We start from the raw sequence: 72,089 nt of genomic DNA, 5'->3' as shown, positions 1-72,089 counted from the left end.
AAATGTGAGGCTGGATGAACACGGCAGGCCAAGCAGCATCTCAGGAGCACAAAAGCTGACGTTTCGGGCCTAGACCCTTCATCAGAGAGGGGGATGGGGAGAGGGAACTGGAATAAATAGGGAGAGAGGGGGAGGCGGACCGAAGATGGAGAGTAAAGAAGATAGGTGGAGAGAGTGTAGGTGGGGAGGTAGGGAGGGGATAGGTCAGTCCAGGGAAGACGGACAGGTCAAGGAGGTGGGATGAGGTTAGTAGGTAGCTGGGGGTGCGGCTTGGGGTGGGAGGAAGGGATGGGTGAGAGGAAGAACCGGTTAGGGAGGCAGAGGCAGGTTGGACTGGTTTTGGGATGCAGTGGGTGGGGGGGAAGAGCTGGGCTGGTTGTGTGGTGCAGTGGGGGGAGGAGACGAACTGGGCTGGTTTAGGGATGCAGTAGGGGAAGGGGAGATTTTGAAACTGGTGAAGTCCACATTGATACCATATGGCTGCAGGGTTCCCAGGCGGAATATGAGTTGCTGTTCCTGCAACCTTCGGGTGGCATCATTGTGGCAGTGCAGGAGGCCCATGATGGACATGTCATCAAGAGAATGGGAGGGGGAGTGGAAATGGTTTGCGACTGGGAGGTGCAGTTGTTTGTTGCGAACTGAGCGGAGGTGTTCTGCAAAGCGGTCCCCAAGCCTCCGCTTGGTTTCCCCAATGTAGAGGAAGCCGCACCGGGTACAGTGGATGCAGTATACCATATTGGCAGATGTGCAGGTGAACCTCTGCTTAATGTGGAATGTCATCTTGGGGCCTGGGATGGGGGTGAGGGAGGAGGTGTGGGGACAAGTGTAGCATTTCCTGCGGTTGCAGGGGAAGGTGCCGGGTGTGGTGGGGTTGGAGGGCAGTGTGGAGCGAACAAGGGAGTCACGGAGAGAGTGGTCTCTCCGGAAAGCAGACAGGGGAGGGGATGGAAAAATGTCTTGGGTGGTGGGGTCGGATTGTAAATGGCGGAAGTGTCGGAGGATAATGCGTTGTATCCGGAGGTTGGTAGGGTGGTGTGTGAGAACGAGGGGGATCCTCTTTGGGCGGTTGTGGCGGGGGCGGGGTGTGAGGGATGTGTTGCAGGAAATACGGGAGACGCGGTCAAGGGCGTTCTCGATCACTGTGGGGGGAAAGTTGCGGTCCTTAAAGAACTTGGACATCTGGGATGTGCGGGAGTGGAATGTCTTATCGTGGGAGCAGATGCGGCGGAGGCGGAGGAATTGGGAATAGGGGATGGAATTTTTGCAGGAGGGTGGGTGGGAGGAGGTGTATTCTAGGTAGCTGTGGGAGTCGGTGGGCTTGAAATGGACATCAGTTACAAGCTGGTTGCCTGAGATGGAGACTGAGAGGTCCAGGAAGGAAATTAATGTCCCTTTACACAATATCATGACTATGAATGCATTTGCACAACATGAATAGGACAAATAGGTGACTGTGTAGCTGCAATCATACCTGAGAATATTTACCATATGCATGGTGAATACTTGTTTATCAACATCAATGCCTTGGCCATGTACTCAGTCAACATTGCTGACTGGAATAATTGTAACAATGTCAGCCAGGTGGACCTCGTAGAATGTGTGCTCCTGATTGGGGCTGTTAATCTGGTCCAATCAGGGAGCCCTGGCTGCCAGATATAAACAGATATCCTGCTCACTCTGAGAGATGGCTCTGAGGGAGCTGGATCAGTGTCAAGGAATCACCATGGTTATGTATGGTGTACCTTGGTGACAGGATGCCAGCCACTGTACAATTATTTCAGTGACCATTTCATGAATATGTCATTCAAAGACGCCACAGGCATTGGCACCATTAGCAACAAAGCAGATGCACCACAATTCTCTGAATATATCTTGATCAACAAGATGCAGCATGCTTTTCTGAATTTAAACAAAAGCTCAGAGGATAACCATTCCTTGGTGCATTCTCCACAGTAATGCCTCAACCAATCAGAATCTACCTGTCAACCAATCAGCAGCCTTTTTCTCATGCAGTAAAAATTGTTGTTCTCTTGAAATTTGGTGTTCTTGCAAGTATCCTGATCAGTGTAATGCAAAAACAATTCAAGGCATAATGCTTTTTAAGCAATATTTAGGAAGATTCATTTAACAATTTCAAGATTATTACAATATGAATTTCTTAATTTTTTTATATCTTCCCCCATTTACCCTTCCAGGTATTTTCATAGGAATTGTTCTATTTCTCCACTCCATTACCCACAACAATGATTTCTCTGTTGAGTATTTTCTTCTTACCTTGTAGAAAGAAGGGAAGAAGGGCCAAAGAGGGATGCCAGTTGGCACTGTGGGAGCACAGATGTTCTAGGTCCATTTACTGGCACTTACACACCCACCGCTGCTGACATAATTAATGCAAGCAAAGACCAAAGGGAATTTGGAGGGTGCTTTTGATGTCAGAACAAACCTGACACAGAAACACGATAGCACACTAAATGAAGGAAAAAAAGACCCAACAGGTCTTTGGCCTTTTTTTACTGATTGGTTGTGTCTACTAAAGACCAAGTGGTTGAGTGTAACCAGTTAGAAAATCTATCCTTAATTGTTGCCTTAGTTATCAAACAATCCCCTCAAAGGTTGCAAGAATCATTGAAATTGTGCCAAGAGTGAAGGAATTCTTAAGAATGAGTCTAGCAGAGCAAAAAACAGTCTGGTCAGAGTTCTTAAACTGCCTCTGTTTGCATGTCCTTGCTTTTGTCCTGTTCATAAAGTAATTACGAACATCTCAGCATGTTTTACGCTGAAATTAGGGAGAAAAGAGCCAATTAAAGCATGAGTCACAGCGGAGTGCTTTAAACGCTTGCTGCCTCCCTATTGCCGCATAGAATATGGTTGAATGTTCATTATAACCATATGAAGTTAGACCAGACAATTTAAAAGAGGAAAATTCACAAATATCTAGACTGTGTTACAATGTACCTCTTACCAAACCATTATTTTGATCAGAGTAAGACTTCATTTCAATGCATTTAGTTCAATTTGTAATTGGTGACAACACAAGGACATCTAAAAGTCAACCTTTGATCTAAGAGCTTAAAAAGTACCATTCTTCCTGGAAAAGTGTTGTTTAGCAATGCTTTGATGGGGTTAGTAATTGTGTTTGGTTTTCTGAACACAAATGTGTACACATTTTTGAACAGACACAGGGTGGCTGGAAACTACAGTGGAAAGAAATGTGTAGTCGTGAAGATTAGGGGCAGATGACTTTAATAACATCAACAGTAAAATATAAACCAAGTTAGGAATCAAATTCATAAATTAATATCTGAAGCTTAGGTAATGTTCATTCACACTTATTGTCATTAAATTGTTTACATGGGATTTCCTTAACCAGATTAAAGTTTGTTATTAAAATATGATGATTTAACATGCAGTGTTGCTGATATCTATTGTTCACTTGTTTTAGCATGGTTAAAAATACATGGTTTAAAGAATTGATTCCAGTATTCTGTCACTCTGATAAGGAAAATGACTGTCTTGAACAAAATTCCATCACGCAGGTAACTAATTAGTTTTTGTGAACTGCTTGTGTTTGAAAATACAAACTTATTTTGTCAACAAATGTTAATGATTAATTTACTCATTTAAAAGCTTTGTTAAGTGTGGGAAAATGTTTTGTTCTTAGCATATAAGTAGGCCGAATATTGACCTTTAGTAAGCTAATACAGCAAGATAGGATACGAAACTACTGTTGTTCATCTGTCGATTGAGTTATTGATGTCACACAGAGCAGAAGCAATATATCACAGAACTAGAAAGACACATCAGAAAAAATGTTATCACTTGGCTGACTCAAAGGTAGCTTGGAAGTGATCATTTCAAAAGCACTGAGATCCACTATTGATACCAACACAGGGTCCTCTGCCGATAGGAGGCTGACAAGATCTTACAAAGAGACATTGAGGAGATGCAATTGGAATACAGAGTGTAAAATGAAGTTCTATGTAAACAAATGTAAGCTAAAATACATTGGAAACAAGGCCCGGAAGAAATTTAATTGATGGGAAAATGGAGCCCTTGCTAAGAATTAGTTGATGCTTTGTAACTGTGCTCAAACATTGAAAGGTATGAAGGGAATCAGCAAACAAGCTGTTGGGGAGCACTGCAAAAACACTGAGTTCAAAAGTCATTCTGAAGCTGCATAGTTCTCCAATCAGGTAATCCTTGAAATATTGCACACTGTTCAGGTAGCCAGAACACAGGGTTAATACTTGTTTATCAACATCAATGCCTTGGCCATGTACTCAGTCAACATTGATGACTGGAATAATTGTAACAATGTCAGCCAGGTGGACCTCGTGAACATTGTTCAGGTAGCCAGAACATAGCGTTAATATTTGTTTATCCTTGAGGTTGTAAGGAGAAAAATAAAAATGTAGATCATGAATGTTCTACAAAAGATTACAATACACTGATTCAATAAATTAGCCCTCCTCATCCTAAGGGAGAGATGAGTCATGAAAATATTACAGAAATAGAGAAAATAAATGCCAAGGGAACAAAAATCAAAAGATAACTTTTGGTTTGCCAAAGCTTGCAGGATAAAAACCCATTGGATCAAAGTTTGTGAAGGACCACCACTCCATAATTGGCCCAGCTATAGAGGGGATTTATGTTTTAATTTGAAAATTTAAAAAGCTAGATGCTAGAAATGTCAAAGAACAATGGGACTGGGCACATTAGGGAGAGGTGAATGGCCTAGAGATATCATCAGTAGATTGTTAATCTAGAGACTCAGGTAATGATCTGAGAATTCAGGATTAAATCCCACCATAGAAGATGGTAGGACTGGAAATCAATTAAAATCTAGAATTAAGAGTTTGCTGATAACCATTAAATCAATGTTGATCATTTGGAAAAACCCATCTAGGTCACTAATATCCGTTAGGGAAAGAAATCTGTTGTCCTTACCTGGTCTGGCTTACTTGTGACTCCAGGCCCATAGCAATGTGGTTGACTCTTAACTGCCCCCTGGGATGGGCAATAAAATGCCTAGCCAGTGACACCTTCATCTCTTGAATTATTTAAGAAAAGGAATGGTCTTTGAAAATCATGACTGCAGAGTCCCTCTCAATGTCTATGAGATATCTTCACATTTTCCAATCTTTCACTGGGAAATTGTGGAGACAGAGCAAGGGCAAGACATTAGCCATCAATTGAAAGGAGATTTTTAAGGTGTTCATCAAAATGGAATGATGAAACCTTTTCCTTTGACGCCAAACAATTTTGAAGAGATCAGTGCGCACCAGCTAATAGTTTCATTGCATGGCGCGGATAACTGGCTTAACACAACTTTATAAATCTAATTGGTAGGTCCAACAGGTGCTAGCTGTCATATTGTTCTTACATCTCCTGTCTGTAACCACTTACCACCACATTCTGGGGCTTGCTCTAATCAGCAAAGAGAGCAGGCCCCAATATGGCTGCCACATGCCAATGCAGCTAATCCCAGGAAGCCAGCTTTTGCCTTCTGGAGATGCTTATTGCCTCAGATTGTAAGCCTAGTTTGTCAATTCAGCAACTTAGAGTCATAGAGTTTTACAATATGGAAACTGACCCTTAGTTCCATTTCATCCATGCTGACCAAATATTCTAAATAAATCTAGCCCCATTCGCCAGCATTTGGCCCATAACCCTCTAAACCCCTCCTATTTATATACCCATCCCGATAACTTTTAAATATTGTAATTTTACCAGCCTCTGCCACTTTTTCTGGCAGCTTGTTTCATACACACACCACCTTCTATGTGAAAAATTTGTCCCTTAGGTCCCATTGGGCAGCACGGTGGCTCAGTGGTTAGCACTGCAGCCTCACAGTGCCAGGGACCTGGGTTCGATTCCAGCCTCAGCCATCTGTCTGTGTGGAGTTTGCACATTCTCCCCGTGTCTGCGTGGGTTTCCTCTGGGTGCTCTGGTTTCCTCTTACAGTCCAAAGATGTGCAGGTTAGGTGGATTGGCCATGCTAAATGGCCCGTAGTGTTCAGGGGTGTGTCAGTTATCGGGGGATGGGTCTGGGTGGGATGCTTCAAGGGGCAGTGTGGACTTGTTGGGCTGAAGGGCCTGTTTCCACACTGTAGGGAATCTAATCTAATCTAATCTAATTTAAATCTTTCCCCTCTTACCTTAAACCTATACACTCTAATCTTGGACTCCCCACTCCAGGGAAAAGACCATGGCTATTCACCCTGTCCATGCCCGTCATGATTTTATAAACCTCTATAAGGACACGCCTCAACTCCCAACAGTCTGGAGAAAATAACCCCAGTCTTTAAGCTTCTCCACACAGCTCAAACCCTCCAACTCTGGCAACATCCTTGTAAATCTTTTCTTAACCCTTTCAAATTTCACAACGTCCTTCTAACAGCAAAGAGACCAGAATTGAATACAGCATTCCAAAAGCAGCAGAAAATACCGTACAGTACTGTACAATCCTATACAGCTGCAACATGACCTCCCAACTTCTATGCTCAATACACTGAACAATAAAGGCAAGCATGCCAAACACCTTCTTCACTACCTTATCTACCGGCAACTTCACTTTCAAGGAACTATGACCTTGCACCCCAAGGTCTTTCTGCTCAGCAACACCTCCCAGGACCTTACCATTAAGTGTACATACCCTGATTTGAAAGATACTGTCATAAATGCAACACAGCTTGGAAGTGAGGCCATGATCCAGAATTCAATTGAATGTTGAATTCCTGGCCTCACGCTTAAAATTCACCCTCAAGATAATGTGTTTCCGCCTTCCCTTTTCTCTCTTACCTAGAAAGAATATCTTCTGCTTCTTCGTGATGATATAGTTTCAAAAGCCTGTCTCTCATCCTTAATTGGATAGCAAGTTAATACTCTCATCATTGCTGGGTGACTGTTTCTCAAATTGTGCAAGTTGGTGACCCCAAAGCCTACAGGCACAGTCCTGCTCATGATCTCTAAATGCAATTTCATAATGAGTTTTCTAAATCCATTCACAACAAAAACAAAGTTGCTGGAAAACCTCAGCACGTCTGCCAACATCCGCAAAGGGAAAAGCAGAGTTAACTTTTCGGGTCCAGTGACCCTTCCTCAGAACAGAAGGGTCACCGGACCCGAAACATTAACTCTGATTTTCCCTTCAAAGACACTGCCAGACCTGCTGAGCTTTTCCAGCAACTTGTTTTTGTTCCTGATTTACAGCATCTGCTGTTCTATTGATGTTTTTTTCAAAATCCATTGTTGAGATGCTTTGTTATAGCCGCATCAAGTACAATGTGTGATATATAAATTACAATTTTTCCACCCAACTACAGTTTCAGCAGACAGGCAAGAAAATTAGATTTGTCCTGGTTCACTGAATACAGAATTTGTGCCAATACAGATAAATTTCTGTTCCCAGATCTCTGACATTTTATTTGATCTGACTGTTCAATAATGGAGACTTTCGACCAGTACAAAGCTAAACCTTAAGCTCAGCATCCAGTGAAATTGAACTCAGGTGTCTGTTTCATAGAGTCTGGTTAATGCTTACCCAATCTAAAATGAAAACAACTTGCAGAAGACATGAGTATGGAAAATCCTTAGTGTACAATGTTGTTACAATTGTATTTCTTCAAATGTCCCATTTTCATAAAGTGAGACAAAAAAATTCCACACACTATCATTCTCAGTTATAAGTTACCGAATATACCTGAACAATAAAGAAAATTATCATTCGTGAGCAAATGCATTTCTTCATTCCCATCAGACCCATTCTAGTCTGTGCTACTCATGCATTTTATCCATAATCTCTTAAGTGTTCAGGTTGTTTAATGGCATGTAAGTGAGTTGTTGTCACCAGTTGCTTGTTGCAAGTGAAAGCAACTTCTTGTTCTGGGTCCCAATACCACTGTCTATCACTAGCAGTAAGCTTGCATTGAAGTTCACACACTGATGACAAATTAGGCAACAATTGTGTTTAGTAGCTCAAGAATCCTATAAATCATCACATCACTTTTGCATGTATAGCCTTTACATCTCTGCTACAGTTCTCACATTGTCAGGATCCAGGTGAAGTTCTTTTGTTGTCAGTGCGTGACCTGAATTCAGGCATCTCAATTGCACAATTTTCTCATTTCAGGTTCCTCTGCTGAGCTCTCTCCAGCAGTCTCCCTAGATTCTGATTGTTGTCTGTCGTAGCTTCTTCAATTAACACTCTACATATGTAGTCTAACCAATCACCCACAACAGCTTCCAATCCGGAAAGATCATGGCTATCCTGTGCTGTTTGCAAACATTCCCAGAGCAGTGAAAATGCTGAACTACATATGTTTAGAAGGACAAGGGGACAGATACAAGACAACACCACCCTCCACATGATCCCCTCCAAGTTGCTCACCATCCTGACTTGGAAATATATCACCATTCCTTCATTGTTGCTCGGTTGAAATCCTGGAAAACATTGCGCTTTCAACTTTCTGTCTCCTCTCAGAATCTGTGTAATTCTATCATTGTCGACTCGACTTTGTCTTTGACGTCTCCTTGGGCTATTATCTTGGGCTTCTTTCCTTAATTATGTAAATCTATGCTGCTATGGTATCTATTTGATGTTTCACATTTACTTATGCTGTACTTTGACAGTCATCATTCTAACTGTTGCAAACCATTTATCACCTTTAAACTTACAATGTCAAAACTATTTTGTAATGTAAAATGATTGCCATACATTGCCCGATATTTCTCCAGGAGCCATCTTTACAGTTTGGCCTTGATTCACTTTAACTACACTCTTCAATGCAAAATGATTCAGTTTCTTGTACTTAGGGCAGTTTTCCTCATGTTGGACACGTGTTTTTGTTTTTCATATTTTTTGTGATGTCTTCCACAGCAATTGTATGCTGTTCTCTGACCTTGTCTTTCTGCTGGTCCTGCAAGTATTTCTTCCTTTTTTCAGAAAAAAAAGTTCTTTTATAAAATTCTGCACATATTGATAGCTTTCTTGAGAATAAGTTTCTTCTCTCTCAGCAGATTTACTCCTGTACCTAAGCCTATCCTATCTCTAACAACATCTAATTGTCTAAACTCTCAGGATTCTGCTAGGTGTATCAGTGCCATCACATACTGACTACTGACCAATATTGTCCCTCTCCCTCTGAGCTCTGAAGTTGAACATATACTACTCATAATTAACACTTGTAGACAGTTCAAAATATGCCTTCAAGGGTGTGGGTGTCAGAATGTTTCCAGCTTAGCTATACTGCTCCTCGGCGATGGATCATGGCCTTCTTCCCTCAGAAATGTTCTACTTTATTTGTTCAGGTTTCCAGTTTAATTCTGTCAGAGCTTTATCATTCTGCCACTATGACTGGAGGAGATTTCAAATCTGAATCATACTGTCTTTCATAATTGTAAAAACAGCAAAACTGGAAAATTCATAGTCATTCCGACCCACTAAGTAATTCTAAGTTGCAGATTGCAGTTTCAGTTCTTCATTGCTTTTTCTTATAGCTGGCTCTCTTACAGCTCTGAAAATCCACAGAGTATTGAATGCACATTCCTATCCCTTTTATTTCATGTTAACATAGAAACATAGAAGATAGGAGCAGGATGAGGGCATTCGGCTCTTCAAGACTGCTCTACCATTCATCACGGTCATGGCTGATTGTCCAAATCAATTGCCTAATCCTGCTTTCTCCCCAAATCTTTTGATCCCATTCACCCCAAGTGCTATATCTAGTCGCCTCTTGAATACATTCATTGCTTTGGCATCAACTACTTCCTATGGTAATGAATTCCCCAGGCTCACCACTCTTTGGGTGAAAAAATATCTCCTCATCTCAGTTCTAAATGGTCTACCCCAAATCCTCATCTTGTGACCCCTGGTTCCGGACACACTCAACATTGGGAACATCCTTTCTGCAAATACCCTGTCTAGTCCTGTTAGAATTTTATAAGTTTCTATAAGATACTACCCCCTCATTCGTCAGAACGCCAGTGAAAACAATCCCAACCTAGTCAATCTCTCTTCATACATCATACCCACCACCCCCGGAATTAACCTGGTAAACCTTCACTGCACCCCCTCGAGAGAAAGAACATCCTTCCTCAGAAAAGGAGAGCAAAACTGTGCACAGAATTCTAGGTGTAGCCTCAACAAGGCTCTGTAATTACAACAACACAACCATGCTCCTGTTCTCGAAACCACTTGCAATGAAGGCCAACATACCATTTGCCTTCTTTACCACCTGCTGCACCTGAATGCTTATCTTCAGCAATTGGTGCACAAGGACACCCAGGTCCCACTGCACACTTCCCTCTCCCAATTTACAGCCATTGAGGTAATAATCTGCTTTCTTGCATTTGTTTCCAATTCAAATAACCTCATGCTGTAGAATCTCTGCATCCTCATCACAGTTCACCCTCTCACCCAACTTGGTATCATCTGCAAACTTTGAGATGTTACATTTGTTCCCTCATCCAAATCATTATTATATGTCATGAATAGCTGGAGTTCTAGCTCTGAATCTTGTGGCACCATACTAGTTTCTGCCTGTCAAATTGTAAAGGAACCATTAATTCCTGCCCTCTGTTTCCCCTATGCCAATCAGTTTTCTATCCATCTCAATACACTTCCTCCAATCCCACGCGCTTTAATCTCTTATGCAGGACTTTGTTAAATGCATTCTGAAAATCCAAATATACCACATCAACTGTCTCTTCCTTGTCAATTCTACTAGTTACATCTTCATAGAATTCCAACAGATTTGTCAAGCATGATTTCCCCTTCATAAATCCATGTTGACTCTGTCTGATCCTGCCACGGCTTTCTAAATGTTCCGCTATAAAGTCCTTGATTAAGGATTCAAGCACTTTCCCCACTATCAATGTTAGGCTTACTAGTCTATAATTCCCTGTGTTATCTCTACCTCCCTTTCTGAATATTGGAGTGATATTAGCTACCCTCCAATTTGCAGGGAGTCTTCCAGAGTTGATAGAATCCTGTAAGTTTGTCTGTTAAATTGCTACACAATCTAAAATGTAAACAAGTACAGCCACATGGCCATGAAAAGTTACAAATGTATAGTGTTTACAAATATGCTTCTCTGAACTGTAGCCTTAATTGTTTGCCCCCATAGCCGGGTAACATGCTTTTGCATATCAGTAAGAAAATTCTTGACAACGGTCGTATGGTAACGAAATTCCAGACTTGAAATAATTTAAAATTTAAGTTTTATGCAATTGCTGGTGCCCATTTGGTTTTTTTTTCATTCTTTTATCTAACAGCTTATTTGAAACATTAACTTTGCCAGTAACTTTTACAGTCATGGCTCAATTTGTAGCACATTCACCTCTAAAGGATTTTCTGTTCTATCCTATTCCAAGAAATATCATTGAGAGTTCAAATCCCATTTCAGAACTTGAAACCAAATTATTTTGCCATGGTATTGACAAATGACTGCAATGTTTGAGGAAGAATGAGAGTTTTAAAACAAAAAGTTTGTATCTTTAAAAAAAATCATACTTTTTTTCTAACAAATGATTAAACAGTAAAGAAAGTAACTGCAATATGGATGATCCTATCACACTGAAATAAAGGCTGGAAAATGTCATGCTTTACTACAGGTCAAATACAAGCCTCTCAGCTTCCGAGCACAGAAGTTTCAGACAGACTGACAGCAAGCAGTGGCATCTCCAAAACAGTGACAGAAAATGTGAATTAACATTAGGACATGCTTGTTGGCAATCTGTGGTTTGCTGGAGGTGTGATTTTTTTGGCTGTGTTATTCTAGAGTGAAGGATTTACATAACAATGTCACTCCAAAATTAATTCCTTACTGGGTTCACTAAATGGCATACAGTTTCACACATATCTTCAGTTCACGTCAAGTTGAGTCCAATTCTTGGCCTGCCGTAAGCTCACTAATACACTCCTTCCTTGGTCACTGATTTATGCACAAAATGCAAAGGCTTCTCTCTTCTCTGTTGTTGCTGCTGTAGTAACCTTATACTAGTGTGAGGATGCTGCAAACTGCAGCAGTGTTTGCCTTCAGGATCGTCAGTATATCTGTTTCAAGTTCCATTCATTTTTGACAATTTTTTTTGTTTCAGTGAAGCTTCGCTGCCTGGCCTTCGTAGGAACCTGTGCAAGTGTAATCCATGCCAAGACCCTGTCAGAACAAAATTCTCCAGCTTCAGACAAGGAGGAAATCGATCTGCCAAGTCTGTCACACAAGTATGGTAATCTGTGAAATACAGTCTAGGGTTACAGCGTGCAGGTGCATTATTCCTACAGTTTGCTGATGCTAGCCGACTTCAGTAAGACCTATTCTGTCCTAGAGCTGTGGAAAGAAATTTGTCAGTGCTTTGAGGGATTGCTGACATGCTTTGGATTCCAGTCTATTCAAAATAATGAAAATAAATAGAGGAAAAATCGCATTTCTGCCAAAGATGTCAGCGCCAAACTTAATGCAGGTGTAATATTTCTTCAAACAAAGAGATCTTTGTTTCTGTTATAGTTTGTGTGATGAATTGTGCCCTGCTGTTTTATCATTGGTAGGTGGATTATAATGCGGATATGCTGATGCTACTGCCAACAGTAAAACATTTTATATATTCGTTGACTAACTTTTGGCAAGGCCGCCTCAGAGCTCTCTTCCCCCAGCTGGCTGCTAAAAATCTGGTATTGTGCGGAAAATGGACTGCTTTTGGACTGGAGTCACACCAATATGTTTAAAGGGCATAGCTGTACAAAAAGCAGTTACAAATTCATTAAAGCACTCATATCTGTCAGTTGATTATGCAATTTATCGCTAAACAAATGACATTGAAATATACAAATTCAAAAACTTGGCTATCAGAAAAATACACTTTTACATTTATTAACTTATTGGGTGAAATATTTCAGATATAAAATGTATCATGATATAGTATACACTGAGAAATCCAATCAGGAATTCAGAAGAAAATTTTGTTTGTCTAAAGAGTGGTGAGACTAAGGAACTGCCTACTTCGAAGTGTAGTTGCAGTGAATAATTTGAATGCAAAGAACCATATCTAGACAAGAGTATAAGCGAGAAAGTAATCGATGGTAAAGGCAGTAGGTTCAGATGAAGCAAGCTGGCAGAAAGCTCGAGTGGAGTATAAACAGTGGCACGGAGTCGTTATACTGAATGGTCTTCCTGTATCTCCTATTCAATCCGATGCAGTAATAGCAGAAAACTTTCTGCTATTCTGTTCCTATATCTTTTGTTCCTGTTGTGCCCTTGTAAACCAATTGGAATTTTGGTGTGAAATTTGGCTCCTTAATGCCTTTGGTGCTGGCAGTACAGAAAACCTGAATCAAGGAAGTGAAGTGCACACTTTTCCAGTCACCCTCTGCATGGTTTCTAGTGCTGGGAAGTTGCCCGTGTGCAAGTACCATTCATGCACTAGAAGTAACAGGAGTGGTGCTTCCAGAATGTCAAACAGCATTCAGCCTGATTTAGCATTAGTGACAGGAATTTTTTTTTCCATTCATGGGATTTGGGGATCAGTGGTTTGGCCAGCATTACTACCCATCCCTAATTGCCCTTGAGAATGTGTTCATGAGCCACCTTCTTGAATTATTGCAGTCCATGTACAGTCTAGTACATCTACAGTGCAATTAATCCATCAGGATTTGATGGATGTCAATATAGTTCCAAGTTGGAATGCTGTGTGGTTTGAAACAGAGCTTCAGATGGTGGTGTTCCCATGCGTCTGCTGTCCTTGTCCTTCAAGGTCCTACAGGTTGAGAGTTTGGAAGGTGCTGTTGAAGGGGCCTTGGCAAGTTATTGCTATGCACACTGCAGCCACTATGCATCAGTATTGGAAAGAGCGAATGTTTGTGGCCATGGTTGGGGTGCCAATCAAGTAGACTGCTTTGTCTTGGGAGGTGTTGAATGTCTTGAATGTTGAGGGAGTTGCAGTCATCCAAGGAAGTGGATAGTATGATAAAATATTATTATGGAGAGTATTATCATGATGTATCTTGTAGATGGTGGTTAGGTTTTAGGGAGTCAGGAGGTGACTTACACACGGCAAAATTCCTAATTGTTTTTGCAGTCACACTACTTACACGAGTAGTCCAGTTCAATTTTTGGCCAATGGTAACACCTTACATTTCGATAGTGGTGGATTCAGCGATACTAGTGCGGAGGCAATGGCTAGTGATATTATCATTGGACTGTGAATCCAATGCAATGTCGTGGTGACCTGGGTTTAAATCCTGCCACAGCAGATAATGAAATTTGAATTCAATAAAAATCTGGAATTAAGAGTCTAATGATGATCATAAAACCATTATTAATTGTCAGAAAAAAAACCATCTGGCTTATTAATGTCCTTCAGGGAAGAAAATTTGCCATCCTCACTTGGACTAGCCTACACGGACTCCAAACCTGCAGCAGTATCATTGGCTCTTAACTCCCCTCTCGAATGAGCAATAAACACAGGCCCGGCCAGCAAAACCCTCAAACTGTGAGTGAATAAAAAAAATGCAATGCCATTAAATATCAAAGGGAGATATACAGATTTTCTCTTGTTGGAGATAATTATTGCCTGGCATTTCTGTGGCACAGAAATTACCTTCACTGTAACAGCCCAAGCCTGGAAACAGACTCTTCCTTTGCTTAATTGTCCACACCATTTGTAACTGTATGCGACAAGACTTCAGATCTTAGATCTCATTAATTTGTTGTGGGGTCTCTTGGCTCTGTCTATGATGTGCTGCTTCTGCTATTTGGAAGGTAAGTACGCTTGTGTTGTAAATTCATTAGGTTAGCACCTCATTTTTGGTATGCCTGGTGCTGCTCTTTGCATTTCTTCCTGAACTCCTCATGGGAGTAAGATTTATTTTTCATCATGGAGATCATAGCGAAGTGGTGGTACTCAATACCATCAAGTTACCGATTCTGGTCAAATATAATTCTATGGCCGCTGATGGCACACAATCCTCATAGTTGCCAGTTTTGAGTCGCTAGGTTTGTTTGCATTTTTCTACACTAGTAATATCACACTCGGCCATGGAGGTTATCCTCGATGTGGAGATGAGTTCTCATCTCCACAAAGAGTGCAGAGCAGTCACCCCTTCTACCAATATGATCATGCACAGCTGCATCTGTAACATCTGGACTGGTGACAACAAGTTCAGGCATGTTTTTCTCTTATGTTGTTCCTTCACCACCTGCCATGCACCCACTCTAGCAGTTATGTTTTTTAAGATTTAGCCAGTATGTACAAACACATGAATCAAGATCAGAAGTAGGCCATTTTTCTGCTCAAGCCTTCTCTGCTATTCAAAAAGGTCATGATTGACATGTTTGTGCTTTGAATTCCAGATACACATCTATTATAGACCACAGAAGGCATTGGTTTCCTTGTCTAACAAGAATCTATCTACATCTTCCTTAAACACAATCAATGACCCCAGGCCCATTACTCTCAGAGGCAGAGGGTTCCAGAGTCACACAACTCTCTGAAACAAAAGCATTCTCCTCATTTCTGTCCCAAAAACATAACTCCAAATTTTTGAAGAGTGCCCCCTTGTTTTGTACTTAACTACAACAGGAAATATCCTTTCCACATCAACCTAGTGAAGGCCTTTCAGGATCTTACACAATTCAATCAAGTCATTGGTTGTTCTTTAAAAATCCAGTGAAAACAAGCCCAGCCAACCCAGCCCATTGTCATGAGACAACCTGGTCATTCCAGGTATTAATCTAGCAAAACCTCCTGTGAATTGTCTTCAACACATTTATATATGTGTATTAAATAAGGAGGTCAAAACTGCACACATTATTCAATATATGGTTTCACTAGTGCCCTGTATACCTGAAGCACAAACTCTTCTATTTATATTCAGTTCATCTCATGATAAAAGATAGCATTACAATGGCTGCCTTAATTATTTGCTATACTCGCACATTAACTTTTAGTCACACTGCCAGCCAGTCAAGTTTTCATCCATGTTATCTTCTATATGCTGTGAGTACCTACTTTGTGCAATAACCTCTTATACAGCAGCTGGTCAAATACCTTCTGGAGATCCAAGTGTAGCACATCAAAAAACTCTCCTTCTTCCACAACTAATGTGATTCGTCTAAAAAACTCCAATAAATTGACGAGACAGGATTTCCTCTTCACAAACCATGCTGAATTTTCACAACTATTTTGCATTTTTCTAAATTGCTTGGTAGAATCTCCTTAATGATCAATTCCAACACCTTCTCCATGACCGACATCAAGCTAACGTGTCTACTATTTCCTGTTTACTTGCCTGCCCCCTTTTCCAATAGAAATGTTACAGAGTTTTGAGCGCATGGAATAGTTTACCAGTGGTAGTCGTGGAAGCGGAGTCATTACTGACATTTAAGCGACTGCTGGACATGCACATGGACAGCAGTGAATTGAGGGAATGTAGGTTAGGTTATTTTATTTTTGGATTAGGATTATTCCACGGCACAACATCGTGGGCCAAAGGGCCTGTACTGTGCCGTACTTTTCTATGTTCTATGTTCTATTTGGTGTCATAGGTGACAGTGTAATATGTATAAAGTATCATAGTTTACATAAAATCCATTTGTTGCCCTGAATATATCTGTGCCAGTATGATGCCTAACTCCATGTCCATATAGGATGGAGTGATGTCTGTGTTCAGCAGACGGGTGAACAAGATCCATATGAAGCAATGGATTCTGTGAACACCATTGTTCCTCATTGTCAAAAGTCCCTATTCTTTCTCTGGCCTCAGTGCTCAAAGTGCTGATGAGAATAAAGTGGGCAAAGATGTCTGGTGGTGGTGTACAGGAAGCAGGAAAGCAGTACATTAAGATGTGAAGGGATGAGGGACCCCCCAGGTCTGTGTCCTGTCCATGGGTCTGTGTGTAATGTTATCGTCAATGGAGCTACTCATCGGTGGGTTTTGCTGCCCGTCCCTCACAGCCTGGGGCACTTTCACTGCCCACTCCAGACATGAATGGTTCTTTCAATTTTCAGCACAATGGAAGGTGACAGAGAATTTTCTTCAGCCAGTGAGTTCCAGCCTCTGTTTTTATGTGTCAGTGATGCCTTGAACATTCAATTCCCCTCCCGGTAATCCTTCGTTGTCTGTGCTTTCAACACTTTGAGCAGTTTATCTGTTAAAAACATTTTGCCCAAGCGTTCTTATTAATGAGGCCGACAGAGGGACAAAGAATTTAGTTTGCAGTCCAACTCAATTTTATTGACAAAGCCTTCCTTATTAAAAACACTATGCGAGGATTTCCCAAATTCCCACAACATGTAATCTATCTAGCTCTATCTATCTGAAACAAAAAAACAAAGAAACTTGCAGCACAGGAACAGGCCCTTTGGCCCTCCAAGCCTGCACCGATCAAGATCCTCTGTCTAACTTGTCATCTATTTTCTAACGGTCTGTGTCCATTTGCTCCCTGCCCATCCATATACCTGTCCAACTATATCTTAAAAGACACTAATGTGTCTGTGTCTACCATCTCCGCTGGCAACGCGTTCCAGGCACCCACCATCCTCTGTGTAAAGAACTTTCCACACATATCTCCCTTAAACTTTCCTCCTCTCACTTTGAACTCATGACCCCTAGTAATTGAGTCCCCCACTCTGGGAAAAAGCTTTTTGCTATCCACCCTGTCTATACCCCTCATGATTTTGTAGACCTCAATCAGGTCCCCCCTCAATCTCTGTCTTTCTAATGAAAATAATCCGAATCTGTTCAACCTCTCTTCGTAGCTAGCACCCTCCATACCAGGCAACATCCTGGTGAACATCCTCTGCACCCTTTCCAAAGCATCCAAACCCTTTTAGTAATGTGGCGACCAGAACTGTACGCAGTACTCCAAATGTGGCCGAACCAAAGTCCTATACAACTGCAACATGACCTGCCAACTCTTGTACTCAATACCCCGCCCAATGAAGGAAAGTATGCCATATGCCTTCTTGACCACCCTATTGACCTGTGTTGTCACCTTCAAGGAACAATGGACCTGAACACCCAGACCTCTCTGTTCATCAATTCTCCCTGGGACTTTTCCATTTACTGAGAAAGGATATTATTGACAATGATCCACATGTTTGAGCTGGGCCATTGGAATCTCCTACCTCTCAGACATAAGGCTGGATCTCTTCCACAAAGGGGGGTATTGCAGATCAGGGTGGACCTTCCCTTGGGTCTTCATGGGTTGCCTCATTGACTTTTGCCACAAGTCTTGTAGTGAGACTCCACTGAGGAGGTGGCTTCCAGATGTGTATTTTTAATACCATTTTCCCAGCTCTTCCAGAATGTTGTGTGGCCTTTGGCCTAAGGGGTCATGAGCCGTATTCAAATCCTCCAATGGGTTTGCATCAACACCCTTCACTGTTGACATGCTGGTATAAAGTGCACACCTTCAGGCATTGGCTGCAGGTTAAGGTGCCAAAATGTCTGATTGAAGCTTCTCCAATACATAGCCTCAGGCTGGTTGTAACTGGGTTCCCATGCCTGTGTGATGTCTGTGATTTTCGTTCCCACTTTTCTCAGCTGATAGCTGCTGACTGCTGTTCAACTTAGTTTGGCCAATTTCCTGCGTGGCCCATTTTCTCTGACTGTGGGTCAATTCCGAATGTGTAATTTTGGGCCAGTGGTCACTTGGCCACACCTTCCTGTGAACCCCATAGATTTCACACCTTTCTAGTTCCCCACCCAACCCGTCCACATGAGTATCTTTTCTCCCCCAGCCTCTATCTTATGAGGTGAAAATGCCAAGTGTAGTCATACACTATGTCCCTACTGATGCCAGAGTTCTCCTGGCCATGAACAAATCTCCTTCCCAGATTACCCCATTTCCATCCATGCTTTACTTTATATACCACTTACAAGTACTGTTGCCATGCCCTCTCGGCAGCTTTCATTCACCCTAACCCAGTCTGCATCTTCAATTCCCACAAATACATTCCCAAAAACCTGACATCAGGGTAGACAAAATGTTGGAGAGGATACTGAGGGACAGGATCAACCAATATTTGGACAGGTAAGGACTAATTAGGGATAGTCAGCATGAATTTGTGAGTGGGAAGTCATGTCTGACAAATCTTTTCGAGTTTTTCAAAGAGGTAACCAAGAGGATGGATGACAGTAGGGGAGTAGATGATGTCTACATGGGCTTTAGTAAGGCCTTTGACAAGGTCCCGCACGGCAGGCTAGTCATAAAAGTTAGATTGCATGGGATCCAGGGAGAGCTCGCAAAATGGATTCTAAATTGGCTCGATGATACGAAGCAGATGTTGATGGTCGAAGGTTGTTTCTGGGACAGGAAGCCTGTGACTAATGGTGTGCCACAGGGGACCTTTACTTTTTGTTATTTATGTACATGATCTGAATATGAATGTACAAGGTATGATTAGTAAGTTTGTAGATGATCTAAAATTAGGAGGTATCGTTGATAGTGAAGAAAGTTATCAAAAATTACTGAGGGATCTTAATTGGATGGGGAAGTGGGCTGAGGTCTGGCAAATGCAAATCAATCCAGACAAGTGTGAGATGTTACATTTTGGAAAGTCAAACCAAGGTAGGACTGATAAGTAAATAGTCAAGTCCTGAGGAGTGTGGTGGTACAGAGAGACCTAGGAGTACAAGTACATAGTTCGTTGAAAGCGACATCACAGGTAGACAGGGTGGTGAAGAAGGCATCTGGCATGCTGGCCTTGAGGCATCAAGTACAGGAGTTGAGATGTTATGTTACAGCTGTATAAATCATTAATGAGGCCACACTTGGAGTATTGTGTACAGGTTTGGCTAGCCTGTTGTAGGAAAGACATAGTTAAACTGGAAAGTGTGCAAAGAAGATTTACGAGGATGTTGCCAGGACAAGTAGGCCTGAGCAATAGGGAGAGGTGACCAGGATAGGACTTTATTCCTTGGAATTTAGGAGAATGACGGGTGACCTTATTGAGGTGTATAAAATCATGAGGGGCATCGATAGGATGGATGGATATTGTCTTTATCCCAGGGATGGGGAATTTAAAACTAGAGAGTATTGGTTTAAGGTGAGAGGGGAAAGATTTAAGAAGGACCGGAGGGGCAACTTCTTCACATAGACAGTGGTGAATATATGGAATGGGTTGCCAGAGAAAGTGAATGAAGCAGGTACAATAGCAATATGTTAACAACATTTGGATAGGTACACAGATGGAAAGGATTTAGATGGATATGGAACAAATGCAGGCAGTTAGAACTGGTTGAGTGGATACCATAGTCAGCATGGATCAGTTTGGGCTGAAGGGCCTGTTTCCATGTAGTATTACTCTATGACTCTACGTCTCCTTCCTGCACTGACAGCCCACGGTTTCTCCACAAGCCACATTTCCTTCTGGTTTCTCTGGATGAACCAAGCAAATGGACAGGGTCATACCCCTTGAACAACTTAGCCATACTAAACCCAACTCCCCATTGGGTGAGAGGTGCCTCGACCACTGATTGGTGTCTATACATTTCCCCAGTTGTATTGGCTGTAGTCCTCATTCTGGCTGCAATGGAGCCTTAACACTGATTGTGATCCATTCCTTGAGTTGGAGAGGCATCAACGTCCTGATCCAGGTACTCTCCAGCTTGACATCTGATCACGTCCAAGGGTGATGGATACCTCTATGGACTTTGGTGACGGCTAATTGCTTATCCCTCTAAGACTCTGAGACATGGCTGCCCACTTGTTTATATACAGTATATTTTCCACGTGAGCAGTTACCACATAGCGTAGATACGAGATTGCTGTAGCACACTACCTTACAGTAAGGTGTATGCCCCCTTAACTAAGGTTTATTGGCAGCATGGCAATCTCCCTGGTTGTGTGACTGTTAATTGTTGTGGCACGACAAGGCAGGGATCTCTGTGGGCATCCAGGCAAGTGCAAATGGAGTGAGTGCTAGAACAGCAATTGACGAGTAGTGAGATACAGCGTGATCCAACCTGAGAGCTGGGTCTTGTCCAAGCGCACAACATGTTCTTGCTTCAGCCTTTCAATGCTGGCTACTGGTGTGGCCTGCAGTACAGGTTTGTGCTTCCTGTAAGTGTCCTACAAGTGAATTGGAGAGATGCCATTCGCATTGTGATGGGTTGGCAAATCACAGATGCTAACGTCCATGCATGTGGCTGGTGGCCATAGATTGTGCATGGAATGCTGGTTCATGCTGAGCAACACGGAGGCACTTTGTAGCCAGCAGTGAGCTAAAGTTGCCAGAGATCCACTCAGACTTCTGTGTCGAGAATTCTTGGTGTCTGGTTTGTTTGAGGCAAGTGGTTGGGTGGAAAGCTGCATATTCATGAGGGTAATACATAGTTAATAAGGTCATTATCAAGCAATTATGCCCCTTAAAAGGCAAGTCACTGCTTCCTGGCAGGAATCTCACCAGAAAATCTGCAAAGTGCAGAAAAGATGCAGCAAGTCACTTCTAACTTCGAGAGAGGTCTTCGTGGTCTTCCATGTGCTACTCTCATGTTTTTCACCATGCCATTCAGATCCCTACAAGGTTCTGCACATGGAGTTTTTAGTCCTTTTCTTTCCTGACTCAAGAAGCAGTCTGGTAATTTTTTTTAAAGATGCAACCTTGTTGTATGTTGTGATGAATGTTAATTCATGTAACAAGGTTCATTTTAAACATACAAGCATCAATAAATGATCATTTAAATACATTTAAAATGGGAAACACTCAGCACCATATCTTATTCTCTTTGCAAGCAGCATAAACCATTGTACTCATCTGAAATGTCAGAAGGATGAATAGCAATGCTTTCATCAACAACACAGCTTGTTCTGTTCTCAAATACCAGGTCCTCCATCTCGAACACAGCTTGTCCTGTTCATAAATACCAGATTGTTTGCTCTGGTGGGCATCTAATTGGCTCAACTTACAACATTTGCACTGTGCAGGCAAGAACTGATACTAAAAAATGTACAAATCAGATAGTGTAATGAATTATCAAGATTATGCGCTTTAATTTGATGAGTACTGAGTGTCATGGTGGCCTGATGCATATAGGACAGATACCCATGAAGTAAGAGGCACTTATTATTTTATTGTAGTTCTGAATTTGTATCTACTTGTGTTACTATCCCAGCTGCTGAGCCAGAAACTCTAGGTTCAAGTCGCAATCCAGAACAGGATGGCCAGGGAATGCATGTTCAGAACATAACCAAATAGTTTCAACTTTAAAATCCTTCTAACATATGTCAATGGCACACGATAAGTGTGAGAAAGATTCCTGCAGATTTATGCAATAGAAAGAAATCGGAACCTCTACAGCCATTATTCATTGTTCCAGACCACAAGATGTCTGCAAAGCAACTGGGTGTCCTTGGGGGAATGCAGTTAAGTGAGAGAGTGAGTTAATGTAACCTGACTAAACTTGACCAGTTTGTAGTAACCCTTTTTAACTCAGGGGCATTATGTGGTGAGATAGACAAAGGAGGCTAGTGTCAGGGTCAGGTCCAACATAAATTTAATGAAGATAACACAGTGTGGAGCTGGAGGAGCACAGCAGCAGGTCAGGCATCGTCAGAGGGGCAGGAAAGCTGATGTTTTAGTATGGGATAATAAAATGTGAGGCTGGATGAACACAGCAGGCCAAGCAGCATCTCAGGAGCACAAAAGCTGACGTTTCGGGCCGAGACCCTTCATCAGAGAGGGGGATGGGGGGAGGGAACTGGAATAAATAGGGAGAGAGGGGGAGGCGGACCGAAGATGGAGAGTAAAGAAGATAGGTGGAGAGGGTGTAGGTGGGGAGGTAGGGAGGGGATAGGTCAGTCCAGGGTAGACGGACAGGTCAAGGAGGTGGGATGAGGTTAGTAGGTAGCTGGGGGTGCGGCTTGGGGTGGGAGGAAGGGATGGGTGAGAGGAAGAACCGGTTAGGGAGGCAGAGACAGGTTGGACTGGTTTTGGGATGCAGTGGGTGGGGGGGAAGAGCTGGGCTGGTTGTGTGGTGCAGTGGGGGGAGGGGATGAACTGGGCTGGTTTAGGGATGCAGTGGGGGAAGGGGAGATTTTGAAACTGGTGAAGTCCACATTGATACCATAAGGCTGCAGGGTTCCCAGGCGGAATATGAGTTGCTGTTCCTGCAACCTTCGGGTGGCATCATTGTGGCAGTGCAGGAGGCCCATGATGGACATGTCATCAAGAGAATGGGAGGGGAATGGGAGCTTTGTTCTGCAAAGCTTTGCAGAACACCTCCGCTCAGTTCGCAACAAACAACTGCACCTCCCAGTCGCAAACCATTTCCACTCCCCCTCCCATTCTCTTGATGACATGACCATCATGGGCCTCCTGCACTGCCACAATGATGCCACCCGAAGGTTGCAGGAACAGCAACTCATATTCCGCCTGGGAACCCTGCAGCCATATGGTATCAATGTGGACTTCACCAGTTTCAAAATCTCCCCTTCCCCCACTGCATCCCTAAACCAGCCCAGTTCATCCCCTCCCCCCACTGCACCACACAACCAGCCCAGCTCTTCCCCCCCACCCACTGCATCCCAAAACCAGTCCAACCTGTCTCTGCCTCCCTAACCGGTTCTTCCTCTCACCCATCCCTTCCTCCCACCCCAAGCCACACCCCCAGCTACCTACTAACCTCATCCCACCTCCTTGACCTGTCCGTCTTCCCTGGACTGACCTATCCCCTCCCTACCTCCCCACCTACACCCTCTCCACCTATCTTCTTTACTCTCCATCTTCGGTCCGCCTCCCCCTCTCTCCCTATTTATTCCAGTTCCCTCCCCCCATCCCCCTCTCTGATGAAGGGTCTAGGCCCGAAACGTCAGCTTTTGTGCTCCTGAGATGCTGCTTGGCCTGCTGTGTTCATCCAGCCTCACATTTTATTATCTTGGAATCTCCAGCATCTGCAGTTCCCATTATCTCTGATACTGTTTTAGTATGGGACCCTTCTTTAAAAAGCCCCATTTCTGAGGAAGGGTTCCGACCCAAAAGATCCACTTTCCTGCTCCTCAAACAGTCTCAAATTACATTAGTTATCAACTTTTGACTCGGGCTTCTGAGGATTTGCTACACAGGTCGCTAATGTTGTATTTGAACTGGTTCTCTGAAAGGATTGATAATGCGCATTGATTAAGGCTCAGGCAAGGCTGCTCCTTGGCCTTTGATAGTTAGCTGATGTTTCAGGATCTGCAGTTGTCGACTGGGGCTTCTCCTCTTGTCTCGGGCTGGTTTTGGTCTGTAGGCCATCTCATCGAGGTGCTCTTCTAGGTCTGGTCAGTTTGATGATGCTCACCAAGAAGTACAAGGAGCTGGAGATGCTTTGTAGCTCAGCTGCCAGTCAAAGGTACCCTCTGGGGACACCATTGAAGAAGTTGCAAAAAGCAGAGAGAGCGAGAGCACCAGGTTAGTGACAAAATCATCATTGTTGTTTCAGCAATATCACACAAGGCTCAGGAAAGAGCCTGATATGGAAACTATCTCCCAATGGTCCCATAGTGCTGAAGGCACACATCATGGCCTTCTGTCCTGACAGTAACAATTTCAATCTGTTGCTCTCACTCTAGTCCTTTGAGTGATCAGCGGAGTGGCTTTTCTTTAGCCTGCCTGCTCATCGCTTGAAGATCTTCACACTATTCTGCAAACTCAGCCATTTTTCTCAGGATAGCATTACAATCCCTGATCATTTGCTGCTACTGCTGGTAGACCTTCTCAAACTGGGCCTGAAACTGGCCAAAGTGCAGTCCATTCATTTGGCTGCAGAACTCCTGCTCCAGGAGCTTTAAATTCATTCTTTGCAATTCTAACAGAGTGCCTTCTAACTTCTATTGAGTCTCAGGATCTGTGTCTCTCTTCCCTGCCAATGTCTTCTCAATTTTCTTTTGTGGTGCTATTTCTTCTCTCTCATTCATAGTATGCTTCTTTAAATTTAAAATCCCTGGCTCATTACAGTGAAGTTATTCCATACAACAAGCTATGGCTGTGGCTTGAATTATTTTGGAAGCAGTCTTAACATAAGAACATGAGAACTAGGAGCAGGAGTAGGCCATCCCACCCCTCAAGCCTGCACCGCCATTTAATAAGAGTATGGCTGATCTTTGACATTCAGCTCCACTTACCCACCCACTCATCATAACATAGAACATAGAACATTACAGCACAGTACAGGCCCTTCGGCCCTCGATGTTGTGCCGGCCTGTCATACCGATCTCAAGCCCATCTAACCTACCCTATTCCATGTACGTCCATATGCTTATTCAATGACAACTTAAATGTACCTAAAGTTGGCCAATCTACTACCGTTGCAGGCAAAGCGTTCCATTCCCTTACTACTCTCTGAGTAAAGAATCTACCTCTGACATCTGTCCTAAATCTTTCACCCCTCAATTTAAAGCTACGCCCCCTCGTGCTCTCCATCACCATCCTAGGAAAAAGGCTCTCCCTATCCACCCTATCTAACCCTCTGATTATTTTATATGTTTCAATTAAGTCACCTCTCAACTTTCTTCTCTCTAATGAAAACAGCCTCAAGTCCCTCAGCCTTTCCTCGTAAGACCTTCCCTCCATACCAGGCAACATCCTAGTAAATCTCCTCTGCACCCTTTCCAAAGCTTCCACATCCTTCTTATAATGCGGTGACCAGAACTGTACGCAATACTCCAAGTGCGGCCGCACCAGAGTTTTGTACAGCTTCACCATAACCTCTTGGTTCCGGAACTCGATCCCTCTATTAATCAAAGCTAAAACACTGTATGCCTTCTTAACAGCCCTGTCAACCTGGGTGGCAACTTTCAAGGATCTGTGTACATGGACACCGAGATCTCTCTGCTCATCTACATGACTAAGAATCTTACCATTAGCCCTGTACTTTGCCTTCTGGTTTCTCCTACCAAAGTACATCACCTCACACTTGTCTGCATTAAACTCCATTTGCCACCTCTCAGCCCAGCTCTGCAGCTTACCTATGTCTCTCTGCAACCTACAGCATCCTTCGTCACTATTCACAACTCCACCGACCTTAGTGCCATCTGCAAATTTACTAACCCATCCTTCTATGCCCTCATCCAGGTCATTTATAAAAATGACAAACAGCAGTGGACCCAACACCGACCCTTGCGGTACACCACTAGTAACTGATCTCCAGGATGAACATTTCCCATCAACTACCACCCTCTGTCTTCTTTCAGCAAGCCAATTTCTGATCCAAACTGCTATATCTCCCACAATTCCATTCCTCCGCATTTTGTACAATAGCCTATTGTGGGGAACCTTATCGAACGCCTTGCTGAAATCCATTTACACCACATCAACCGGTTTACTCTCATCTACCTGTTTGGTCACCTTCTCAAAGAACTCAATAAGGTTTGTGAGGCATGACCTTCCCTTCACAAAACCGTGCTGACTATCCCTAATCAATTTATTCTTTACTAGATGATTATAAATCCTATCCCTTAGAACCTTTTCCAACACTTTACCAACAACTGAGGTAAGGCTCACTGGTCTATAATTACCAGGGTTGTCTCTACTCCTCTTCTTGAACAGGGGAACCACATTTGCTATCCTCCAGTCATCTGGCACTATTCCTATAGACAATGACGAGTTAAAGATCAATGCCAAAGGCTGGGCAATCTCCTCCCTGGCTTCCCAGAGGATCTGAGGATAAATCCCATCCGGCCCAGGGGACTTATCTATCTTCACCCTTAATTCCTTTGCTGTTCAAAAATTTATCCAGCCTTGCCTTAAAAACATTCAGTGCGGTAGCTTCAACCGCTTCACTGGGCAGGAATTCCACAGATTCACAACCCTTTGGGTGAAGAAGTTCCTCCTGACCTCAGTCCGACATCTGCTTCCCTTTATTTTGAGGCCACGCCCCCTAGCCCTAGTTTCACCTGCTCGCGGAAACAACCTCCCTGCCTCCACCTTATCTATTCCCTTCATAATCTTAGATGTTTCTATAAGATCTCCCCTCATTCTTCTGAATTCCAAAGAGAATAATCCCAGTCTGTTAAGTCTCTCCTCATAATCCAACCCTCTCAACTCTGGAATCAACTGAGTGAATCTCCTCTGCACCCCCTCCAGTGCTAGTACATCCCTTCTCAAGTAAGGAGACCCAAACTGCACACAGTACTCCAGGTGTAGTTTCACCAGGACCCTATACAGCTGCGGCATAGCCTCCCTGTTTTTAAACTCCATCCCTCTAGCAATGGCAGACAAAATTGCATTTGCCTTTTTAATTACCTGCTGCACCTGTCATCCTACTTTTAGCAATTCATGCACAAGGACACCCAAGCATGCTGCAATTTTTCACCATTTAAAACATGGTCCATTTTGCTGTTATTCCTACCAAAATGGATGACATCACAACATTGTACTCCATCTGTCAGACCAATGCCCACTCACTTAGACTATCAATATTCCTCCGCAGACTTTGTGTCTTCTAAACATTTTGCTCTACCACTCATCATAGTGTCATCTGCAAATTTTGACACACCACACTTAGTCCCAACTCCAAATTATCTATGTACATTATAAACAATTGCAGCCCCAACACTGATCCCTGAGACACACCACTAGTCACTGACCGCCAACCAGAAAAAACACCGATTTACCCCTACTCTTTGCTTTCTACTGGTCAACTAATCCTCTATCCATGCCAATACAATACCTGTAATATCGTGCAACTTCATCTTATGTTGCAGCCTTTGGTGTGGCACCTTGTCAAATGCCTTCTGGAAATCCAGATACATCATATCCACTGGATCCCCATTGTCCACCATGCAAGTAATGTCCTCAAAGAGTTCCACCAAATTCATTAAACATGACCTACCCTTCACAAACCCATGCTGGGTGCTCCCAATGGGACAATTTATATCCAGATGTCTTGCTATTTCTTCCTTAATGATAGATTCAAGCAATTTCCCCACAACCGAAGTTAAGTTAACTGGCCTATAGTTACCTGCTTTTTGTCTACTTCCTTTTATAAACAGTGGTGTCATATTGGCTGTTTTCCAATCTTGGGGAACCACCCCAGAGTCCAGTGAATTTTGGTACACAATTGCTAGTGCATTTGCTACTTGCCCCATCACCTCTTTTAGTACCCTGGGATATATCTTGTCAGGGCCAGGAGACTTGTGTACCTTTCACCCCATTAGCTTGCCCAGTCCTGCCTCTTTAGTGATAATGATCGTTTCTAGGTTCTCACCTGCTATAACCTTCTTGCCATCAGTTTTTGGCATGTTATTTGTGTCTTCCACTGTGAAGGCTGACAGAAAATAACTGTTTAATGCCCCAGCTAATTCCTCATTCCCAGTTATTAAATTGGCCTTCTCATCCTCTAATGGATCGATGTTTACGTTCACCACTCTCTTACGATTTACATATTTATAGAAACTTTTGCTGCCTGTTTTTAATATTCTGAGCTAGTTTACTCTCATAATCTATCTTACTTTTCTTTATAACTATTTTTGTAGCTTTCAGTTGGCCTTTAAAGATTTCCCAGGCTACTAGTTTCCCACTACTCTTTTCTTTTTTGTATGTGTTTTTTTTCCAGTCTGATACATTCCTTTATTTCCTTAGACATCCGTAGCTGGCTCTCTCTTTTCCTACAGTTCTTCCTTATCAGTGGAATATACTTCTGCTTAGCACTGTGAAAAATCGTTTTGAAAGTCCTCCACAGTTCCTTAATTGACCCACCACAAAGTTTTTGCTCCCATTCTACCTTAGCTAACTCCCCCCTCATCCCATCATAGTCTCCTTTGTTTAAGCACAGGACATAGGTACTGGATTTAACATTCTCATGCTCCATCTGTACTTTAAATTTGATCATACTGTGATCTCTTCTTCTGAGAGGATCCCTGTGAGATCATTAATTATTTCTGTCTCATTACACAAGACTAGATCTAGGATAGCTTGCTCCCTCGTAGGTTCCATTACCTACTGTTCAAGGAAATTATCGCGGGTGCATTCTATGAACCCCTCCTCAAGGCTGTCATGGAAAACTTGCGTTTGACCAATCGATGTTTAGATTAAAATCCCTCATGATTATTGCTGGACCATTTTTACATGCATTAACTATTTCTATGTTTATTGCCTGCCCCACCACGATGTCATTATTTATTGGCCTATCGACCACACCTATCAGTGACTTCTTCTCCCTGCTGTGCCTAATTTCCACCCAAGTGGATTCAGCATTTTGTTCAGTAGAACCTGTATCATCTCTCACTGCTGCCCTGATGTCATCCTTAAAAATCAGGACAACACCACCTCCTTTACCTTCCTGTCTGTCCTTCCGAACAGTTTGATACCCCTGGATAATTAACTCCCAGTCATGACCTTCCTGCAACCATGTCTCCGTAATGGCTACTCAATCATACCCGTTTGCCATGATTTGCATTGTCAACTCATCCACCTTGTTTCGAATGCTCCGAGCATTCAGATAAAGAGCCCTTATGCCAGTTTTTGCACCTTCTTTTTGAGTCCTATCACCTCCATTATGAGCAGCTCTTGAGTTCTCCTTCCCTTTAACTATTTTCCTAATTTTCAATGAATTTGAAGCTTCCTCATCACCTGCTAACCTGCTACTTTGCCTTACATTAATTGTTATTCACCCTCTATGCTCACTTCTCCCTTCCACCCTACTTACTAGTTTAAAGTCCTATTAACCACCCTATTTACCTTTTTCTCTCGAACACTGGACCTGGCCCTGTTCAGGTGGAATCTGTCCCAGCGGTATAGATTCCTCCTGTCCCAGAACTGATGCCAGTGCCCCTTGAAAAGGAAGCTGTCTTTCCCAAACACTCTTTTAGCCACGTGTTTACTTCCCTGATCCTCACCTCCCTATGCCAATTTCCATGTGGCTTGGGCAGCAAACCAGAGATTATGACCCCTGAAGACCTGTTTTTTTAATTTTGTTCCTAACTTTTCATAACCCAGAAACAGGTCTATTTTCCTAGTCCTGCCTACGTTGTCGGGACCTATGTGGACCACTAAAACTGGATCCTCCCCCTCCCTCTCTAGTATCCTCTCAAGCCGTTCAGAGATGTCTCGCACCCTGGCACCGGGCAGGCAACACACCATCTGGGACTCTCTATGCTGCTTGCAAAGGATACTGTCTATCCCCCTGATGATGGAATCCCTTCCAACCACAATCATTCCTTTAGCTGCCCCCTCTTGAATGACCTCCCGAATCCAGGTGCCATGGTCAGTTGACTCATCCGTCCTGCAGCCCTGTTCCTCATCCACGCAGAGAGCAAGTGCTTCATACCTGTGGGACAATGTCAAGGGCTGCGGCTCTTGTGTTCCTGTCTGCAGGGTCCCTCTACCTGCCTCGCTCGCAGTCACACACTGCTGTCCCTGCCCGCCGATCGAATTAATATTAGATAATCTACCAGGTGTGACTGCCTCCTGGAACACAGCATCCAGGTATTTCTCCCTCTCCCGGATGTGCCGCAGTGTTTGGAGTTCGGATTCCAGCTCATCAATTTTAAGCCAGAGCTCCTCAAGCAGCCAACACTTGCTGCAGATGTGGTCACTGTTGTTCTCAATGGGATCAGCTGGCTCCCACACCATACAGCTGCAACACATCGCCTGGGCTGCCATCTCTGCTTAGTTAATTATTTAAAATTATTTTTTTTTAGTTTCACAGTGTTCGCTACACCAGTAAATTTACTCAAAGATACTCCGGTTTTGCCTTCCGAGCTGCTCTCAGAGGATTTGGCGTCTTGGTGACCACTCCGAAAGATAACAAAGAGATGAGGAAAAAAAATGCAAACAGCTCACCTGCTCGTCACACTTAGTCTTTACAGGAGGTGGAAGGGCGGGAGACACTGCACATGTGGTGCCTCAGGTATTAGTTACTTCCCAGATTTATTGGGTGAAAGATAGCTGTTACCCAGCTGACCACTCGCATCTGCTCTGGGACTCCTCCTCCACTGAACGACTGGAGCCCACAGCCACACGAGGTAAGGCTGTTATAACGAAAGCTTACCTTCCTGGCTGCCCTCACGCTCTCTCCCGGATTCCCGCCGCTGAAAACAAGAAGGCCGCTGCTGCACGAGGTAAATTTTTTGACAGAGAAGTAAGAAACAACCTCACCTTCCCGTCGGCACTCTGCCTCGCGCTGCTGCCACTGAAAACATGCAAGCCGCTGCTTCACTAACCAATAATGCACCTCCTTCCAGCAATTAGATCTTCTCAGATCTTAGACTCACTGCTGGTTTATCATAAAATTTTACGTGCCTGGGCCATTTCTCATTTCACTATTTCTTTAGGGATACTTCCTAATACATACTACTGTCCAAAGTGTACACTTCATCTTCCACTCTCAGACTTAAGTCTCAAAATCAACAGTTTGTGTCTTTCACAATGTAAACACCTGGTTCTGCCTAATTTCTGGTGGGTTACATTTCCTTCTTTTGTGGGATCCAATTTACCAGAGCATTCCTCCTGACACTTCGTAATTGGGGCACCCAGGAATACCAATGTTGTAAAATGACTAAATTTGATCAGATTGCAGTAACCCTTTTAAACTCAGGCATTTTATGTGATGAGATAGACAAAGGAGAAAAGACTCAGGGGAGGTCCAACACAACTTTATTGAACTGTTCATCAAGAAAAAGCAGCATTTTTCAGATACCACTATTGTACTTTTATTAAACTCTATAAAACTCTATCAATCCCTTCACAGGACCTTTCAGTAAACCATCTCTAATCTCTATGTTTAACAGTTACATATCCACACTAGTTGTCTGGTCCTGACACAGGCTTCCAAGAATTTGTTACACCCTATCCACAGCTCCCTACCACTGTATTTGAACTGATTGTCTGAAAGGACTGATAATCCCTGTACAATAAACCTGGACAGTCTGCTCCTCAGTCTTTGAGGGTTGGCTGATGTTTCAGAATCTGCAGTCATTGATTTGTGCTACTCCTCTCATCTAGAGCTGCTTCTGGTCTTCAGGTCTTTTCAGCAGGTGGTCTTCTGGGTCTGTTCAGTCTGATGATGCTCACCACAAGCAGCTGGAGGTGCTGTGCAGATCAGCTGTCAATCAAAAGTGTTCTCTGGAGATGCCATTAAAGAAGTGCCAAAAGCAGAAAGAGCTGGGTCTCCAGGTTGTCCACTTTATCCCTCTGCATACATTTTTTGAAGGTTCTGTGGCCTGTGTCCAACACTACCGTTGGGCAGCGGCAGGAAGACACAATGACATGAGTATTTTCCAAACTTAGATATCGCAGAACATGATTTTGTACCTTCAGCTTTCAAGTGATGTCCTTGTCACAATGTGCATTTGGCCCCCTACTGATCTGGGTGCTGCTAAGGCTATGTGAAATGGTTCACATTTAACCTGAAAATGGAAAGGATTGAGGAAAATCTTTCTCATTTAATGGTAGAACAATCTAAAACATTTAAAGAAACTTCAGATGTTACATCTATTCCCATGTACAATGGACGGGTCGCTTCCCAGAATAATTTTGTTCTTTTGATTCTTGTGGGATTCATCCAAGTTGGTTTTTGAAGTTTGTGAATTCTGATAGCACTCAAATGATCTGAGGAGTTACCATCTACTGTGCTTATTTATCTACTACCAGCCCTACTTGAAGATATCTATAAATGTCAAAGTAACATGAAAATTGTTTGGCGTGAAGATAAGCTTGTATGAAATGGCATTCTTTATAGTTCTAGTGTTGACATACACCCCTTTTATTTGGGAGTGTGCTGTGGTTCTTTTTAATTGTGCTATTCTAAGTTGTAGATGTTAAATGATTTGTTTCAATTTTTGTTGACCAACTAAATGATTGGTGGCAGTTATTTTTGCTTTGTAAGTCAAATGAGGGAAAGTGATATGCACTGAATACTTAATGGCAGATGGCCATGTGGTAGAACTACTCATTGCAAAAAATATACCCCAATGCTTCCCTCTGCATTCATTTGTTATTCTTTGACAGAGATTAGAATAGTTACGGAACAAAGCAGGAGCCAATGTGACTCATCAATTTGAGTATTATTAGATTCTTTCATGGGCTGAGAGCATTTCTGACTGGGCCATCCTCCCAATTGCCCTGGAGAGGATGGGAGGGAGTGGTGAGCTGCAGTCATTGAGATGTAGGAGCACCCACAGTGTTGTTATGACAGAAATTCTGGGATTTTGCCCTGCTCTGGAACAGTGATATATTGTTGAAAAAAGGTGGTGTGTAGTTTGGAGGGGAATTTGCAGGTAGCGATGATCCCATATACTATCTATTATCCTATATATTATCTACTGCCCCTGTCTTTGAGGCAGTGGAGGTGGCAGATTTGGAAGGTGATGTCTGAGGAGCTTCGGGTTACTCCAATACATTTTGTAGATGCTGCTGTGTGTCAGTGGTGAAGGACGTGAAGATGGTAGATTGTGGAGTGCCAGTCAAGTGGCTGCTTTGTCCTGTATAGTATTTAGCTTCTTCTGTGCTCTTGGAACTGCACTCTTCCAAGCAAGTTGTTTAGACCCTGTGGGAATAGGGCATTGGAAGTCAAATCCCACTGTTGCACATGCAGTGATACATCTGAAACATGACAAATTTTGTCTCTCGGATAGGTTAATGCCCGACTGTGACCATGACGTAAGATTTCATCAGGTTTCATTAATGAGCAAGAAAACAAAAGCTTATCCGTGATAACAAATGCATCCTCTAATATGTGAAACACAAATGATTAATTACTAATTTCAAAACTTAAACAGCACCGACTTTGAATCCAAGCATACATTCATGCATTCACACGTAAGATGGGTAGAAAGACAAGGAAATGTTTTCTTTCAGGAATATCATGGATGCAAAGTATCGGCATAAAGGCATAAAGTCTGTGGTTCAGAGTCCAAATGAAAAGGGGAAGCATGAGTTGATTTTCTCACAATTTCTTTTTGATTTTTGATGATGGTATTGTCTTGTTGTTGACTGCAGCGATCCTCAATTCAGTAGCTGATTGATTGGAACTATGTCTTGGCTTAAGTTAGCAGTTCTTTCATTTTGAAGGTCTTTGAGTGTTAGTCAGATTTATTCTCATAGTGAGAGGGATCTGCTTGCTGGCAGACTTTGGAAGTCTGAGTACTAACTATTCTCTCTCTTGCTCTACCTCTCTTTATCTTTCTCCTGTCAGTTCTGTGACAAAAATTTCTTAAATTAATCCATGAGCTATTTATGAGTAGCTTTATTTTCAAAGATACTGGAGGCCAGCATGTGTCACAAAAGTATCAAATCCAGTTTCAGCAAAACAATACAACACAGTTTTTCTGATGAAGGGTCTAGGCCCAAAATGTCAGCTTTTATGTTCCTGAGATGCTGCTTGGCCTGCTGTGTTCATCTAGCCGCACACTTTGTTATCTTGGATCCTCCAGCATCTGCAGTTCCCATTATCTCTGCTCACAACACAATTCCACATGTTATCTTTGAGTTGTTAAAAATAACTAATAATCCAAACTTCCATTTTACCATTTACATTTCCAAATAAAATATATGCAGTCCTCCAAATTGAAGAGCATTCGGCATCGCTCCTGACCTGTGACTTGTAGATAGTGGACAAGCATTGGAGAGACAGGAGGTGAGTTTCTCACCACTGGATTCCCAGCCCTTGACCTCCTGTCATAGGCACATCATTTGTATGAATGGTCAAGTTCAGTTCTTGGTCAATGGTAACACCAAGGATGTGGGGGCTTCAGCTTTGGTAATGAAATTGAATGTCAAGGGCAATGGTGAGATTCATTCCTATTGAAGATTGTCATTGTTTGTCACTTGTATGGCATGAATATTACTTGCCATTTATCAGCTCATGCCTGGATTTTTTTTGCGGTGTGGCAGCACAAACCGTTTTACTCTCTAAGGAGTTGTGAATGTGCAATCATCAGAGAACATCCCTACTTCTGACTTTATGTCAGAGCGAGGGTCGTTGAAGATGTAGCTGAAGATGGTTGCACCTCAGACACTCCCTTTGAGGAACTCCTGTAGAGATACCCTGTAGCTTAGATGATTGACTTTCAACAAACACAGTCATCGTGGTTTATGCCAGGCATGACTGTAGCTAAGTTTACTGCCATAATAATGGCCTGTTTGACTGTCATTATAATGTGCTACTACTCTCTGCATACAGATGGTGATAAAATGTTAGTAACTTTGCAGCAGTTTAGCAAAGATTTACTTTTGCAAGTAATTAAGTTGTTAGTGAATGATAGAGGTGAACGCTTTTATTATTTTATCTAGTTTGTTTCCCAGTTTCGTATTGAACAGTGGAGTTCAATTATTTTTCAAGTTGGGCAGAACCTTCCTTCCAATTCAGCTGCTTAGGCCCAATTTTACACCAATTCATCCATAACTGGGAATGAGCAGACACAGGAAATTGAAGAATACCCCTCAAAACGGAATTGCATGAACACATTTTGAGGGAATTCACAGCACTGCGCCAACAGAAGCATCATGGACAATCCTTGCTGCATGCACATTTCCATAGGAGCCATTACATAATAGGAAACAGGGAATAAACCATGAAACCTTATTAAACTGGGGTGTACAACTATTTCAGACATAGTAAGAGCTGCAGATGCTAGAGTCGGAGATAGTACAGTGTGGAGCTGGAAGAACGCAGCAGGCCAGGCAGCTTCAGAGGAGCAGGAAAGCTGACATTTTGGGTCGGAGCCCTTCTTCTAAAGAAGAAGGGACCTGACCAGAGTGCAACTATTTACTATTTATTGGACAATCTAGTTGACTCATCATGGAATCTTTTTGCTTCTCTTGTGCATTATTGATGTAAAACTTAACCTGATGGAATAGTAGAAATTATGCACTATGCATTGGAAGCTGAAGCTAACGGATGTATATTCATTCAATGATAATTTTGACTTGAGGTGGGCAGTTCAGTAAGCTAAGTTCTGATTACTTGACAAGGCAGCAAATCAAATTATTTACAATTCATGTTAGGACTTAGAGTGCTCCAATTTCAAATTATCTGGATAATACACATTGTCATTGAAATATTCAACCTTTAAACACAGACCTCCTAAACTAAAATGAATAGTTTCATATCATCTTAAAAAATCAAGGGTGCCTTCACTGTGCCATTTATGCTACCATTTTCTGTCACTTTTAGTCTGTGCTTTTAGTGGATGGCATAAACAACATCCCACAGACAAGTCCAAGCATGTGTCACACAGAGCAGTAGCATTAGAGTACTTCGCACATCATAAAGTCAAAAATTTGCTCGATAATGTCTCCAGTTTTCTGCTAACCTTAGGGGAAGAAATTCAAAATCAAGTAAGAAGCATAGAGGAGAGGATTGGAAAGTAGATGGAACGAATTATTTTCGGTACATTTGTGAGAAAGACAGACATTGACAAAGATGAAGAAGAAAATGCTATTTAAACCAAACTCAAGATCATATGAAATCTTGCTTGTGATTACACACTTAAATCATAAAGGCCAGTCTTAAAATGAGTGAAAGACTTCAGCCAAAATAGGAAGCTCTTGTGGTGAGACGGCTGATATGGTCAGGCTGGAAAACCTCACAACTGCTTCCTGTGGTCACCTGAATTCCATGTGCTCACTGATTTGTAGCAGCTAACGAATCAAAGGTTTCTTAGAAATCACTGAGCAGTAATCATAGACTCCACAGGCGGCATGTGATCCTGAGGTGGATGAGTTCAGTTCCTTGAGCAAACATGCAGAAGAGGTTGCATGAAGCATGTAAAATGGAATGTAGCCTGAATTTATATCTGCACACGAAAGGCAGCGATTTCTCAGGTGCATCAATGAACTTTCAAGTTCAGCATTCATTCTAACTCAGTTTCTCTCTGATGCTTCAAATGAAGGAACCTGTTCTGAGAAAGATGTATATATTTTCTCTCTTGCTTATCATATTGTTTTCAAGGCTATTCATTTATCCATGGTTTTGGAGGATTAAAAAAATTGGAAAAGGTTGTGCACAACTACCAGGTACAATTCATACAAAGTAAGGTTTACAATAGTGACATTTTCTCTTTTTTTGCATTAGATTTAGTAGCTGAGGACAAAGTAAACAGTTTAATTAACTGAGGACAAACAATTAAGGCAATTGACAAATAAAGGACATAAATTTATTGAGTTAGTTTACCACTTTTTGCAATGGCACAAAATGTGTTGTGAGAGTCAATAATCCATTTCAGATCCCTGCTGACATTGTTTTCATTGAAGGCAATGAATTTTAAAGTAATGAGGGATGGGCTTTAAATGCTGATGATCCACATCTATTATATGGTATCCCATAGGAGTAAGGGGCAGAATTTGCTGGCCTGGGGCTTTACATTTTATAATATTTGCCCAAAGTTGTTGGACATGTGAGCTGATAATGACACATAAAGGGAAACAGGGTATCTCAGACCTTGGTTAGCAATGGACAAACAATGAAAATTAAATACTGAGAGATTTATAGAACGATTAAACAGAGGCTTAATTAAAATAGATGAATTCAATGTCAAATCAGATACAGGAGAAGCAATAAAGCAAAGGAAAGAAGGTGGAGTTAAGAGACGCAAAAAATGGCACAAAGGAAAAAAACGAAAACGGTACGTATGTACATTTTTGCATTTTAAAATCTTTAAAAATAATTCACAACCAGAAAAAAATGAGATTTTTTTTTATTGTTCACCTTCTGGTTGGAGGAGAATTATTGGCAGTCATTGACAATTAGCAAGTTATTAAAATGATACATGGACTGTTAATTACTGCATTTACATTTCTGATGGTACGTGTAATTGGCAATAAATATGCAATTACAGCAAGTTAATGAAAATCATGGGTAACTTAAAAGTAAGATTCCACTTTCCATCAAGTTAGCTGTGGCACAACACAAGTTGGTCGGGAGCCTATGTTGATTAATAATTCACAAGATATTTCATCCTTGCTGTAAATTACTTAATGATTTAATGATAATGGTGTGCAACATTAAGATATTGTCATTTTCTGTATAAAATTTAGCCCAAACTTCACATTCTAAGAAAGCCTGTGAAGCATTTGACTTTCAATTATAAACATCCATGCTGGTATTAAGTTGTTACAAATTGGCATGATTACTGTACTAGACCAAGCCTTGATTTGCACTTAGTTTGAAAATTTGATTTTGTCCCTTGCCTGTGGCATTCCTCTTGAAGAATCAAAATCCAGTTTAAACTATAAAGCCCTTATAGTGTGGAAACAGGCCCTTTGGCCGAACAAATCCACACTGACCCACAGAGCATCCCACCCAGACCCATTCACCTATAACCCACCTAATCTACACATCCTTGATCACTATGGGCAATTTAGCATGGCCAATCCACCTATCCCGCACATCTTTAAACTGTGGGAGGAAGCCAGAGCACCTAGAGGAAACCCATGTAGACACAGGGAGAATGTGCAAACTCCACACAGACAGTCACCCAAGCATGGAATTGAACCCAGATCCCTGGTGCTGTGAGGCAGCAGTGCTTGCCACCCTGCCATCCCACTATGAGTAGTTACAAATGAAACTGAACTGCACGGCAGAGAGTAATTGCAAAAGGGCACTGCAGGCATCATTTAAAATCACATGTTTTCACATAAACTTTGAGTTCATGCTATTTACAGTCAAGTAACAAAACATGGAAATTTTAGACTTAAAGTCTTTTATCGAATGGTTTGATGTCACTGTGAATTTGGGTTCAAGACATGATGATCGAGAAGAAAGAAAAGTCTTCAGGCTCAGACTTTGAAGTAACACTACTTATTATGTATTAATATAAACACTACTAAATATGTTAATCATAGGTTTGACTTATATTTACATTAGGTAAAGACTAATCTATCTTCTTTTGTTCATGCCCATGTGCTGTGCATGGTTTTGTCCAGAGAGTCTCACTGTGATCAGAGATGATGGGAACTGCAGATGCTGGAGAATCCAAGATAACAAAGTGTGGAGCTGGATGAACATAGCAGGCCAAGCAGCATCTTAGGAGCACAAAAGCTGACGTTTCGGGCCTAGACCCTTGATCAGAGGGTCACTCTCTGATGAAGAGTCTAGGCCCAAAACATCAGAGGGTCACTCTCTGATGAAGAATCCAGGCCCGAAACATCAGCTTTTGTGCTCCTAAGATGCTGCTTGGCCTGCTGTGTTCATCCAGCTCCATACTTTGTTATCTTGGAGTCTCACTGTGATGTGTGTTACAGAGTAGAAGTTGTCTGTTGTCTTTTTCTAGAGTTCTAACTATGTCCACACTGTGGTACTCATAGTGATGCACAGTTCCACCATCACAAAGTTGCTTCAGGGTCCTGAAGCCCTCACACAAAACAAATCAATGAGAACGGTTGGAATATAGACACCTACCTCCAACCCTGGCAAGATCTTTGTAAATCTTTTCTGAATACTTTCAAGCTTAACATCATCTGTCCTATGGCAAGGAGGTTAGAATTGAAAACAGTTTTTCAATAGTGGCCTAACCAATGTCTTGTACAGCTGCATGACCTCCCAATTCCTATACTCAATGCACTGAACACAAAACCAAGAATACCAAGCACCTTTTTCACTATGCTGTCCATTTGCAGCTCCACTTTCAACATCCTCTTTTCAGCAATACTCCCCAGACCCTTACTATTAAGTGGAACAGTCCTGCCTTGATTTGCCTTTTCAAAATGTGTCTGCCAATCCTCAGCCCATTGGCCCATCTGATCAAGGCCCCATTGTATTCTGAAGTAACCTTCTTCACTGTCCACGATACCTCCAATTTTGGTGTCATCTGCAAATTCATTAACTGCACCTCCTATGTTCACATGTAAATCATTTATACAAATATTGAAAAGCAGTGGACCTAGCACCAATCCCTGTGGCACACTGTTGGTCACAGGATTCCAGTCTGAAAAGCAACTCTCCTCCACCACTCTCTGTCTCCTACCTTCTTGCTAATTTTGTATCCATATGGTCAGTTCTCCCTATGTTCCATGCAATCTAACCTTGTTAACCAGTCTGCCATTAGAAACATTGTCAAACATCTTACTGAAGTCCATATAGACGATGTCTACCACGCTGCTTCGATCAATCCTCCTTGCCTTTTCTGCAAAAAAAACTCAATCAAGTTAGTGAGCCACAATTTCCCACATGCAAAGCCATGTTGACTGTCATTATTTTCAAACAAATATAAATTCTGTCCCTCAAGATCCCCTCCAACAAGTTGCCCATCACTGATGTCAGGCTCACCAGTCCATATTTCCCTGATTTTCCCTTACCACCTTTCTGAAACAATGGCACTATGATAGTCAACCTCCAGACTTCTGGCACCTCACCTGTGGCCATCAATGACATAAATATTTCAGCAAGGGGGCCAAGCACTCATTTCCCTGGCTTCCTGCAAAGTTCTTGGCTACATCTAATCTGGTTCTGGGAATTTATCCACCTTTATGTGTTTTAAGAAGTTCAGCACCTCCTCCCCTGTAATATGGACTGTTTTCAAGATATCAACATCTGTTCCCCCAATTTCACTAGCTTCCATGTCCTCCATAGGAAACACTGATGTTAAATACTCATTCAGTATTTGGCCCACCTTCTGTGGGTCCCACACACAGGCATGCTATTCTCTCTCTTGTTACACTTTGGTCCTTAAAATATTTATAGAAGCTCTTTAGATTCTCTTTAACCCTATTTGGCAAAGCTATCCCATGTCCAATTTTTACACTTCTTATTTCCCTCTTATGTATACTCCTACTGCCACTATACTCCTCTAGAGTCACACAATTCCTGCTGTCTATACCTGACATATGCTTCCTTCTTTTTCTTTACCAGAACCTCAATTTCTCTAGTCATCTAGCATTCTCCACATCAACCCGCCTTGCCCTTCAGCTAACAGGGACATTTCCTGTTGGCTATTGGGGCATCTTATGGTACAATACTTATAAGGTAAATATCCCTTTTTGATTTCTCATTTCCACCTGAATAATTTCACTGGGCTTACTCCCTGGAATATCCTCCACCATATACAACAATAATGTTATCCCGAATAAAAAAGGGCCTCTCCATCTTGTCTCTTGCTCGCCTTTCTTTTCTTCATATAGCATCTACACCCTGAAACATTAAGCTGCCAGGCATGTCTATCCCTGAACCACGTCTTTGTAATTGTTATGATACCCTCAGTTCCAGGTTTCTGACCATGCCCTGAGTTCATCTGCCTTACCAGTCAAGCCTCTTGCATTGAAATAAATGTAGTTTAATTCATCAGGCTTACCTCATTCTCTGCTTTGTTCCTACCTGCCTTGGGTATTTGACTTGCTCCTTTTCACAACTGCACCCAGGCTCAGACTGATCTCTTTTCTCACTATCTCCCTGGGTCCTACCACACCTCTCCTGCCCCCCAACTGACTAGTTTAAATTTTGCTGGGTGGCTCTGGCAAATCTCCCTGCCTGTACATTAGTCCTTTTTCAAATCATGTGCAATCCATCCTCCTTATACAGGTCATTACATCCCCAGAAAAGATTCCAATGGTCTAAAAATGTGAATCTTTCTCCCCTGCGCCAGCTCCTCAGCCACAAATTAATCTGCTTGATTCTCCTATTTCTACTTTCACTATCTTGTGAAGTAATCCAGATATTACTCCCCTGAAGAACCTATGTTTTAACCTTCTGCCTAATTCCCTGTGTTCTCTCCTCGGACTTCATCCTTTTCTCTTCCAATGTTTTCTGGTTTTCTGGTTCCAATGTATACAACAACCTCCTGCTGGTCCTTCTCCCCTCTGAGAATACTCTGCTCCCTCTCCTAAACATCCTTGACCCTGGCACCCAGGAGGCAACACACCATTGTGATATCTCATTGCTGGCCACAGAAACGTCTACCTGCGCCTCTGACTAGAGAGTACCCAATCACAATCATTTCTTGGAACCTTCCATTACCCTCGTTACAGTGCAGCCAGTCTCAGAAACCTGTATGTCAGTGTTACATTTCCCCTAAAACCCATCACCTCCTACATTTTCCAAAGCAGCATTGTTGTTTGAGATGGGGATAGCCACAGGAAACTCCTGAAAAGCCTGCCAGCTCCCGTAAATTCCTCATTTCGTCTAACTGCTGCTTCAGCGTATCCATGCAATCTAATAGAATTCGCAACCATACACATTTCCTGCAGACATAAGCATTTGTAAAATGGAAACCCTCCCTAATCTCCCATATCCGACAGGACTACATCACCACTCTGCTAGGCAACTGTACGCGAAGATGACAAGTTTACATCGGTGGTTCAAATTACAGATGTTTTAAAAAGAATTGATAGTAGGAAGACATGACACCAAAGAATAAAAGAGGTGTATCATTGAAAATAGATTGGCTTTCTGAAGAAGGGTCAAGACCCGAAACATCAACTTTCCTGCTCCTATGATGCTGCTTGGCCTCCTGTGTTCATCCAGCTGTACACCTTGTTATCTTGGCTTTTAGATGGTTTTATTTATTTTGGGCCGCTTTAATCTTGTATAAAAATATATCTTATGTACACATGAAAATGCCATTTTTTTCTTCTGACATTAAATCAGTATTTTCGTATTACTTAATTTATTGCATAATTTAGGGGAGGTGTGATTTAATTGTAACGTCACTTGAGAATCCCAGGGTAATGCTGTGCGGTCATGGGTTCTAATCCTAGCATGACAGCTGGCGGAATTTAAATTTGACTAAAAATGTCTGGAATTCACTGATGTCTTTTAAGGAAGGAAATGATGCCCTCTTTACCTTGTTGGACCATGTCATTGACTTTTACCTGCCGTCTGAAATGGTCTGAACTGAAATGCGGATGATCCATTTCAGCCTTGTCCTGAAGCCTCAGGCTTGTGCCAATCCAATTGACTTAATGTGATTTCAGGAGATGGTTGAAGCCCTGTACACTGCAAAGGCTATGGATCCCGACGACATTCCAGAAATAGTTCTGAAAACTTGTGCTCCAGAACTTGTCATGCTCCGTGCCATGCTCTTCCAATACAGCTGCATCACTGGCATCTCAAGACAATGTGGAAAATTGCCCACATATGCCCTGGATGCAAACGTCAAGACAAAGCCTATGTGGCTAATACTGCTCCAGTTTACTCTCGATCATCATGAAAGTTATGGAAGGTGTCTTCAACAGTGATATCAAGCATCACTTGCTCAGCAATAATCTACTCAGTGACACCCAGTTTGTGTTCTGCCAACCCCACACAGCTCCTGACCTCATTGCGGCCTTTGTCCAAATATAGACAAAAATACTGAATTCCAGATGGAGGATGAGGATGTCTGCCCTTGACGTCAAAGCAACATTTCATAGAGACTGGCATCAAAGAACCCTGGCAACATGAGTCAATGGGAATCAGAAGGAAACTGTCTGCTGTTTGGAGTCATACCTGACACAAAAGAAGATGGTTGTGGATGTTCTACCTCAGCTGTCGGACATTTCTACAGTGGTTCTTTGCAGTATTGTCCAAGACCAAACATCTTCAGTTGCTTCATCAATGACCTTCACTCCATCATAAGGCCAGGATTAGGGATGGTTACTGATGATTGCACAATGATCAGCACTATTTGCAAATCCACAGATGTTGAAGTAGTTTATGTCCAAATGCAACAAGACCTGCACAGCATCCAGGCACAGGCTGATAATTGACAAATAACATTGATGCCACACAAGTACCAAGCAATGAATCATGTACAACAAGGCTTCCTTTCTGGCTACATTTCCTCAACTTGCAGATTTGGGGCAGCATGGTGGTTCAGTGGTTAACACCGCTACCTCATAGCGCCAGGACCTGGGCTCAATTCCACCCTCGGGCGACTGTCTGTGTCGAGTTTTCGCATTCTCCCGTTGAACGTGTGGGTTTCCTCTGGGTGTCCTGGTTTCTTCCCACTGTTCAAAGATGTGTGTTTATGTAGATTGGCCATACCAAATTGCCCGTAGTGTTCGGGGTGTGTAAGTTAGGTGGATTAGCCATGGGAAATGCAGGGTTATAGAGAAAAGGTGGGGGAATGGGTCTGGATGGGATGATCTTTGGAGGGGCAGTGGGGACTTTTTGGGCTGCTTGATCTGTTTCCACATTGTAGGGATTCTTCTAAAAAAAGAGAGAGACTCTCTATTTGTTGTTCAATGGCATTTCAATAACCTAATGCCCTACCAGTAACATCCTGGGTGTTGACAACAAACTGAACTGTACCTATAAGGCAAGTGCGAGGCTGAGACTTATGTAGTGAGTAACTCACTTCTTCACTCAAAGCCTTTCCACTATCTACGCATTCAAGCCTGTCGTGTGTAGTGTGATAGAATATTGTCCATTGGCCTGAGTGCAGTTCGAACAACAGTCGAGAAGCTCAACACCATTCAGACCAAATCAATGCTCAGTGCCTCCAGTTCGTCCTGTGTAAAAGATACACTGACATAAACACATCTCCAAAACCATAAAGCCTACAGCTTAGAAGGGTAAGGGCTGCAGAAAAATGGGAACACAGGCACTTGCAAATTACTCTCCAAGCCATACCATCCTGACTTGGAACTATATCGTTATTCTGTCACTGTCACTGGCTAAAAGTCCAGTTTCTCTCACTAAGTAGGGTGGACATACTCCATGTGGATTGCGGTGGCACAAGAAGGTAGCTGACCACCAGCTTCTCAAATGGTATTGGAGTGGGCAATAAATACTGGCCTCGACAGTGATGGCCATATCTTCTGATTGAATAAAAAAGTTCTTAGACAATATGAAATACTGAACTTGGTGACCTGGCAATCCCTGACCTTGACACAGTACTAACAAGAAAGACCTTAAGATACAAAAGCTGTGTGGCTAGGGACAAAGGCAGTCACGAGTCAGGAGAAATGAAGGCTAAAAGCAATCAGCACCTGCTTACAGTCAGAAGGAGAAGCAGATGCAGAAGAGTTGGCAAGGCATTGACGATGGTTCAGAAGGAAATGCACATGAGAAAATTTCTGTTTACCTGGAAGGTGTTGCCTATGGAGAATAACTAATGCCTGGAAGGAAAAGGACTGGAATTTAACTTGAAAGGTCTGTGCAGCTGAAAAAGAAACCTGCAGTAGAGTTGGCTGTGGATTAACTCACAAAGCTAGTTTATGTTATAGCTGGCGTTCCATATACCATTTATCATTTGTACTGTGACTTTATGTTTAGTTGATACTGATTCTGATTCATGTTGAGTTAAAGTTTCAAAAAGTGAATGACTGTTGATATTTTTTCCAGTTTGTGATTGTTCAGTAAATTTGATCAGTTTAGTTCACAAATCACACCCTCTGGGACCTGAACAATGTATTTTTAAAATGTGTCTTGCCCAGAGTTTATATAACTGACTACTATTAGAAAATTCAAACCATAATATTCACAAATCAGCAGCATACTTCCTACCATCATGCCAAGTGTGTACCTTTCCGGGTGTGAATATCTCCGCATTCAGTCCAAATTAATTGCAGTATGTTAATCTGAATGTCACTAGCCAAGTTAAAAAAAGTATGATTTATGTTAAAGTAAGTTTCTATTGCTCACACTTCCTGGAGTGTTTTGACAACTTGTTACTAGAGGCCATAGCTTGTGGGGAGCCACTCAGCATCAACCACACCTTACTAGGAGACTCTTACCACCTGCCATTTGCAGATTGCAGGTACTTAAATAATTGATAATCAACCTATACACTTTGTACATATACCTTCTTTGACCATCAAGTCCTGGAGTGGAACATACACTTCTAGTTTTGTTTAAGGAAAGCTACCCACTGTACTACGCGACATTTAGCCTTATTATCAAATATTGGCCCAGTATTCTATACAGTGGCTCTTGAAATTTAACTGTATTCGTATTGCATCTCTATCCTGGCCACACGGCCTATATTCCTCAAGACTCACAAAGCATTTTATAATCCTCAACATTAGTTTCAGGCAAGATAGTCTGTAGCAAAACCATTGTCTTGCTGCACATTACATACTTTTCAAAAATAACTTACAGATGTATTTGTTAAAACAGAGATTTTTTGGAAAATAAGGAGTATACATACAATTCAGGTATGTCACAGTACATTAGGCACAACACGCTCATTTTTCTCAAAAACAAGGTAACATTAGAAATTGTCAAAAATCTGAACAGTCAGCCTTTAATAATAGCTGGCATGATTATGACTGGTGATGCATTCCACTTACAATTTTGGGATGAGACATTAATAAGAATTTAAACTTAATCTTATTTGACTAATTGTGCAGCCATATTAGGCAACATGCAGTTTTCTTATTCTATCCATCTCTGATCTGCACGTCTCAGAACATTTTTTAATAGTGTTCTGATAACGTGCTGAAGTTAAGCTGACTTTAATTATAAAATACGGCCAACGTAAACATGTTGACATGACTTCAATAACAATAACAAGACTGTAATCACTTTCAGATCAGTAATAATGATCATCTTGATTCCTTAGCAATTATAAAATTCAAATTTACAGCAGTTTTACAAAAATATGACACACATAAACCTCTCCTGTTTGAAATGCTTGGCCCAAAGCAATTTCTGGATTTCAAAGTCTTCAGGTTATGTTACAGTGTCTAATTGCAAGAGCATAAGCCAGAAAATTTCATTGACATAAGTAGTAATCTGCAGGACAAAACATTATCAAGCAATAATAAAAATTATTTTACTAATGTAGACACTCTATCTTCCAAGTTTCTGTTTTCAAAGTACTCTACGAAACTAGTGCTTTGTGTAGATTGCCTCCTATCTTTCAGAGCATATCAACCACCTTTACTTAAATATATATCCAGTCACTTTGCTATCATTACTGTGCTTCTCAGTTAGATGTCTGTTCTTGGTTAGGATCGATCAAGGCTGAAGATGACAAGGCTATTGATAACCTTAAACTTTAATAGAAAATTGACTTCTAATTATACAGACAACTATACTTAGCATAAGGCTTCATATTGAACTATCTCTCAACAGACTAATTTATCATGGGATCTTACATCACTGATGACAAAGATTGCCTATTTACAAATTTAGCATTCATCTTTTACACGACAGTTGCTTGCCAATTAATGGCTCACCTACATGTAAATCCTGATTTTAGTTAGCATTCAGCTGGGGATGACTCATGAAGACATTTCTGACTCTTGTTTCATGCCTCTTCAGGAAAGTTTCAGCCCGTGTTAGCGGAATCAAGGTGAGCATTGTTGAGCCACTGCTGCCAATTCAACAACGTAGTAGTAAAAAGCCTTAAAAATAAGCCTGTGCATTCTACAGAAGATAATAAGCAAATAACATGGTGTGAGAGTGGTACATGAGTTCTTCTTGTCTGCCTCTTATAGAACCTCCCTCTTATAGAACCTTGTCCAATCTTTCATTGCCATTAATAGAAGTGGTGTGAGACTACAACAGGTTTGTAGCCATCTTCATCCACGTTACTAACCATGCAAGAAGTTGAGATTCAGCTTCACTTCTTGTTTAAACTGGCTTACAATTTTAGCACAAATTGTGAACAGTGGAAGTATCTGCCTAGGAAATGGAATTCATTTTTTTCTGACACCAAGAAGGAGTACCGACAGCATGAAGGCCTTTGGCTCATCATATCTGTGGCAGCTCTTTGGTGAAGCAAGTCATTTTCTATAGCCTTGTAATTTTTATTCTTTTTCATATATTCATTCAATTCTCTTTTCAATGTTACAACTGAATTGCTTGCATTAACCTTTCACTCCAAATCACAGTGACATATTGTGTAAAACCAAGGTCTTTATCAAAATCATATCTCAGAGCCCTAGTGTTAAAGATACTATATTGTAGTACGCACAGATTGAGAGCAGTAACACCTCCCTCCCCACCTTCAGCTGAAAACTGAACTGTTCTGAGCTGCTGAAAATAATCAGTGGCTCAAAAGATCAAATGATGTGTTCCTAACCAGTGTAATACTGGGAATGCTCCATGTTCTATCTTTGGCATGTTTGCTGATCTCGGTCAGGAACTTAGTGGGAATTCTACAATTGACCTATGCCCCAGAGCTAAGGAGGGAAAGCAGAGACTCATGATTCCTGCCTGTTTGTTGTTGAATGACCTTTGCTACAAAAGGCACTTCAGTGGACACAGGTCAATAAGATCACCTTCAGATCTGTGACTCCCACAGTGGAACAGGCAGCTGACCACATCTAGGCACGTGCACAGACAGTACTCACTTGAAGTCAGATATTGGAGGATTGTTTCACTGAACTGTTCTTCAATAGATCAGGGAGAACACGATGGGAGAAATATCTAATGGCATCTGTGAGCTTGCAACAGCCTGCAAACATCTAGGTCAACCTCAAACAATGTGCTCAGCTGCGTACTGAAAGATCAGGCAACTCCAAACATGTTACAATTTAGTGTTTATCGGCTAGATTGGTAAGTTTCTGGTCTGCATATGGGTGCTATACTTACAAGGTAGAAAAGGCCAAAGCAAGTTGTATTCATTAATATTCTGTACATTTGATTGCATCAAAGAGTTAAACAGATATATCCTCACATTTTATTTTCATCTTTCTGTTTGAGTTCTGGAGCTTTTGGTGAAGGGGTATGAAAGAGAGTCAATATTGATTTATCATTTCCAGATTTGAATGGATTATAGTTCATAGCAATTTTTCTGTATCCACTTTGGTATCTATAAAAAGTGACAGCAATGTGGCCATGGGAGCAATCAGATTCATATGAGGAATAGTTAGTTTCCCACGTTCAATTGCTGATTGCTCGGAATAAGCTAATATTTTGCAGATGCTTTTTCTTCCCCTGTGCTTGGTCTTAATGATTTGGTTATGATTTAAAAACATTTGTAGCCTGATACTTGAATAGAACGGTTCACATGTATAATACAGTTACTTTGTTTCTTGAATTTGATGCTTCCGAGCATTATAAATAAATGGCTTTCATGACGTCACCTACTTCTATCACATTCTTCTGGGAAATGCACTATTTTGTCATTCTTATTTCTATTGATAGTAGCCTAAAATAGCAATGCTTATTGGATAGTCTCACTATACTGTATTATTATAAAAATCATTAGATTGTATTTGCAACACAGAAACAGGCCATGTATCCAATCTGTGCCAATGTTTATGTGAGCCACCTCCCATCCTTCTTTATCTCATCCTATCAAAATATCTTTCCCCTTCGTTAAAGTATTTATTTTCCCCTTGAATGCATCCATGCACTTTGTCTCAATTATTATGTCTAGAAGTTGGAAATAGTTAAAGTGACAGCAAGCATCGGGTAAAGATGCAAAGGAATGAGCAAGGCAAGAAATAATGGAGAAGATAAAAAGAAGCCAGTTAAGTAGCTCATTTGGTAAATATGTAAACAAATAAAACAGAGTTTACTGGAATAGCATTTAAAATTTTGACAGAAATGTTTTAGAGATGTGACAACCTGTCCTGACTTGGTGCTCAGAGACCCATCAGGAGAGGCATAAATTGTTTTCTGTTCAACTTGTTTTGACAACTTTGTTGTCTTGCCGCTGGTCGCTGTCACCTAACATCATTGCACAATCATCATTGGAGTGTTCTTCCTCACTTTCTTTATGCATGATTGATGTCCTGTACATTGGTCTGTGCTGGTTTTTGTTCCTTTATAATGTAACAACACAACCAGTAATGACTTTGAATGATACTGGCATTCAAACATTTGTATTTGTATTTTTAACTCAGACTCTGCCAGTGCACAGTTTTGGTAGTTCTTTGTCTTCTCACACATTGTGTATCTCTTTCATTCCCCTCTATCTTTGAATAATAAATCCCCATGTTTTAGAATAGTTAAACAGTTGGGTGCTTGGCAAAAGTCAATTGCACTTGCCTTCCAATCAGAGCAAAACGAAAATGCAGCAATACGTTATGAAAATGTATTGTTGCTCCACACTTAATGCTCATTGATTTAATAATGTTCTGTTGGACCATTTGAATTTGGATAGCAGGGTTACAACGTGATGTGGGCCACTCCCCATGTAGTTTGGATGTCTTGAAACAGTTTGCTAGTAAATTGTGCTGTCTGATCAAGCTCACCAAATAAACCAAAAACATTCATCATATCAATAACTGGCACATTCTTTGTGCTACTAAGTTGTCAAACAATGGGAAAGCTGGAGAAGCAATCCCTAGCATTGTGAAGAGTTCATGCAATTTTTGTCCGATGAATGGTTTGGACATTGCGTGGGTATCAAATTGCTGGATTTGATACATTAGTCACACTCACATGTATTTCTGAATCTTTGACTATCATCCCTGGCCAATGCACAGATTCGTGTGCCAGCCATCTTGTGCATTCAATACCCTTGCAGCTCTGCTGAAACATGGATATGTTGTATTGGTGCAACGGTTTTGGTATAACAATTTGTTTGCCCTTGATGATGACTTGTTGTGATACACCAAATTATCCTCTGAGTGATGAAAATGAATAAATCTTATTAGGTCCTTCTTGAATAATGTCAGGTCCGTGTAATGATCTTTTTCAACTCTTGTAGTTGCTCACTTTTGGTAGTTGCTAACTACAACTGCTCGCAGAAATTTTAGCCAAAATGCAACAAATCAACCTTGAGAGTATTTTTAATTTCAAAGTCTAGAGCATTAAAGTATAGGTCAAGAGGAATAGCATGGCCATTGTGTGGATAGGGTAATCGGCTTCACATATTAGACATAATCATTCTTGTACCTGGCTTATATCTTACTTCAAGGTCATGGACTTGGAGTTCATTGACTGATTCAAATATATCGGATGGGGTGTGTTCTGTTACAGTAGGTGTAGTTTGAATCTCATGAATTGTGATCATACTATGATCCAGAGACGTGACACTACCTCTGAGCCAAGAAGCTTGGGTTTAGGTCCTACCTGCTCCAGAGGTGTGTACTGATATTTCTAAACAGGCTGATTAGAAAATATCTATACCGTGGCCTGTGCATTAGTAGCCCTACCACTGCTGGACCACCATCATTTATCAAATAGAGACTGGGAATTGGTTAGCTCAGTTGGCTGGTTTGTGATACAGAGTGATGTCAATATTATGAGTTCAATTCCTGCACCAGCTGAAGTTACCATGAGGGACTCTCCTTCCAAACTTCTCCTGAGACATGGTGACCCTTAGGTGAAACAACCACCAATCACCTCTCTCAAATGAAAGAGCAGCTGTATGGTCTGGTAGGGCGATGGCAGCTTTACCAAATAGATGATTTTGGGAATCAAAGAAGAACTTGCCATTTAGCACTGCCTGGAATCAGTGATCCTTTACACAGTGAGACCATCTCTCATAGGCTGTATCACTTGCTGAGCAATATGTCTTTCAGGACGTGTAGTGGTAATATATTGGCATTAGTTTCCACTTCAATTATAGCTTTTAGTGTGTTTCCTCCTGCTTTTTCAGGACATATAATATTAATGGTTGTAAATGCTTCTGAAAGCTTTATACTATCATGGTGGGTGACATTAATAATGTGGAAAGCTTCGTCATCTTCTGAAATTTATTTTTTACTTAGTTGACTCTGAACTCATTTGATATGTTTGCATGTGTGAACTTTCCATGTGGCCATCATTTTGGTGTTTTACTATCTTGATTTTCTTTTATTCATTCATGGGATGCGGGCATCGCTGATCTGGCCAGCATTTACTGCCTAACCCTGGTGACCTTGAGAAGGTGGTGGTGAGCTGCCTTCTTGAACTGCTGCTGTTAATTTGTTACAGTAAACCTATGATGCCATTAAGGAGGAAGTTCCAGAACACTGAAGGAATTGGGTATTATTTCCAAGTCAGAATGGTATGTAGATTGAGGGAGAACTTGCAGGTGGTGGTGTTCCGATGATAGTGGTTGTTGGCTTAGAAGATACTGTTGCAGGAGGCTTGGTAAATTTCTCGCTGGTGTTTTGTTCTAGGGACTGACCTGACTGTTGGAACCAGATTTGCTGCACATACATGTCAAGCATTCCTTGTTGACACATGCTTTATAGATATCAAGAAAATCTGTACAGTTTTTGCATCAGTACAACAAACCACATCTGTCATAGATTTTGTTGGTTTACTGCATCTTGTTTACTGCAGCAATAGCGTTGGCTGCACCTAAAGCATATTAACTATTCTTGATCTGCCATTATGGCTTCGCATTTATCTTAAGTAATGTCACTATGTGGCACTTTTTCCTGAATAAAAGCTTCATAATGGTTTAAATTGGTGTGGAGTTCATGACTAACTCAGTGAAACTGTCTGATAGTTCCTCTTTGGAAAGTCATGCTCTTTGCTGTAGCAACTCTGACAAACTGGTCATTAGACTGTTAGGGTTGTTGACCTGAGTTAGAGTTCTTTAACCTTGGTGTTAATTCCTACTTGAGTTGGTCTTTAAAAACCTCTCAGACCACTTCCGAAATTTTCTGATCATCCATGGGAACTGCACATGTTGTTTAAACAGTAATAATTCAATAAGGGTGTCACTGGATCAAAAATCCTTAAAAAAGGTTTCTGCTGCTAATGATTCTGTCTTAAGAAACATTAAACTGTACAGTTATTATCCAGCACGATCTAGCAGATATGCCTGCAGCCAACTGGAATGAGGAAATAGGTGACATTATATGTTAATTGAGGGTAACTGTGTAAGAACATGACTAGGTCTATATTGTACATTTCAAGAACATATAACCAGTGAGGTTGGAATTGGTGCCTGCTTGAGAGACATACGCAAAATGTACCACCTCAAGACATGTTTCCCTGACTTTGTCTCAAAGTGAATTTAGAAATTCCTCCTCAAAGCTTTACATTAGCTATTCTGAGAATTGTTACTTAAAAGTTGACTGAAGGTACAGCATATTCTCTAAGTTTCCATATCACAGAGCACTGGTTTTGTGTTTCAACTTTTTTATTTTATTATTTTTTATTTTTGAAACAAAATCTTTTAAGACAATTTTGGAAGTATCTTTTGTCTTGACAGAACTTATATTCTTATCAAAGAAAAAGTGATTCTATTCTCTTCGTGGTTAATGCCCTAAATAGGTATTGCTACAGACCTGCATGCATCTGAGAGTGACAGCTCTTGACATCAAGGCTGCATTCGACCAAGTGTGGCATCAAGAAGCCCGAGCAAAACTGGAATCAATGGGTATCGGGAGCAAACTCTCCGGTAGTTGGAGTCATACCTGACACATTTGGGAATTTGGGAATTTAGAATAAGGGGAACGGAGGTCAGGGCAGTTGAATATTCCTCCTGCAGAATGTGGGAGGTAAGGATCACCACTAGTGTCCCTGCTGACTACATCTGTGGGAAGTGCACCCAACTCCAGCTCCTTGAAAACCGCGTTCGGGAACTGGAGCTGGATCTGGATGAACTTCAGATCATTCAGGAGGCAGACGGGGTTATTGAGAGGAGTTACAGGGAGGTAGTCACTCCTCAAGTACAGGAAAAAGGCAGATGGGTTACGGTCAGGGGACGGAAAGGGAACTGACAGGCAGTGCAGGGATCCCCCGTGGCCACTCCCCTCAACAAGAAGTATACCGTTTTGGATACTTTTGGGGGGGACGACTTACCGGGGAAAGCAGTGGGGCACAGGTCACTGGCGCAGAGTCTATCCCTGCTGCTCAGAAGGGAAGGGGGAAGAGGAGCAGAGCATTAGTCATTGGGGACTCCATAGTTAGGGGGACAGATAGGAGGTTCTGTGGGGACGAGAGAGACTCACGGTTGGTGTGTTGCCTCCCAGGTGCCAGGGTGCGTGATGTCTCTGATCGTGTTTTTGGGATCCTTAAGGGGGCGGGGGAGCAGCCCCAAGTCGTGGTCCACCTTGGCACCAACGACATAGGTAGGAAGAGAGACGGGGATTTAAGGCAGAAATTCAGGGAGCTAAGATGGAAGCTGAGAGCTAGGATGAACAGAGTTGTTGTCTCTGGTTTGTTGCCCGTGCCACGTGCTAGTGAGGCGAGGAATAGGGAGAGAGAGGAGTTGAACATGTGGCTACAGGAATGGTGCAGGAGGGAGGGTTTTGGATTCGTGGATAATTGGGGGTCTTTCTGGGGTAGGTGGGACCTCTACAAGTAAGATGGCCTTCACCTGAACCAGAGGGGTACGGATATCCTGGGGGGGGAATTTGCTAAGGCTATTCGGGTAGGTTTAAACTAATTCAGCAGGGGGATGGGCACCAAAATTGTAGTTCAACTTTAGAAAAGGGTGAGAGTAGGGTGGTCTGAAATAAAGTTTCAGGGAAACAAGATAGCACCGGCAAGCAAGAAGTTGGTTTGAAGTGTATCTACTTCAATGCCAGGAGCGTCCGGAATAAGGTGGGTGAACTTGCAGCATGGGTTGGTACCTGGGACTTCGCTGTTCTGGCCATTTCGGAGACATGGATAGAGCAGGGACAGGAATGGTTGTTGCAGGTTCTGGGATTTAGATGTTTCAATAAGAACAGAGAAGATGGTAAAAGGGGCAGAGGTGTGGCTTTGTTGGTCAAGGACAGTGTTATAGTTGCAGAAAGGATGTTTGGGGACTTGTCAACTGAGGTAGTATGGGCTGAGGTTAGAAACAGGAAAGGAGAGGTCACCCTGTTGGGAGTTTTCTAGAGGCCTCCGAATAGTTCCAGAGATGTAGAGGAAAGGACAGCAAAGATGATTCTCGATAGGAGTGAGAGAGACAGGGTAGTTGTCATGGGGGACTTCAACTTTCCAAATATTGACTGGGAACACTATAGTTCGAGTACTATAGATGGGTCAGTTTTTGTCCAGTGTGTGCAGAAGGGCTTCCTGACATAGTATGTAGATAGGCCAACAAGGGGCGAAGCCACATTAGATTTGGTACTGGTTAATGAGCCCGGCCAGGTGTTAGATTTGGAAATAGGTGAGCACTTTGGTGATAGCGATCACAATTCTGTTATGTTTACTTTAGTGATGGAAAGGGATAGGTGTATACCACTGGGCAAGAGTTATAGCTGGAGGAAAGACAATTACGAAGAGATTAGGCAAGATTTATGGAGCATAGGATGGGGAAGGAAACTGCCAGGGATGGGCACAGTAGAAATGTGGAGCTTATTCAAAGAAAAGCTCCTGTGTGTCCTAGATAAATATGTACCTGTCAGGCAGGGAGGAAGCTGTAGAGTGCGGGAGCCGTGGTTTACGAAGGAGGTGGAATCTCTGGTCAAGAGGAAGAAGAAGGCTTATGTTAGGATGAGATGTGAAGGCTCAGTTAGGGCACTTGAGGGCTACGAGGTAGCCAGGAAAGACCTAAAGAGAGAGCTCAGAAGAGCCAGGAGGAGACATGAGAAGTTGTTGGCAGATAGGATCAGGGTAAACCCTAAGGCTTTCTATAGGAATTTAAGGAATAAAAGAATGACAAAAGTAAGATTAGGCCCAATCAAGGATAGTAGTGGGAAGTTGTGTGTGGAGTCAGATGAGATAGGGGAAGCGGTAAATGAATATTTTTCAACAGTATTCCCTCTCTAAAACGACAATGTTGTCGAGGAGAATACTGAGATAACAGGCTACTAGACTAGGTGGGATTGAGGTTCACAAGGAAGAGGTATTAGAAATCCTTCAGAAGGTGAAGATAGATAAGTCCCCTGGCCGGATGGGATTTATCCTCGGATCCTCTGGGAAGGCAGGGAGGAGATTGCCCAGCCTTTGGCATTGATCTTTAACTCGTCATTGTCTAAAGGAATAGTGCCAGATGACTGGAGGATAGCAAATGTGGTTCCCCTGTTCAAGAAGGAGAGTAGAGAAAACACTGGTAATTATAGACTAGTGAGCCTTACCTCAGTTGTTGGTAAAGTGTTGGAAAAGGTTATAAGGGATAGGATTTATAATCATCTAGAAAAGAATAAATTGATTAGGGATAGTCAGCACGGTTTTGTGAAGGGAAGGTCATGCCTCACAAACCTTATTGAGTCCTTTGAGAAGGTGACCAAACAGGTAGATGAGAGTAAACTGGTTGATGTGGTGTATATGGATTTCAGCAAGGCATTCGATAAGGTTCCCCACAATAGGCTACTGTACAAAATGCGGAGGAATGGAATTGTGGGAGATATAGCAGTTTGGATCGGAAATTGGCTTGCTGAATGAAGACAGAGAGTGGGAGTTGATGGGAAATATTCATCCTGGAGACCAATTACTGGTAGTGTACCGCAAGGGTCGGTGTTGGGGCCACTGCTGTTTGTCATTTTTATAAATGACCTGGATGAGGGCGTAGAAGGATGGGTTAGTAAATTTGCAGACAACACTAAGGTTGGTGGAGTTGTGGATAGTGACGAAGGATGCTGTAGGTTGCAGAGAGACATAGATAAGCTGCAGAGCTGGGCTGAGAGGTGGCAAATGGAGTTTAATGCGGACAAGTGTGAGGTGATGCACTTTGGTAGGAGTAACCGGAAGGCAAAGTACAGGGCTAATGGTAAGATTCTTAGTCATGTAGATGAGCAGAGAGATCTCGGTGTCCATGTACACAGATCCTTGAAAGTTGCCACCCAGGTTGACAGGGCTGTTAAGAAGGCATACAGTGTTTTAGCTTTGATTAATAGAGGGATCGAGTTCCGGAACCAAGAGGTTATGGTGAAGTTGTACAAAACTCTGGTGCGGCCGTACTTGGAGTATTGTGTACAGTTCTGGTCACCGCATTATAAGAAGGATGTAGAAGCTTTGGAAAGGGTGCAGAGGAGATTTACTAGGATGTTGCCTGGTATGGAGGGAAGGTCTTACGAGGAAAGGCTGAGGGACTTGAGGCTGTTTTCATTAGAGAGAAGAAGGTTGAGAGGTGACTTAATTGAAACATATAAAATAATCAGAGGGTTAGATAGGGTGGATAGGGAGAGCCTTTTTCCTAGGATGGTGATGGAGAGCACGAGGGGGCATAGCTTTAAATTGAGGGGTGAAAGATGTAGAACAGATGTCAGAGGTAGTTTCTTTACTCAGAGAGTAGTAAGGGAATGGAATGCTTTGCCTGCAACGGTAGTAGATTGGTCAACTTTAGGTACATTTAAGTCGCCATTGGACAAGTATATGGACGTACATGGAATAGTGTAGGTTAGATGGGCTTGAGATCGGTATGACAGGTCGGCACAACAGCGAGGGCCGAAGGGCCTGTACTGTGCTGTAATGTTCTATAGGAAGATGGTTGTGGTTGTTTAAGGTCAATCATCTCAGTTCCAGGACATCTCTGCAGGAGTTCCTCAGGGTCGTGTCCTCGGCCTGACCATCTTCAGCTGCTTCAGCAATGACCTTCACTCCATCATAAAGTCAGAAGTGGGGATGTTCGCTGATTATTGCACAATGTTCAGCACCGTTTGTGAATCCTCAGATATTGATGCAGTCCATGTCCAAATGCAAAAAGATCTGGACAATATCCAAACTTGGGCTGACAAGTGACATTCGCGCCACACAAATGCCAGACTATGACCATCACCAATAAGAGACAACCTGACCACCATCCCTTGACATTCAATGATGTTACCATCATGGAATCCCCCACTATCAAAATCCTGGGGGTTACCATTAACCAGAAACTCAACTGGACTCACCACATAAACATAGTGGTTACAAGAGCAGGCCAAAAGCTGGGAATACTGCAGTGATTAACTCACCTTCTGACTCCTCACAGCCTGTCCACATGGCACAAGTCAGGAGTGTGATGGAATACTCCCTACTTGCCTGGATGAGTGCAGACCCAACAACATTCACGAAGCTTGACACCATCCAGGACAAAACAGCCAGCTTGATTGGCACTACATCCATAAGCATCCACTCCCTCCATCATGATGCTCAGTAGCAGCAGTGTGTACTATCAACAAGATACACTGCAGAAATTTACCAAAATCCTCAGACAGCACCTTCCAAACCCACAACCACTTCTGTCTAGAAGGACAAGTGCAGCAGATACATGGGAACATCACCACCTCCAAATTCCCCTCCAAGTCACTCACAGTCCTGACTTGGAAATATATCACTGTTCCTTCACTGTCACTGGGTCAAAATCCTGGAATTCTCTCCCCAGTGGTGTTGTGGGTCAACTCACAGCAGGTGGACTGTGATGGTTCAAGAAGGCAGCTCACCGCCACCTTCTTAAGAGCAACTTGGGATGGGCAAGAAATGCTGCCAGCCAGTGATACCCACATCCCACGAATGAATAGAAAAAAATGTTATGCCTGTATCGTTGTGGGTTATGTTGAATATTCCCTGTTCCAGTCCTCCATATCCCTCCCCACAATCTTTTTCAAGTACAGCAATTGCATCATTGGTGCTTCTTACCTCTTCTATCCAGACTTGGAAAAATTGATCAATTTTGCTTTCAATTACTATCCTAATCTCTCCTTTGCCTGGTCCATCCCTGACTCCTCCTTTCCCTTCCTCAAAATTTCAGTTTCCATTTCTGGGGATAGGCTAGCCACTGATATCCACTCAAACCCACTGACTCACACAATTACCTCAAACATACATCCTACACCCCACTGCCTGTAAAGACTTTATTCCATTCTCCCAGTTCTCGAACTCCGACTCCTTTTCATCTGTTCTAACAATGCCACCTTCTGCAGAAGGGCCTCAGAAATCTCCTCATGAGAAATAACTGTCACCATCGTTAACATGTCCCTCAGCTTTATTTTCTGCACTTCTGACCTCATTCCTTCTCTTCCCTCCCACAACACCAATAGGGTCCAACTGGTCTTCACTTTCCATCCCACCAACCTTCCTCATTCAAAGGATCATGTGCTGCCATTTCTGCCACCTCCAGTGGGATGCTACCAATAGACACACAGTCCTCTCCCCTCCTCTGTCAGCATTTTGCAGGGAATGTACCATCAAGGCACCCTGGTCCAATACTCTTCCACTCTCAATACCTCCCCACACCCTCCCACACCATACCCCCCCCCCCCCCCCCTCCCAGCACCTTGCCATGCAATTACAGAAGATGCAACACCTACCCATTTACCTCCTCGGTCCTCACTATCCAAGACACCAGCCACGCCTTCCGGGAGAACATATTTAAAATCCTATATAGCTCAGTGCCTCCTAATCACATTCTGCGTAACCAATTTTGAGGCTTGAAGATTGTTGCAACCCATCAGTGAGATCTGAGAGTGTAACAGAGTTGGGGAACGGGAGTAGAGCGAAGCATGGAAACCTTTGTGTGTACCGAGGGTTGGGCCTGTTATAAAGGAACATTGTTGCTAAAACTTGGTTGGAGATGAACTTGGCTTTGGCAACTTCAAAAATTCAATTCATTACCCCAGTCGAAGTGTGGACACTCAGGTTGGAAAGCCCTGACGGAGATCATTCATATTAGAAATTATTTGTCTGTGCACATTTCCAAACAACTTGTTCCATCATAATTTCCAATGCTCACATTTGGAGTGGAAACTGTTTATGTAAACTTATCGAATTATACCCTCCTAATAATGAAGTAGCTGGATGCTTTCATTAAAAGATGACAAGTTTACCCAGACATATTTTGAATTTATGTGATTGTGTAAAAAACGGTGATAGCAAATTGACTGCTGTTGTGGATCTCTCCTGATTTTGATTTCTGTTATTGTTGGGCATAGTTTGATATTACTGGATTAGGAAATGGGAAAAGAGCCGTGTCTGGGTCTAGACATGGCGTCACATCTAAAGGGATTGGGTGCTAGTACTGCATCTGCCACCCTTCCCTGCACTTTCTATTCTTATTCAAAAAAAGAAATAACATCATAACCACTGAAGGAATTCTCACAATGAGTGATTTGCTAGTTGCAGGTGAAGCAAGAACCAATTCAAACAAAACAAAATCCATTTTTTCTGTTTACAGATGCTGTAAGGCATGTACCTTTCCAGATTTTTTTGGTATTGTTTGAATAAAAATCATTCCTGTCCTTTTAATTTCACTGTTTTGCTCAGCAATCAGGATGTAGGACTCAATTAGGGTATCATACCCAGCACTTTTGCATCCAACAGCTCAGTCTTGACCTCAGAATTTCCTGAGGTTAAGACTGCAGCATGAATAGTTATTTCAGGTTTCCTGTCTGCTCCACCAAGTTACTCAAGTACAATTAGCTGGAAATAGATCAATGCTTGGACCACTGAGTTTCCATTAACAACTTGGCTGCCAAAACTACTAACTGGCCACAATGATTGGCAGCAGGGACCACAGGCTTCAGCTGCAGATAAATATAACTGGCCAGAGTTAGTACAAACTCTGGGTTGATACATGTTGGAGGAACCAAACCCACTTTGGGGAATCCTTATCAAAGAGGGCCTTTAAATGTTATGTGTGCTTTCCTGTTTTAAGATTGCACCTCCACATATTGGCATGCATCAGGGAACATATAACTTCCTTTTTAGAGTTCATCCGCACCTTCATATTTTACAGTGAGCCAAACTTTATACCATTTGAAATGAATTGGATCTGCATTATCAGCTGCTAATATGGTTGGATATGATTTTGTTACTTTGTTCATTAAGTGATAGTCCCTGTTTTGGAATAATTATTCTCAAGACCTCTTATCGATTAACCAAATAGCAGCGCTGCTACCAGTATAATGCAAGCAAAATCTTATGGACACTGGAAATCTGACACAGAAACAGAAAATGCTTAAGAAATTCAGCAGGTCTGGCAGCATCTGTTGTGAGAGCAATCGAGTTCAATGACTCTTTTGCAGAACTGATTATTAGCCAGAGCTAATTGAAATTATTAGAGTATAAAGTATTCATGTTGAATACGCAAACAGATAGTCTGTAGTAATGTTAGATCATATCATCACAGAGCTTACCGAGAAATGATTCTATGTGAAGCCCCGTACCATATCCCTTGAGATAACAAGGTGTGGAACTGGATGGACACAGCTGGCCAAGCAGCATCAGAGGAGCAGGAAAGCTGACGTTTCGGACTTAGAACCTTTTTCAGGATGGGCCTGGTTTGCTTCAGGACATGGTCGAGCAGTTTCAGGGCCAAAGAGATTACGAGAGAGTTGCAGTGAGAGAGAGATCCACTGAGGTCTTTCCGGAGGGAGGAAGGTAGCTTCTTCAAGGTAGGCATCCTTAGAAGAGGCTTCACAGTAGGGCTTAAAATTGTTTCGGAGATAGTAGGAACAGCAGATGCTGGCGAATCTGAGATAACAAGGTGTAGAACTGGATGAACACAGCAGGCCAAGCAGCATCAGAGGAGCAGGAAAGCTGATGTTTCAGGCATGGACCAAGAAGGGTTTAGGCCCGAAACATCAGCTTTCCTGCTCCTTTGATGCTGCTTGGCCTGCTGTGTTCATCCAGCTCCATACTTTGTTATCTTGGATTCTCCAGCATCTGCAGTTCCTACCATATCCCCATATATGGTTTGAAGACAATGTGAAATAAAAGGTAAAGTTCAGCAACTGTTTACTGCAATCTGTATTAGCTTAACCAAAACGAAGATCCATAATGATGATAACAGAGTGATGTGAAAAATGCTTAAAGTAGTTTTTATTATAGCCTCATTGCTATCCCATGTTCAGGGAAACATATAGGCTATCCATTTGCTTCCTATCACTGCCACTATCTATTAAAATCTAGGAATTTGATTAATGTTGTGGAAATTTTTTTTAAACACTCTTATTGATCACCCAACTAAAATCCATATGTTTTTGGTGATTAAAATTTCTTCCAGATATCTCAACCATTTTCAGGTGTTTGTTCCATTTTAACCTAAAGTGAATAATATCCTCTTGAGAACTTAATACAGTGAATGTCATTTCGCAACAGAAAGAGAAGCAAGACTTTCAGCCTATGTCTATCCTTACCTCATCTGGCCTACATTTGACTTCAGTCCCAGAGTGATGAGATTGACTCTTAATTGCCTTCTGAAGTGGCTGAGCAAACCACTAATTTCACAGGCAATTGGACATGGTCTAAAAATGCGAATGGTGCCAGTGACACAATCAATGGATTAAAAAAGAAAGCAATTGAATTATTATTACCCTCACAATTATATCTTACAATATCTTTACTTTGCTACTTCTGATACATATAGTTGATGAGTTTTGAGAAGATTTGTAGCTCAGGTTGAGGTTCTGGATGTGAGTTTGCTCACTGAGCTGGAAGGTTCGTTTTCAAACGTTTCATCACCATTCTAGGTAACATCATCAGTGAGCCTCCGGTGAAGCGCTGGTGTTATGTCCCACTTTCTACACATAAATGCATAAATAGAAAGCGAGACATAACACCAGCACTTCACCGGATGTTCACTGATGATGTTACAGAAATTGGGAGAGGTTGCCTCATACATTAAAAACCAAAAGAACTTTGGATCCTGTAAGTCAGAAGCAAAAACAAAAATTGCTGGAAGAGCTCTGCAAATCTGGCAGCACCTGTGGAGAGAAATCAGAGTTAATGTTTCAGGTTGAATGACTCTTCCTCACAACATTGAGAGTTTTGAGGAAGGGTCACTCGATCTGAAACGTTAACTCTAATTTCTCCACAGATGCAGCCAGATCTGCTGAGCTTTTCCAGCAATTTCTGTTTTTGCCTCACACATTGTTGGCTTGATGCTACATGACATTACAATGATGTTTTCTTGCATGAATCGTGTCAGCAAATTCATGGACTATGAAAATGGCAATCAAGTGAATCCATGGATGCCTCTCCTTGTACTCCTTGCTCCCTTTAGCCGTAAGATCCAAATCTAACTTCTTGAAAACATTAAATGTTTTGACCTGAGCCGCTTTCTGTGGCAGAGAATTTCACATGGTCACCGCTCTCTAGGTGAAGAAATTTCTCCTCAGCTCAGTCCTAAATGAACTACTCCATATCCTTAACCTGCATTCTTATTCTGGACTCCCTGGTCATCAGGTTATCCTTCCTCTACTTACCCTGACTAATTGCCTTAGACGTTTGTAAGTTTTTAAGTAGACTGCCTCTATTTCTACTGAAGCCAGAGGGGTTGTGCCTTTTAAGGTGTGACGAGGAAAGGGAAGTCAGATTTAGAGAGCAAATGGGTGCATTTAATGTTATTATACTGCTCATTTTCTGCAAAAAAGGATGGATTTGAATGAATGGGCTATTCATTTCCAAATACCAAACCCAAATCTGTGAAGGATTCACAAGTGTAATTCAAAATCTAGCCCAGACGTGCACAAAAATGTAAGCAGCATTATTATATTTAACTCAACTGATAATAAATCAACCTATAATCATCTAAACATATTATTTGAAAGCATTTTCAGTCTCAAAGTTTAGTTTCAAAATGTTCAGAGTTGTAACTGTTGTGTGCAAACTGGCGAGGAAACCCATTCCTTTACAATTTAATTGCCTTTTACTTAGAGTCATTTTCTGCTGCCAATAATGAAATGACAAAAGTAAAACATGAAACAAATTGTTCGGTTTCTATTAACCACTTGTTAATGTAAGTGTTGTCAGGGATGATAGTGGAGAGTCCACCAAAGACAAAGTGCATCCTGAACCGTTGACTATGACCTCCACAACCAGACAACTGGCAATGTTCAAGCTCCTGGACTGAGATCTATCAATGAATTAAATGTCAAGATCCCCAACTGACAGTATCCAGCTTTGACTTGACTGAGGACTTTCCCTCCTCCAGGCCTTGAGACATGGCCATTTGGTTGGTGCACATGTGGTGTGTCTGCTGCTAGTGCATGCTGCAGGTGTAAAATTAACATAGTACACTGCCACACAGCAACACGTAGATCCTTCTAACTGATAAGTGCCTGACTTTGTGACTGTCTTAAACAACAAAGCAAGACGTAAATGCTGTGACCCTTGAAGTTGTGGCTGAGGCATCAATGTGCAAATAGCCAAAAGAAGGCAAAATGTGGATGCTGTGAACATCAAAGGTAGCACAGATTAAGTGAGGACTTAGAGAGCAGGTGAGGAGTCCTGAGATGTAGCATGTCATATCCATTAGGTGGATGTCCTGTCCTTGTGCTCAAAGTGTCCTGGCAGCAGCATTACAATAATCAGTGCCAGTGCAGCTAAAGTGCAGAACTTTAATCCACTCATGGAATGTGGTAATCACTGGCTGGCTAGCATTTATTGCCTGTCCCAAGTTGCCCACTGAATGGTAAGAGGATCGGAGATGTGTCATGATGATGAAGTCAGGCAGCTATGAGTTGGATGCTAATTCATGCAAATTGGTCCCTTACTACTCACTAGTGATAGCTTCTTCTCACTGTTCGATGCTCTGCTTAAAAATGCAAATCTTTGTTCTCAACTGTGAGAATCTCTTCACTGGGCATTTCACTTTCCCAACTCCCTCAACACGGCCCCTGTCATTCAAGGGGTTGAGAAGATGCTCCTCTCTCTTTCAAAGGAAACCAGCATTTATCCTAAAATGGTGCTGACTGGTTGGCACATGGGCTCTGACTGGTTGAGGTATTTGGGTTAGAATTAGTAGTCGTATAGAGATTAGTAATCATATAGAGATCAGAAGGAGTCAGCATGGTGTTTTGAAGGGGGCATTAGCGTTTAACTAACTTGGTGGAGTTTTTTAAAGAGGTAACAGAAAGGCTTGATGAGAGTAACACTGTTAAAGTGGTTTACAAGGATTTCCAGAAGATGCTTGATACAGTGCCAAACAACAGGCTTCTGAGACAAGTTATAGGTCATGTCATAAACGGAACAGTAGCAATGTGGTTACAAATTTAGCTGAGTGATGGGATGGAAGAAGGGTTCTAGTGGAATTCCCCAGGGTTCGTTTTTGGGATCCTTGCTTTTGATTGTATATTTTAGTGATCTGGATCTTGGTGTGTAGGGACAATTTCAAAGTTTGCAGGTGACATGAAACTTGAAAGAATTGCAAACTGAGAAAGGAGAGTGCGGAACTCCGAAAGCAGATTGACAAGTTGGCGCAGTGGGCGGAGGTGGCGCGTGAGGTTCAATGCACAGTGCTGTGATGTGATGCACTTTGTCAGGAAGAACATTGAAAGACAGCTTAAAACGGAGAGTACAATTTTGAAAGAGGTGCAGGGGCAGAGGAACCTGGGCGTATGTATGCACAGATCATTAAGGGTGACAGGACAGCTGGAGAGATCAGTTAATAAATTATACAGTCCTCAGCTTTATAAATAAGGCACAGAGTACAAGAACAAGGAGGTAATGTTGAAGTTGTATCAGACACATATTAGATCTCAGCTGGCGCATTGTGTATGATTATGCTTTATAAAAATGTTTTCGAGGAATGAGAATCTTTAGGTATAAGGATAGATTGCAGAGTGATTAGGATATGGAATGCACTGCCTGGAAATATGTTTGATGTAAGTTCAATTGTAGCATTCAAGAGGACTTTATTTGGATAGATGATTTATAGGGATATGTGGGAAAGGTAGGAGATTGGCAGTAGGTAATGATGTTCATTTGAAAGAGTCAGGGCAAACACAATGGATTGAAAGACCTCTTTTTGTGCAATAGCAATTATGTGGGAATGTACAAAGGAACAGTTAAATCACAACCTTTTGTTTAAAGCTTCAAAAAAAGTCAGTCAATGATGATTGGGTGTTGTACTTTTGAAGAAGCTGCCTTGTTTGAATACGTGCTTTCTGCTGCCACAGGTTGGAGTTCCACTTCTGGCTGTACATAGCTTCCAGCAAGCGAAGTGAGCCACATTCCCATGAGCACAAGACCAAAGCCTTCAACAGCATGTCTTTTTCTCAGCAAAACTCATGTTCTGTACTGTCAAGGGACTGCCACAAAAGTGGAAAATATTATTTTTCACTGAATATTTGATTTCGCATCATGAGATTATTACATTCAGGAGATCTAACAGCCACAAAAGGGAACCTAAACATACCTCATTATTATTGTTGACGGCGCACTTGGAAATGACTGAACTTTAGTCATTCCTCACAACAGCAATTATGTACATAATTTTATTTAAAAATAACTCTTTGGATGATTCTCATCTACTGCTTCCCAACTTATTTTCCAATGGTACCTCATTCAAAATTTGAGCGTTAATGTGACCCCAGTTGCCAGCAAAATCAAAACAGCAATAAGCAGCATTGTTACATTCACTATATAATTATTAAACTTTAGGCATGGAGAAGCAATGGCCGATTGGTATTATCATTGAACTGTTGATCCAGAAGCCCAGATAATGTTCAAATCCTGCCATGGCAGTTGGTAGAATTTGAATTCAATAAAAATATCTGGAATTAAGAATTAATGATGACCATGAATCCATTTTGAATTGTTGGGGAAACACCCATTTGGTTCACTGATGTACTTTAGGGAAGGGAACTTGCCTACATGTGATTTCAGACCCACAGCAATGTGGTTGACTGACATCTGAGCAATTATGGATGGGCAATAAATGCTAGCCAAGCCAGCAATGCCCAAATCCTGTGAATGAATAAAAAAAATTATTGATCAACAGGCAGTACATCATGAAAATCTGTATTTGAATATATTTTGTCAAACGTTATCACTTTATATCCTCCACATTCCCATGTGGCAGAACATTCAGTGAAGGCTTTCTCTCTTGCCTCTTAACTCAGGATGACTGTGCATGCTCCACACTGCATATTGCCGCCTCTAAAGATGGTAAACTTTAATCTGGGCCTGTCACTTGAAGTGCCTCAGCTATTAGCCAAGCTTGATGCAAACTCAGAACATTAGTCCTTTATTCAGATCCAACAAACAGGTTCCTTATCACGTCTGAGAGAGTGGACCAGCTTAAGACCAAGACCAAACACAACTTGGACCTTGACACTGGCGTGGGTGGCAGTCTCAGAGGAGGGAGCAATGTAACCCAATCAGCTTTTTTTGCAACTCCCAAAGGAGTCATGACACACAGAAAATGCTGCTCTAAGAATGAGTCAGTCTTTGCCGAAGGAGATTAGCTTTGGTTTTGTTACAATATCTATAGTTTTGTTGCATATCATCTAGACAGTTTCCATGGTGACATGATAAAACTGGCCTATAGAATGAGATCATGACTGAAGTTATGTTAAAAAAACTACGTCATTAGTATCAAAATGTGAAATATTAGCCAATAGCCCAGCATAGTTCACAGTGCAAGAGTTATATGCGTATTGAATTATTTCCTGGAAATATAGGGTAGTGATGCTAAATCCTTCAAAACAATGCAATACTTCATTCCATTAAATGTGTAAATTTTACATGAACATACTTCATGAATAACATTGGCAAATTTGATTTGCAATTAAAATTTTTTTAAAAATCAACAGTTTATTTGAATATGAAGATCTCAAGTAAAAACAAAGAACCAATGACATAAAATATTTCTTTCTTAATTGTGCTCTCCAAAGAGGTTGAAACATTTTGACCTTGTTGTGCAAAATCGCTGCAAAACAGTTATCTTATGTTTCTCAAGGGAATTTGTCTGGGAGCTAACATTTTAAACTTTTTTTATATTTAACAGTTTTCTAGAGCTGCATGTTTATACGGTGGAGAGATAACAACTTAAAGCAGTGCAATCACTTAAAGGTTGCAATTGTTTTCTGATGAAACCAATTTAAAAGTTAAGATGCTCTTGGGACAGTCTGAGGGAAAGTAATTCAATTATGGATTACAAATCGGCTCTTACTGTTCAGCTATTCATGCTCCATTACACAGGAACAAAATTGTCATGACCCTCCTTGCATTTTCATCAAGTAAGCATACTCATGCCGTGACAGCCTTGGATTAAATGAAGCATGGCCAAGGTCTTACAGTTGCAGGTTGGATCCTGCCATTGAGATCAAAAGTGAGTCACATGAACAGACTGTGAGACTGTGTTGCCAATTTTACAAGCAGCCAATTGAGAGGTCACTGCTGCAGGCACGCTGTCCAATTCATCATGGCTTCCCACAGTGCCAGCCCAATCACAGCCTCAGCAGCATCAAGAAGAGATGTCACTGAGAGCTGTTGAGACTGCAAAAGAGGGCTTTGAATTGAAAATATGTGAACGCTCCTTGAGTAGCATCAGCCACTGGTATGGGGGCATTATTGCTGAAGAATCTCTTCTTGGGTCACGAGATTTCTGTGAAGGAAGACTCTCTTCCCCACTGCCACAACCCATACCACCCTCAAAAGCACCAGAAGCTGGGCCACCATCTCAACAGAGCTGGGGAGCACCCCAACAGGAGGGGGTGGTGGGGGAATCCTTTCTGACACAAGCAAATTGTTGGCCCTGAGAAATTGGCTGTCAAAAGGATAATTAATTGATATAATTGACCATGTGTTTCCATGTAATGATTTTAACGAGGCTAGCCAGCTGGACCTCATAGAATATGAGTCCCATAATTGGAGCTGTAAATTAGGTCCAATATTAGCCTCTGAAATTGTATTTCATGCCAGTCTCCAGCATTACTGCTGTTCCCACCAGCTTCCAGATGCCACCCACAAACTCAGCCCACATGGTAAAAGTAAGTAGATCACAGAAATATTATAAACTTAATTTCTGGAAGTTACATCCCTTTGTCTAAATGATGAATGGGAGAGTTAGAAAATTCCACATGGCTTTTTTGAGGGTAACCTCTCAATCAAGGAAGCTGTAGGGCATAAAACCAAAGTAGCACAGATGCTGGAAATCTGAAACGTAAACGGGAGACACTAGAAATAGTCAGCAGGCCACACAGTGTCTGAGGAGAGAGAAACAGTATTACCATTTCAGGTCAGTCACCTTATATTCTGACTAGTCTGAAACATTAACTCTGTGTCTTTTCCCCATCTATATTGTTTGGTCTTGCTCAGTATTTCTAACAGTCCAAGTTGTGGGAGGCAGTGGATATGTGCCAAGGTCTGGAAATATCTACATTTAATAAAGGTAAAGATGTGTAGTTACTTATAGTTTTAGTTACAAAGACTCTGGTCTTTAGCGGTGCAGTTCATTTGTAAATGGATTCATTGAAGCCCCGACAGTTGACACCACGCAATTAGTTGCAAGAAAATAAGTCGTAAAAATACACAATGAAAGTCTGGAGAAGTTCCACTGGGGTCAAACTATAGAAGGGAGATACAGGGTTTGGTGACGTCATGCAGTGAGAACAGCCTTTCTCTCAACGTCAGCAAAACTAAAGAACTGATCATTGATTTCAGAAAGAAAGGCGAATGTGCCCCTCCACTGACATCGATGGAGCTGAGGTCGAGAGGGTGAAGACTGTCAAATTCCTCGGAGTGACGATAATTGGTGACCTGTCTTAGATTTCCCATGTAGGTGCAACAGTCAAGAAGGCACAACAATGCCTCTTCTTCCTCAGGCGGCTCAGGAAATTTGACATGTCCAATAAGGTCCCTCACCAACTTCTACGGATGCACTATTGAAAGCATACTGTCCGGGTGCATAACGGCCTGGTACGGCAACTGCTCTGGCCGTGACCGTAAGACACTACAGAAGGTGGTGCGCACAGCCCAGACCATCACGTAAGCCAACCTTCCATCCATGGGCTCTATGCACACAGCTGACTGCTGCAAAAAAGCTGCCAACATCATCAAAGACATGTTGCAACCTGATAATGATCTCCTACAACCTCTTCCATCAGGCAGAAGATACAGAAACTTGAATATACGCACTAGCAGGTTCAGGAAAAGCTTCTTCCCAGCAGTTATTAAACTGATGAATGGACTCTCTAGCCTCGAATCATGGTGATCTTGCTGATGTTGATCTCGCCTCGCACATGCACTGTGTAATGTAACCTGTATGCCTCTTAGCTCGTAAACAAAGCTTTTCACTGTACTCTGGCACATGTGACAATAAATAAATCAAATCAAATTTCTGTACAAATTCAAAAGATTAAACTTATCTCTCCAAATGGAATAAATTCAAATAAAAGTTTAAAACTACAACACAGAATTATAAGAGCATATAAATGCAAACAAAAACACTCGGGTTCGCATAGAGACAGACAAAATTGTAAAGCAAAAACGTTTTACTTGTATGGGCACCATGGTTAAACTCAATTTGTAGTAGTGCAAACATGTTCTGATATCTTCATTATAAAAAGTGTAATAAAACCACTGACTCATTCTTCTAGGCAGGGGAAAATTGAGGTGTGTTCCGTTAGAAGTGTTTATGGTTGTAAAATTGTTTTTTGTGGGATAGATATAGCCAGGATATTCTCACTTTGAGGGACACCAGGGCCAGAAGCTATTAATGTAAGGCAGTAACTAATAAATTCAATAGGGAATGTGGGAGAATTTTTTTTTGAATTTAGAGCAAAGTTAGGAAGCAGAAGTCAGTACCACAAGGAAGTTGAAGTGATGAACATGATATATTTATGGGGAAGGTTTACACACACATGACAGAGAAAGAAATAAAAGCATATGTTGATGAGTTCAATGGTAAAGTATGTCAGAGTCTGGTGTGGAGCAAACACACCAGCATGAAACCGGTTGAGGAATTTAGCCTGTTTCTATACCAGTAATGCTGAACTAGCAGTGAGTCTACAGACGCACTTGATATACTAATAACAATGCTAGAATCTTGACCTTGAAAAAGTGAAATTGACTTTGGCAGGGTCGGGAATTTAATGTAAGTGATAGAGCAGAATGGACAACAGAATGCCTCATTGCAGCAAAGTGATATAGACTGTAGACATAGGATGAAAGAATCATCTTTACTTTGAGACTGAGCACCATCCTAGGATATCTGCTACCTGTGGTCACAAAAGAATTGGACATGGTGGTAAAACACAGTGTGGAGCTGGCAGAGCACAGCAGGCCAGGCAGCATCACAGGAGCAGGAAAGCTGACATTTCCGGTCACGACCCTTCTAGTTCCACACTACATTATCTCTGACTCCAGCGCTGGCAGTTCTTACTATCTTCGGACATTGTAGTATCCCTGTTTTTGGAATACATCCCTGTTCATAAGGATGCCAAGCTATGGATGGCATGCACTGATGACAATATTTGTGCAATCTACTGCCCCTCTGAGAAGTCTAGCATATGGACAATGCACAGTCGTCCTCTTGTCCTGTTTCATTCAGTCCATGGGAGAAACAGATATCACTGTTTCACCTGGATTGGGGATTATTGGTTATTTCTCTCTGTAGCAGGGTATAGAAAGAAGTCAATGAAGTCACTTGGACATTAGTGATATTGAAATGTAAAGGTGATCCATGCCAGTCCTGCATGCTTTTAACTATGCCCTAGTTTAGGGATGCATGCCTGGCTGCAACTGGCACCACAACTTAGTAGCATGTTCGCTGGCAATGTGCTTATACATTACTGCTGTGCCATGTTGAATTCAGAGGGGACATGCCTGAAAGCCTGATATAGTAATGGCTTCCTGCACAGTAATCTCCAGCTCCCTCTCCACTCATGCTGCTTTTCCTCTTTTCTCCTGACTGTTGACTCCGGAAGCAGCCTTTTGGTCTTTTGAGGACATGGCCACAGTGGCCAGGGGCATAGCATTTCCAAAACACATCCTACAATTAGTGTTAGATTATCAATAACTTTCTTGTTTCATGTGCAACTGTTGCTCAATCCAATAAGATGGGGGCCACACTCTCGCCGTCAGATGGGCTATCATTTTATTATAACTGTAGTGATGCAAAAAGCAATTGGTGGCAACAGTGAGGGAGTACAGGGCAGTGTTGCTTGAGCAGTCACGTTCTTCATCAACTTTATTACCACCTTTCACCCCAACCTCAAGTTCACCTGGACCATCTCTGACACCTCTTTCTCCTTCCTGGACCTCTTTGTCTCCATCTCTGGTGGCCGCCTTGAAACTGATATCTATTTCAAATGCACCGACTCCCACAGCTACTTAGGCTACACATCCTCTCACACACCTTCCTGCAAGAATGCTATCCCCTACTCCCAATTCCTCTGCCCCACCGTGTCTGCTCCCAAGATGGGCATTCCACTCCCGAACATCCTAGATGTCTTCTTGTTGCAAGGGCCGCGACTTCCCCTCTTCAATGGTCGAAAATGCTCTCGACTGTATCTCTTGCGTTTCCCACACCTCTGCCCTCGCATCCCCTCTGCGCAACAAAAACAAAGACAGAATCCCCCTTGTCCTCATGTATCATCACACTAATCTCTGGATTCAACATATCATTCTCTGCCACTTCTGCCACCTTCAATCTGACCCCACAACCAAGGATTTATTTCCCTCCCCCCACCCCTGCCTTCCGTCGGCACCACTTTCTCTGTGACTCCCTTGTCCGCTCCAAACTCCCCATTAGCCCCCCCACCCCTGGCACCTTTCCCTGCAACTGCAGGAAGTGCTACACCTTCCCCTACACTTCCCCCTCACCTCCTTC

The sequence above is a fragment of the Stegostoma tigrinum genome, chromosome 6 (assembly GCF_030684315.1).
Source record: "Stegostoma tigrinum isolate sSteTig4 chromosome 6, sSteTig4.hap1, whole genome shotgun sequence".
Classification (NCBI taxonomy): Eukaryota; Metazoa; Chordata; class Chondrichthyes; order Orectolobiformes; family Stegostomatidae; genus Stegostoma; species Stegostoma tigrinum.
The sequence above is the reverse complement of the archived record's forward strand: the minus strand, read 5'-3'. Positions refer to the sequence as shown.